The sequence below is a fragment of the Pongo pygmaeus genome, chromosome 7 (assembly GCF_028885625.2).
Source record: "Pongo pygmaeus isolate AG05252 chromosome 7, NHGRI_mPonPyg2-v2.0_pri, whole genome shotgun sequence".
Lineage (NCBI taxonomy): Eukaryota > Metazoa > Chordata > Mammalia > Primates > Hominidae > Pongo > Pongo pygmaeus.
The window spans coordinates 107,589,912-107,662,000 of NC_072380.2; the positions used below are offsets into that span (position 1 = coordinate 107,589,912).

At 40.6% G+C, this 72,089-nt stretch overlaps 1 protein-coding gene and 1 non-coding gene across 6 annotated transcripts; both read right to left on the reverse strand.

Annotated features, from left to right (window-relative positions):
* Window positions 1–9,994: 9,994 nt before the first annotated feature.
* On the reverse strand, window positions 9,995–45,397 carry CFAP418 (cilia and flagella associated protein 418). 5 transcript variants are annotated; one of them, XM_054499112.1, is made up of 7 exons: window positions 44,142–45,397; window positions 38,852–38,939; window positions 35,638–35,680; window positions 35,016–35,081; window positions 34,829–34,850; window positions 34,641–34,746; window positions 27,382–27,458 (listed from the first exon to the last, which is right to left on the reverse strand). In XM_054499112.1, the coding sequence occupies exons 1-6, from the start codon at window positions 44,642–44,644 to the stop codon at window positions 34,686–34,688; spliced, it is 783 nt and encodes a 260-aa protein (XP_054355087.1). In that variant the 5' UTR covers window positions 44,645–45,397; the 3' UTR covers window positions 27,382–27,458; window positions 34,641–34,685. The 5 variants fall into 5 exon arrangements, 4 of the variants coding, with proteins under 4 accessions (XP_054355086.1, XP_054355085.1, XP_063525057.1 ...); XM_054499111.2 differs by lacking the exons at window positions 34,641–34,746; window positions 34,829–34,850 and adding an exon at window positions 9,995–10,245 and having other exon boundaries at window positions 27,363–27,458; window positions 35,638–35,702; XM_054499110.1 differs by lacking the exons at window positions 34,641–34,746; window positions 34,829–34,850 and adding an exon at window positions 19,448–22,931 and having other exon boundaries at window positions 27,363–27,458; window positions 35,638–35,702.
* On the reverse strand, window positions 44,760–44,841 carry TRNAS-AGA (transfer RNA serine (anticodon AGA)). The gene has a single exon. It is a non-coding gene; the product is annotated as a tRNA-Ser (tRNA).
* Window positions 45,398–72,089: the final 26,692 nt, after the last annotated feature.

The window sequence follows — 72,089 nt, forward strand, 5'->3', positions numbered from 1 at the left end:
AAGATCTCTTCCAAATTACAAAAGTCCTCCACGTATTGTGATCTCTTGGCCTATATAGATTGTTTTGCAGCAAAGATTGTTGAGAAAGTTGTCTACACTCCCTTTATCCACTTCTCCACCCCATTTGGGCTCCCACCCTTTCCTCTCTGGCTTCTGCTCTCACAATTTCCTGGAAACTGGGCAAAGGCTCCTACTTAGGTGGGCTTTCTGGGGCTCTACTTACAGACTCCCCTGGGGCAGGAGACACCATCAGCCACATCCCACCCCTTGGAAATCCTCTGCTCCCCTAGTTTTCCTGGCAGGACTGTTTCTCCACTCTGCTGTCTCCCAGGCCAGCCCCTTTCATCTGGGTGTCTTGGGAATGCTATGTTCTCCCAGCGTTCCTGCAGCCCGTGGCTCTTCTCTTCGCAGGGCCCATCTTCCTCCCCACAGTGATCTTTCACACCCAGGATGTCAGCTGCTGCCTACCCCCCAGCAGAGCCTTCTGGTTTGAGTGGAGCTGAGCTTGCCAGGCCTCAGCCAGTTCTGGGCATGTCTGGGGACCTGGTGAACGGACTAGCCCAGGTCTGTTTGTATGGGAACTAGCAGTGTCCCGGGAAAGAACCAGCCTCTTGTTTTGCCTCCTTAATGACAACCAATCGACATATTTAACTCTACACACATTAATAAGCACTCTTCTAGAAACTGGGGGTACGGCAGGGAACACAACAGACACAATTCTGGTCTTCATGGAGGCAGACAGACACAAGATAAGTAAAACCACATTGCAAGAAATGCTGAGGACAAAAAGCAGGGTGAAGAGATAGGAAAAGTGTGTGTGTGTGTGTGTCTGTGTGTGTGTGCAGTGTGTGTGTGTGTGTTGACATTTGCAATAGGGCAGTCACTGAGATGGTGACATTTGAGCAGAGACTGAAGGGTTGGTGTGTGACCACACGCATGGAGAGTATTCCAGGTTGAGGGACAGCAGGTTTAATGAAGCTTATGGGAGGCCATTGCTTTGGACTGAGCTCTTGCGCTAGGTCCAACAGACCAGACCGAGCCAGAATGGAGCCACTTGTGCTTGCCATATCATTAAACTTAACTTTAAAATGGGCCCATTTTCCAAAAAACAGGAAAATAATCAGAAGGGCACCAGCTTACCTGAGCCGGCATGATAAGGAAAACCCCTGTGTTTTAACACTATCAGGAAAGTCACTTCGAAACGAGCATCCCGCTTTGTCCTCCATTTCTGCTTCTTCAGCCCTCTTCTGCCTGTAAGCCCCGCCCCCACCACCTCAGTGCATCAGAGTACCTGTTCTAAATCTGTAGATGGTATGCTGCCCAATTCATGAATTGCTAATAAAAGCCAAATAGATCTTTCAACTAAATTTGTTTAAAAAGATTTTTTATAACAGTCCTGAGAGAACAGCAAAAATTCTTTGCTTGAGAACTGAAGGAAGCAGAGTGAATCAGGAGGGCCCCAAGATAAGGTCAGGCCAATAGTGGTAGAGGTGTGTGTGTGTGTCTGTGTGTGTGTGTGTAGGGTGGGGGTATTAGGGCTGATAACTTAGGGCTTTGTAAAAACTTCGGTTTTACTCTGAGGCAGGAAGACTAGGGAGGTTTCTTAGCAGAGGAGTGATGTGTTCTGAGTGATGTTTTAAAAGGCTCACTGTGTTAAGAATACACCAAAGGGCAGAAACAGGAAGACCTATGACAATAATCCAGGCAAGAGAAAATAGTGGCTGGGTCTGGGCTGGGAGCAATGGAAGTAGTAAGAAGAGACTAGAATCTGCTACCTTTTCAAGAGTAGTACCAACAGAATTTGCTCATGGTGGATCCACAGATGATGCTATTTAAGACAGAGTAATCCAGATGCTGGGTGTTATTGTCTACTTGGGCTATGCCTTCAGATTGCACAGTGTGGGATTAGGGTCTTTTTCCCTTGTAGCAAATGGATGTTCCCAATGTCAATCATTGTGGAAAGATGTTAATCCTGAGGCAGGAGAGGCATGCTTGGATAGGGGCCAGGGTGTTAGTGGGGACTGGGGCAGAGATGCTGGGGACCTTCCTGGTGATGGTAGTGTTGGTGTTGTTGGTGATGGTGGGGGTGGAGGCTGAATGAATTAGCCCTGATCTAGAGGCAGACCAGGACCCAGAAAAGGCTTGGCTGGTGAGGGATTAGGGTTGGGCTGGGTCCTGTTGGTTTTCAGTGAAGCTACTTCTAATTGTGGTCATACTTCACATGCTTTTTGTGCATTTGTTGCCTTTCAATGCAGACAGCAATGCCCTTGACAGTGAGTACATTGGTCCCAGTGAGACAGGGCAACTGTGGTGGCTCCTGGAATGAGCATCTGGACCTAGGCATGGCTCTGAGTCTTGGGTGGTCCAGGACACCACCATAGTGAGTAGGAGCAGGGAAGGGGGAACCATGGATACCAGGTGGCACAGAAGTCTAGTTCAAGAAGTAAGTTTATGTAACCTCCTGTTCCCCCCCACCGCCCCCACATATACCAGGGTTTGCCAGGATTCCCTGGAATATGTTGAGAGGGGCTGGAGTTCCCTAAGAGTGGGAGGAGGCAGAGAAAGGCTGTCCTGGGTGACTCACTGTCATGCTATTTTTGACTCCAGGCTCCTGTTGCCTGGGAAATGTGCCTTCTTACAGTCGGCTGACTCCCAATCTCTCTCTCCAGACTGGCTTTCTTTCCTGATATCCATACCTCTTGGGCTTCTTGCCTTAGATATCCCAGACCTCAAACCCAAAGTGAGCTCCTTTCTTCTGCAAACTTCTCTCTCTCTTGTTCTCAGCCTCCAGAATGACACCACGAGCCAGCCAGCTGCCCAGGCTGGAACACTGAGTCAAGCTTGAATCCTTCTTTCCTTTTGTCTGTCATATGTAGTTAATCATAAGGCCCTGTGTGTCACCACCTAAATATCTTTTGAGTCCCTCTCTTTTTTTCCATCCTTGCTGCCCTGGCCAGAGTTTTGGGGTGATTCCTTACAGGGGAAACTCCTTACAGGCACTTTTGCCTCATTGTACCCTCCTCTCTGCTCCTAACCCACCATGGCTCAGAGTGACCTTCCCGGTGTCACCTCCTGCTCAACGTTCTTCAGTAGCTCCCATCGCCTTTGGGAGATGACATACAGCAGATAAGGCCATGTTGGTATGGCCCAGGCTACCCACCAGCCTCTGGCTACTCCCTTCAGCACTTCACAGGCAGTGATTCTGGACAGCTAATAGTTCCTGAACCCTGCTGGGGTTGAGTTGGGGTAGGGGACACTGATTCCCAGCATCTGTCTTTCTATAGACTGGAGGGAATTTCAGATTACCAGAGGGAACTGTAAAGAAGAGATACTTAGAGCTTCTCACAGACCCCCTCTAAGTTCTCCTGGGGCTGGGGTGGGCTCTTTGTGACCTGGGAAAAGAAACACAGCACACTCAGCTGGGCATCGACCCTTTCTTGTCTTGAAGCAAAATGCATTCAGGTCTGTTTTCCAATGTTCATGGATTGGGGTGGGCTCTGCTTTGGGTAGGAATGGCCCTAGTTTTGGGTGGAAGGAGTTCAATATATGGGGCACTCATTAGGAAACCCAGTCCCTCCACAGTGCTATTTATCATTCCCTTAAAGTCCTAGGAAAACCAGGCTCTCTCACACCTCTGTGTTGTAGCCTCTGCTCTTCCCTGGAAATGTCCTGTCCTGCTTGCCCACATGGCAGATTTCTCTCGTGTTGTCTTGCTCAGGCTCTGCATCTGCTGTGGTGGCCGCTTCCCCCACCTGCCCTTTCCCGCATGCAGAGTCCAGTGCTCCTTCCTGAGGCTTCCAGCACACTGTGCATCTTCCATTGTTAGAAGAACCTAAATAAATTCCATTGTTAGAAGAACCTAAATAAATAACAATATCGTATGTCTTATGCAGGGGTGTTTTTTGCTGGCGGGGTGGGGGGTGTGGTGGTGGGGGGTAATCTTTTCATCTTTATGGTCCTTGTGCCTTGCAAATGGTCCAGCATACACTCTTTTGGTAACTGTTTGCTGAATAATTCAGTTCAACCTAGTCTATTCAGCATAGATTCTATTGTAGGTACTGTACTTTGCATTGGGAAACACAAGTGAATAAGATATGATGGGGACCCCGGAAGGTGGTGCAGCTTAGCGGTAAAGACACACTTGCATAATATAAGTCCTACACTAAATCTATGAAAAATGTTGCACTTGTGTGGTTAAGAAGTATTGGATTTGGAATTAGGACTCCAGGTTTAAATTCTAGCTTCAAAACCCACTAGCCTAAATTTTCATAGCTGTGAAATGGGAATAGTAGTACCTATCTCATAGCTCAAGGATTAAATGAGATAAAGTATGTAATCACAACCTGTATGGTTACTGGGCAATAATATACGCCTAAGTAATGTGTGCAGAAATGAATGTGCCTCATTTGATGGGAGCCTAGAGCCTTTGGATTTGCCTGGGGCAGTTGAGCAGACTTCACGGAGGAGGCATTAGCACTGGATTCAGAGAAAGCAGCTGGAAATGACATTTCTGGAGAGAGGTCTTGGAGATGAACTTCCTGGGGCTTGGCCTGGGGGCGGTAGCTAGGTGAAGCTGCAGGCCAGGCAGCTTCCAGAGGAGAGGCCACAGCCATGGGATCTGTGGCAAGGTCCCCTGCCCTAGAAGCCGCTGAGTCACACCGAGGCCCAGAGGACTCTGTTTTGTTCCAAGTGAGCTTTCGGCTGAAGGACAAGCCTGGACAGGGCCTCTGTTGCTGGGACTTTGTGCCCAGCTCTGTTTCATGGGAGCAGCTTGGAGCCCTGCCTGGCCCCTTCTGTCCCTCCCATCCCTATAGGGAGGCCCCAAGGAGCCTCAGCCCAGATTCCTAAAGTGAGTTCCAGCTCTGGTTTAGAGAGGGGTCTGTTTTGCTTGGAGCTTTATTTTAAGCCTTGCAGCACGCAAAGCAAAAAAGCCGTAATTCTTGCATCGTACTGGTAGGTGTAGAGGTCAAGCAGCCCCCAGGATGAAATCCCAGCTCCTTCAGTTTTTGACCTGGCGTAAGTTATTTAACCTCTTCAAGCCTCTTTCCTTCATCTGTCAAATGGGAGTAATAAGGCCCACTTCCCAGGCATGTTACCAGAATTAAATAAGAAAACATGCATTTTCTTACTTAACACAGTGAACAGTTTTGCGCCTGGCATTTATTATTCACAGTTGCTGTGTGGGAAGGTTCAAAGAAAGGACCTAGAGACTCTCTCCCCTGATCTAATGAATCATGGAGTCCTGCAGACTCAGTGTTTCTCAAACTTTATATCCAAATCACCCAGGGATCTGGAGGATGCACAACCTGATCCAGGAGGCCTGGGTGGGACCTGAGGGTCTGCATGATTGATGAGCTTCCAGGTGATGCCCTGGCTGCTCTGCAGGACCACATGGTGAGCACAGGGCTCCAGACACTTTCCTCCCCCAGCCCCACTCCACCCCAGGGCTCCTCTCCCCTCCGTCAGGGCCCAGGTAATGCTCTTCTCATGGGTTTGGCTTTGTCCAGCCTTCTTCACCTCCATGCCTGCAGCTCACTGTTGCATCATGATTCTTCTTGAAGTGTAGGAGAAACTGCTGATATACAGCCACATATGATCAGAGGAGCTGCTGCTTCTGCTGGGGGTGAGGGCAGGGGATGACATGATTCTCTCAGGAGGAGATGGCCTTTTATCTAGCAAAACACCTTGGAGACTGCTTGGTGTGAGGGAGATGAGGCACCCAGGGCTTGCTTTTAAGGAGATCTTAAGTGGTCCCAGGCTTAGCAGGATAGCTATTTCAGACATGATCTCCATGTGTGGATGGTGGCTGTTAGGCTATTTGCTGTGACTCAGTTTCTCTGTAGAAAAAGGGCTTAGCGGGCGCCAGGCCTGTTGAAATAAGGCTTAGTGGGGGCTGGGCGTGGTGGCTCATGCCTGTAATCCTAGCAATTTGGGAGGCCGAGGTGGGAGGATCACTTGAAGTCAAGAGTTTGAAAAAGGGCTTAGCAGGTACCTGGGATTGTCAGTGAGGGGAACTTGCTCTGGGCAGGCGGCTGGATGCAGGGCCCAGACCCACCTTCTCCCACCGTATCACTCCATCCCTGCTTGGCTCCAGTGGAAGGTGGGAGGTGGGGAAGAAAGGGTTCAGTTCAGCCTTTAAGAAACAATGGTCACACAGATGTTTAGACAGATTAAGTCTTGCTTTACAGAGCCTGTAACCATCTCCATTGTGTGCTCAGAGATACTCTGGAGAAAAGAGGAAAACATGCAGATGGATGCTGAGGAGTAAGGCTGATGTCCCAGTCAAGTGGCTGCCTGCACTGCTGGGGTCTAGATCCCACACAGGCCTTGCCTTCAACTGGGATGCTTTCCCAGTTTTCTGTTAGCCATTGGCTTTTGCAGGTAAGAAGCACTGTGCTGGCTTCACATAATTCTAATGTCAAGAAATACAAAATTGAGATTTACTGAACTGTGCAGAAACGAAGGAGGAGCTGTGTACCAAGAAAGAGTCCTGAGCTGCAGTCAGAGATTTGGCTACCAGGGGTTGGAGTGGTTGATCTCTAAGGTCAGATTCTAAGAGAAGATCTGGAGGAACATAATTTTCTAGCTGACGAACGAAAGAATGCAGATGGTAATTACTGCACATAAACCACATTCAAGAGGACATTGGGACCCCTGTGAAGCTTTATCTACTGTTTTGGTCTTCTTGTATAAAAGAGATGATTGGCATGAGCCTGGCTGGTTTGTTAGCTAAACACAGATGTGCACTTGCAGCCGTAGTTACACTTGTTGGGCTGTCAGGAGGAAATTGTATATTGTGCATTCACGAGAAATTGATTAAACAGAGGAAGCTGAAGGTCCACTGGTGATGGCTGTGATCCTCTCTGATGGACTAGATATAAAGGAAATGCTTTAAAACATTTGAGGACCTGGAGTTGATCCATAACACATTATTTTACACCTATGGTGCCTCTGTGGAATTAAAAAACACCACTTTCATCATCTTATTTATTTATTTATCTATCTGCTTCAAGAAAGTAATGGAAGCAACTTTAATTAAAAACACATATGTAGGCCGAGTGTGCTGGCTCACGCCTATAATCCCAGCACTTTGGGAGGCCGACGCGGGAGGATCACTTGAGGTCAGGGGTTCATGACCAGCCTGGCCAACATGGTGAAATCCCGTCTCTACTAAAAAAATACAAAAACTAGCTGGGCGTGGTGGTGGGCGCCTGTAATCCCAGCTACTTGGGAGGCTGAGGCAGGAGAATTACTTGAACCCCAGAGGCAGAGGTTGCAGTAAGCCAAGATCGCACCACTGCACTCCAGCCTGGGCGACAGAGCAAGACCCCATCTCAAAAAATGAAACAAGACAAAAAAAACCACATATGTAAACTGGGCAGCTTAAAATAAGTCAGAAAGAGATCAGAAACCATAGAGAGGAAGTGAGAGAAAGTTCTGCCCAGAACCTAAGGTGAGATACTAGGTAGTAAATGTAATTCTGAGCCTCTGGTCTTGCTTTTTTCACCTTCTTATATATGTGACTCTGCTGGAGTTGCATTTCTCATGGATCCTTCCAAATAAGTCAAGAAAAATTTCCCCAGGAGTCCCAAGCTTGAGTCTGGATCAGCATTTGGCAGATTTCTGAGCCTAGAGACAGAGCACAGGCTTCTCTGGCCCGTGATCTCTGCCGTGTGAAAGCCCTTGCCCTGATCTCAGCTCCCATGATGGGCAGCCAGTGGCAAGGCGGCCTCTGTGAGTACATTGAGATGAGCCAGGAGGCCCAATGCTGTGCCTGAGACCGAGTCCTAAGAACAGGCCCACAGCTGGTGTCCACACCTGGCCCACGTCCCCTGGCCAGCCTTCTTCCACCTGCTCTGTTAAGAAGAAACACGCACCCTGTGGCTAGAGTCCAGCTCTTCTCAGCCCTCTTTCTTCCCCTGAGGATGTCCTTAGTAATTGTGGCTTTAGTGATGAGCAGCATTAGGAGGCCTTGGGGCGTGGGGCCTGCCGAGCAGGGAGAAGATAAGGCAGGGAGATGGGGGCTGGAGTGTGGGCAGGGCCTCGATGGCCATGCTGAGAACCTGGAACTTCGTTCATATTTTAAGCAGAGACACGGCCTGGTCAGATTTGATCTTCACTTGGCTCCCAGCTACAGTGCCTGAAGACAGGCCTGAACATGCAGCCCACCGGGGAACCCCTTATGTGTGGAGCTCGGCAGTGGAACCTGGCTGGGGTTAAAGGTGGCGGGGATGAAAGGTGCAGGGCATCCGGGCTTCCCACCTCACCTGTGTCACTTCCTCTGCTCTCTATTACTCCATCACTCCCTAATCCCTGCTCTCCGAGCTCCAGTCACAGTGAAGCTCTAAGTTCCTTGGAAGGACTCTGTTTCCTCCTGCCTCTGGGCCTTCCCATGACAGCTGGAGTCACCTTGCCCAAGAATAAACCAACAACCTTCACTTGGTGATGCCCGCTCCTTCCTCAGGGAATACTCCCAATGCCTCATCTCAGGTCAGGCCTCCCAGGGCACCTTGCAGTTCCCCTTCTGAAACATTCACTTCACTTGTAATTACATGGGTGCGGGGGGACAGCACCTATTTTTGTGGCCTGGCAGCCTCTCTCTTTATGTGGTGTGTGGCTATAGTACCCTGGTTTTATTTTGAGGTACCACACCTCCTTCACTGTCAACCTGTGTGCGTTGGGTAAAGTTGACCGGACTCCTAGGAGCCAAGAGTGGGCCATGTGACCAAGGCTAGACCAATCAGGACAATCCATGCCCCTTGGCTTCAGTGATTGGTTCAGAAAGAGGCAGGTGATCTAAATAAGCCAATCAGGGCTAAGGACACTTGGTCCCTGAATTTTGGTTTGAATTCTTGAGATCCTGACTTACTTCCATGGTTTACAGTGGTGACGTGAGGCTGAAGCTGCCTGGGCCACCATGAGTAGCCTGAGAATTGAACCAGCCCAGAGGGTGCACAGCCAAGAGATGGCTCCTAGTGACATCATTTAAGCTGTAAATCAAGCTGTCCCTAAAGTCAAATCTATCCTTGCACATTTCAGCTACAGGAGTCAATCAATTCTCTTTTTAAATACAGACCTGCCTGGGTTGGATCTGATGAGTCACAACTGAACAGTCTCCTTGGCCTATGTTGTCTTCCTTCTGCCATGAGCACAGGGGCTGTATTTGTGTCTCCAGGACCTAGCTGAATGCCTGGTGCCTAGGAGTGTTCAACAAAGGAATGAATAATAAAGAGAGGGGTCTCAGGACTTCTCCAACACCACCCCTTCACCCTTTCATACCTGGAAATGAGACGCAGATTGTGGTTCTCTCTGGGTGATGATCTTGTTACAAAGTCCTGTTGGAACCAATTTTCTTCAGAGCAAGGAACTCCAACTACAAGAAAGTAGCCACTTCTATGGTGTGACAAAAGGGGCCCTGGGAAAGACTTGTTGCTCAATAAAATTTACAAAGTGCCTGAAGTTCTATTGTTAGCAAGATTCCTTTGGCTTATGGTTCTGAGAACACTTAAGAATTCTCTGTAAGTATGTCTGTATTTGCTTATATGAGTATAAAGAAACTCTGAAACGATACACAAGAAACTAATAAAAAACAGTTACTGAGAGTGGGGATGGGAACTGCCCCGATGGAATAAGGCAGGCACAGCAATGAGAATTTTTATGTTGTTTGAATTTTGAGCCATATGCCTGTATTGGCTTTTCAAAAATTAAATTAAAAAAAGAACATTCTTGAGAGTACAGAACCACTAGAAGCCATTAGCAGCTCTTCCCAGCTGTGGGGGAGGACATTTATTTATTGGCTTTTTTTTCAACTGGGGTACCTGGTTTCAATGGGGAGGCCCTGATAGACTGGACAGGAGTGGTTTGTCTTGGTTGAGGAAAAAGGAGGTGAAAGAGGGATGCAGGAGCCAGAGGACCATCTGGAAAGGCCTGGACTGGGCAGGTCGCTGAGAGAGAAGAATTAGGCAGGCTAAACAGAGGGTTAGGACATCAAAGATACTTTCTCAGGGGCCTAGCAACCCCTGGCTGGACTTGATAACTTCCAAGACTCTTTTATTCCTTTAAAAAGTTCCTTATACCAATGCTGTGTGTCTGCAGACATGTCCATTGAGGGCTCTGAGCCTGTGGACTCATCTGTAAAATGAAGCGGCTGGATGAATTACTTAGTCTACTGTCCCTTCGACCTGTGCCGCTCTCATTCGACGTCGCTGTCTTCTCCCCGACTCTCCGTGTCCTAAAGCCCCACTCCTGTTCAGAAAAGATACCAGTTATTACCAGGGAACACAACCTGTACCTTCATAACACAGTAAGTTTAAACACTGAAGAGAGCTTCAGTGTCAAAGCATTTACTGGGGGCATTCACAGTTCCTTCCTGTGTTTAAATATGGCTCATGGAGGTTAAGCAGAGGAGCAGGTGATGAATTAGCTGAGCATGCAGCTGCCCTATGTACTTCATGACCTGCTCACCTGCACCCTCTGGGGCTCCCTTACAGGCCCTCTGACGCCCTTGTGACACAGCGCGCTCCCTCACTGGCCAAGGGACTTCAGCAGAGCTGAAAAATCTGTGCTGGTGGCCATGACCCTAGAAAGGCTGCTGCACTCACTCCCCTCAGATTCTCACAGGGAAGGAAGGGCCCTCCCTTACCTTAGGAACAAAGTGGTGACAGCTTCTGTGGTTGTCAGGCAGTGGTCAGGGGCAGCAAAGGGGGCACAGCAGCATTTGAGGATGGCTGGAAGGACACAGACCTGGTGCGGGTGATGGTGGAGCATCCAGGCTGGTCTGTGGGGCTGGAGGGTGGGCATGGGCCATAGGCACAGAGGCTGCTGAGTGGTGGAAAGGCAGGAGTTCACCAAGGCTTCAGGTTTAGATTTTTTTGTTTGTTTGTTTTGAGACGGGGTCTCATTCTGTCACCCAGGCTGGAGTGCAGTGGCGCAATCTTGGCTCACTGCAACCTCCACCTCCTGGGTTCAAGTGATTCTTGTGCCTCAGCCTCCCGAGTAGCTGGGATTACAGATGTGCGCCACCACGTCTGGCTAATTTTTGTTATTTTTGGTAGAGATGGGGTTTCCGCATGTTGGCCAGGCTGGTCTCGAACTCCTGACCTCAAGTGATCTGCCCGCCTCGGCCTCTCAAAGTGCTGGGATTACAGGTGTGAGCCCCTGCATCCAGCCTAGGTTGTGATATTATAGCAAATGGGACAATAAATACAGGCACAGAAATACGGTGACAGCACTGAAATATGCTCATATCACTTAAAGCTGTCAGCTCCTGGCATTCAGCCCTTATGGTAGGGCAAGAACAGCGGCAGCTGCTCACAGATGAGAGAATAGAGTGGGGAGAAAGGTGCCTTTCAAGCCCTGCAGAACCCACTGCCTATAATGCACTGTAAAAAACAAAATTAAACTCTATACAGCTCTATATAGTTTATCTGTTATCTATTATATATATGGTATATGTAATTCTATAGTTATTATGTCTTGTATTTTTATGTTAATATATTTACTCAATGTAGCAATTTAAACAGTATCAGAATTTTTGTGGCCTTGTTTTGAGACCTTTATAACTGACTTGGAGCTAGAATAAGTGAAGGTAACCCAGGCTTTTCTTCTTCCCTGGGAGGCTATGTTGGGATATGGCTGGCCCCAGAGCCCTCCTTTGAGTGTGGCTCATGACTGTCCAGGTAGCCAATGGGGAACTGGAATGGCGCTGGAGGGGACTCTGCTGTGTTCTGGAACCTTGAGCACAGGGCTTTGGCATGCATCTTTCTACCTCTACCACCTTCCCCTGCCCTTCAGCTGCCCTGGGTGAAGAAAGTGCCTTTGGATGTCAGGTGCCTTCCCATGCCAGGGGCCTGTGTGCTGGGAGCTCTGTGTACCTATCACCTGGTGGCTGGCCTTAGATGGCCTGAACTCTCTTTGCCCAGAGTGTCATAATTCACACACCTATTTCTTTTAGAAATATGACCTCGATTGACTCCTCTTACTTTGTATTTCTTAAATATTTTTCATTTCCCTAATTTTCCCTGACCTTCTCCCATTCTCAATCCCTGCCAACAGGAATCTCATTGACAAATCCACTTTCTCCCTCTCTGCCCATGTCCCGCCCCCTTCTTCCAAGAAGCCCTTGGCAGAAGGCTTCACTAATTGCAAGGTGATGGTTCACAAACTTGTCTACAGCCCTTGGGGGTGGCAAGGTAAAGGGAGTGGGCTGAGATACTTCAGCTACGGGAGGGAGAGATGAAGAGACAGCCAGAGGATAGGCCAGATGTTGTTCTTTTTCTTTTTAGTTCTGTGATCTTCAGAAGCTACTTAGGCAACATGACCCAAAGTCTTAGAAGTCTGCTAAATGCCATATATCTACAATATGAGTCATATTATATAAGAAGGGAAGTTGGCAAACAAAATGAGTTTGGGCTTTGCAGTCAAACACATTTTGACTGAAATCTCAGTTTAACTATTTAGCTGAAGTGTGACGTGGACAATTCTCTGAACAAGAATAATTACTTTTTGTTGTTGTTGTTGTTGTTAAGACAGGGTCTTGCTCTGCCACCCAGGTTAGACACAGTAGCCTGATCATAGCTGACTGTAATCTTGAACTCCTGGGCTCCAGCAATCCACCTGCCTTGGCCTCCTGCATAGCTAGGACTATGCCAGACTAATTTTAAAACATTTTTTGTAGAAATGGGTCTCAGTATGTTACCTAGGGTCTTCAACTCCTGGCCTCAAGCCATCCTCCTGTCTCAGCCTCTCAAAGCGCTGGGATTATGGGCATAAGCCACTGTGTCCAGCCAGAATTACCATTAAATTTGACTCAAGAAGCAACAAAAATGTTTGAACCATTATTTTATCCTATTCCCTATGGTTTCCTGTATGTTTGAAATATTTCATGATAAAATATATTTTAAACAGTCAATAATGCTCAACAAACACAGACTCTTTCCATGCCTTTAGGAAAAATATTAGTCGCTCTTATCCATAGTTGTACTAATAGAAATTGACACAATCTTGTGAAAGGGTAATTTGGCAATATCATCTGAATTAAAAATATGCAAATTCTATGACCAAGCAATCCCTGTGTTTTTGGGGTGGGACTTTAACAGAAAGGACTACCATTTTATTATATTTCTCACAATTCTATGAACCATGAAACCAGACAGGCCTGGCGCGGCAATGCTTCTGCTCCACGTCAGCTGAAGTCACTTGCTGGTGTTTACATGGCAGATTGGCAGGTCTGGAGGGCCCAAGATGGCTTCACTGAAGTTGGCAAGAGTGGGCTCCACTGGCACTATCCACCAGAATGCCCACATGTGGCCTCTACAGCATGCTGATCTGATTAGTTGAATTTGTTACAGGGCTGACTACATCCATGGCCTTTGTGCTCAAAATATGGTCCACAGAACAGCAAACGGGCATCACCTTGAAGCTTGTTAGAAATGCATAATCTCTGCCTAGCAGTATTACTTTTAATAATCTGTTTCTAAGGAAATACTAGCAAGCATGTATACCAATATATGTACAAAGATATTCCCTGAAGCATTTTTTATAACAGGAGAATACTGAAACCAAGATCTCCATAAACAGAAGAATGGTTAGAGAACTCATGGAACACTCACATCATGAATTCCACAAAGCCATTCTAAGAAATATGTGTATACTGGCCAGGAAAGATGGCCATGATATGCTGTTTAGTAAAACAAAAGCAAATGGCAGGATAATATACAGGACAGGACCCATTTTTGTTAAGAAAAATATTTCAGTAAATATCTCTATCATCTATCCATCCATTCATCCCAAAATCTGGAAGGATAGACACTAAATGAGCAGTGTTTTTCTCTTGGGATAATGGAGGGATTTCTGCTTTTTATGTACTATATTTCAATGCACAAAAAGTGAGAACATGAAATAATTTTTCATTTTGTTTTTCAGTCCATCAAAAAAAGCAACAACAACTATTAAAAACAAAACCAAATCACTGTACTCTGGAAATATTTGTGCTGAACAATCATGCTCAAAGGTCATGAAGATATGGTTTCCTGGTCTCAAAAAGCCCATCAGCATTAACCCACTTGCCCTTGCGATTTCCTCCCTCAGCTCACCAACATCATTACCTCGATTTTCAACCTTTCATTGTAGGTGAGGAATCATTTCATTGTTTCTCTTTAGCTTTAGATCCACTTAGATTCCTTTAAGTGCTACGGAATTATTTTAGTGAATCAGAAGGTTCCAATTTTTCTTTCTCAGAAGAAAGCTCAAGCCCACAAGCTCAAGCTCAAGCTCACAAGCTCAAGATGACAAGTGATTCTGTGTAGAAAGGGCTGGTAAACTTTCCTGGAAAGATCCTAATATTTGGTGCCTATCCTTTTCTCCTAAAAGCAAAGACAGGGGGTTTACACTAGGGAGGATTTCTATTTTCAGCCAGAGAAAAACATTTACCTCCACCACTATGGGATATTGTTAACAGCAGGCTGATTTGGATGAAGTGTTCTGGGTGCTTTTCCCGAGAGACCTAAGCCCAACAAAGAAATGAGATCTGGTCCTCAGTGTAGGTCTGCCCACTATGGGTTAGATTCTCAACTTATTTGTTTCACTGTTTGGAGGGCTCAGGATGGTGGGTCTTTTATAACCCTGAGTCCCTGGAGACAAATATGTCTCTTTCTTCTTCACTGTAAGTCACTAACTCTACCCGTGGAAAGGCTGCTTCAGGACCTCCCTCCTTTGCTGGGTCCCTCAGGCCTCAGAAACAGCCAGAGTTGGGTTCAGAATGTGACTTGATGATGCAACAGCCAACCTGAAGTTGCAGTAAGAATTATAGACCATAAAAGGGACGTTTAACTGAATTGCTTTTCCCCCCCTATCTGGAAGCAGTATGTTTCCAGCACAAGCATTGACACATAGGTTAGCAGTTTCCATTTTGGTCACATTATAATCAATGATGAGCAACAGGGGGATGGCCAGTGTTGAATTTCACTCAGTTGTGAAACAGCCTAAACACATGGACTGTGCCTGTAGTGCTTGATGTCTGGTACTGAGCAGAGTCAAAGACACCTTATGTAAAAGACCAATGATTACAATCCCTTAGGAAATGACCCATGTTTTGCCAACCCTCGCTCCTGTCTGGTGTCTGGCACCTCTGGGTCCACTGCCATGCCTGGCACAGTGCAGGTGGGCATTTAAGTGAAATGGTCCTCTGCTTTGAAGGCTCTCTTTAAATCTGTCACTTTGAGCCTCCTGTTGTAAGATGAAACTTGGTGGGACTTAAACATTTTAAGGCAAAAAAAGAAGAATGTTGAAGGAAAAAACCTATCTAGAATCATGGCAGAAAGCCGTCTTTAAGGTATGCATTTTTACATTGTACAGAGATCTCAGCAAATAATTCACATGTACTAAGTAATTATTATGTGCCAGGAGCCTCACTAAATGCTTTACATAGATTATCCTATCCCCTTCCTCCCAGCATCACTCTCTGTGAGGTGAGCATTCTTATCCCTGTTGCACAGGTTGGGGAGAAGAGGCTTAGGGAGGATGCGTGGCCTGTAGAACATCACATGCCCCATAAGGTATAGGGCCAGTATTCAAATCCAGGCAGTCTAACCCCAGGCCTGTGCTCATAACCTCACACAATGCAGCAGCCTGTTAATGTGAGACTCTGCTTATTAACAGGGGCAAAGGCAAGAAGTGGCCTGGAGCTCCTTTGCTGAGGACGTGGTGCTGAGCATCATGAGTGCACACATTATCTGTGCCTTCAAGGTTGGGGGCGGGGTCATGGGCCATGCAAATCCTTTCCTTCTCACTCCCTTGATTTATCACTGGACCTAGGATATTTCAGAATAAATTTGTGCTAGTAACCAAATACAATACCTGAAACTGTTCCTTAAAAGCTGAGTGGAAAGAGTGGAAAGAAGTCCTTTAGTGCATAATCAGCTGTGGAGGAAAACCAACGCCAGATGGAAGGGACTCGAAAAGCATTTGTGGGGTCCTTCCACCACCAGAGGCTGAGGCTATAGCTATTTATGATAGAATGTACCTTACTCCATGGGAAAAACTCTTGTCTAATCCCCCATCCCTCAAAAAATTATGTAAGGATAAAACATTATATTCTTTGAGAGATCTTCCTACCAACAGTGTACAAGGGTTCGCTTTTCTCCACATCCTCACCAGCATTTGTTATTGCCTGTCTTTTGGATACAAGACATTTTAACTGGTACGAGATGGTATTTTGCTGTAGTTTTGATTTGCATTTCTCTGACGATCAATGATGTTGAGCACTTTTTCATATGCCTACTGGTCATTTGTATGTCTTCTTTTAAGAAATGTCCATTCAAATCTTTTGCCCATTTTTGATTGGATTATTAGTTTTTTCCTATGGAACTGTTTGGGCTCCTTATATATTCTGGTTATTAATCCTTTGTAAGATGGAAAGTTTGCAAATATTTTCTCCCATCCTGTGGGTTACCTCTTCGCTTTGTTGATTGTCTCCTTTGCTGTGCAGAAACTTTTTAATTTGCTATGATCCCATTTTCTATGTTTGATTGCCTATGGTTGTGGGGTATTGCTCAAGAAATATTTGCCCAGACCAATGTCCTGGAGTGTTTCCCAATGTTTTCTTTTAGTAGTTTCATAGTTTGAGGTCTTACATTTAAATCTTTAATCCATTTTGGTTTGATTTTTGTATAGGGCAAGAGATAGGGGTCTAGTTTCATTCTTCTACAGAGGGATATCCAGTTTTCCCAGCATCATTTATTGTCTTTTCCTTAGTGTATGTTTTTGGCCCTTTTACATTCTTAACCCCAAGAGCTTGTTTTTTTGTGGTTGTATCTATTGATTTTTATTGTATTAGAAATTAAAACTAAGAACATTAAAAATATACATTAAGACCATATATACTTAAAAATAATAAACCCATTATATATTATCACATTTTTATGAAAATAACTACATTTTCCAAAACAAATGCAGTGACAAGCGTGACATTTGTTTTCTATTTCTGCTGCTCTGTTTAATCTCTGGCTTAACAGAAGACAGCTGGATTCTCATATTTACTGCTCATTCACTCTCTTGACATAGGTTGTTTTGGCTGAGGCCTTAGAAGAAAACTCAGCCTCATGCAGACTTATAGTTGGAAAAGAGGATAATATTTTAATAGTCTTTTCAGATAACTGTGCCTATTTATCAATACTACATCAAAACTTCACAAGGAGTAGTTTCTTAAGTTAGCTGCAATGTAGAAACTGAAATCATATCAAATGAACTTTCAGCACGCAGTTATGTTAAAATCTATTGATCTATCTTGCATTTTAAATGTATACTTTTGTTATATCATGTATTGGTTCTTTTGGCAATACTGGTTTGCTGAATTATACAGATCTTCCAAATATTGTCACATTTCATTATGTAGTATAAAAAATTGCTTGTTAATATCACCACTAGTCTTATCTGGAAAGAATTTAAATAATGGGGACGTGCTCGCAGTGGATACAAATATTTTGAAATTCTAATTTTCACTTAACATTCTGTCAGTTATTTTCTTGAAGGAGACTCACATTATTACTTTTCTGAATACTCATAGTTTTTGTCTGTCAGCTGTTGTTTTAGGCAAAAATGGGTTCAATGAAAAAAGCAGTTCATTCAGCTCACAACTCAGACAATTGCTCAAGTGCTTTAGTTGTACTTCCCATTTAGTCATTCAGAATATTTAAGACAAGTTGTTGAAGGCTAAGATAATAATTTTTACTGCCTTTATCAAGGACATTCTTAACTGAAACTGGCTTTTTTTTATGGGAGGTACACAGCATCATTGCTTTGAATGGTGCTAAGTAAGGTGCCAGCAGTGCTGGCTACCATTTCCGCCATCTGCACAAACGTCAACACAGTGAAGAAGGAAACTGAAATCTTCTGACTCAAAATAGATTTGATCTTGTGGACCACCTGAAAGACCCCTGAGAGTGGAACTCACTTTGAGTACTGCTGTTGTACAAGATACTGGCTTTGAAAAATGAGTTGGATTTTGAAAGGATAAGATGAGGGAGTATATCTGAGGAACAGCAGGTAGGCAGTTTGGTTGGAGGAGGAGGAAAGCAGAGGCAGATGAAACAAAAGATACCGTGAAAGGCCTGAATGCCCTCATGATGACCCACTTAGGTTTAAGCCACACAGAAAGAGGCAGGCTAGGGGGAGCGTCTTTTTTTTTTTTTTTAATAGGAAAGTTGTGGCTTCAACTTATATAAAATAAAGGTCGCCATGTGTACAGTCACTAGTTATAAAAATAATGATCGCATTGCGGCTTTCCTCATAGGGAATAAATAAAACAAACATCTTTACAAATTACTTGTTGTAAGAATCATGCTGCACTATTACTTCAATTTAGACAGTATTCATTTTAAAAGAAAAAGAATGAGAACAAACCATTGTGGAAGACAGTGTGGCGATTCCTCAAGGATCTAAAACCAGAAATACCATTTGACCCAGCAATCCCATTACTGGGTATATACCCAAAGGATTATAAATCATTCTACTATAAAGACACATGCACATGTATGTTTACTGCAGTACTACTCACAATAGCAAAGACTTGGAACCAATCCAAATGCCCATCAATGATAGACTGGATAAAGAAACTGTAGCACATATACACCATGGAATACTACACAGCCATAAAAAAGGATGAGTTCATGTCCTTTGCAGGGACATGGATGAAGCTGGAACCCATCTCAGCAAACTAACACAGAAACAGAAAACCAAACACTGCATGTTCTCACTCATAAGTGGGAGTTGAACAACGAGGACACATGGACACAGGGAGGGGAACATTACACACTGGAGGCTGGTTGGGGGCTGGGGGGCTAGGGGAGGGATAGCATTAGGAGAAATACCTAATGTAGATGATGGGTTGATGGGTGCAGCAAACCACCATGGCACGTGTATAATTACGTAACAAACCTGCACGTAACCTGCACGTTCTGCACATGTATCCCAGAACTTAAAGTATAATAATAACAAAAGAATGAGAACATTTGTTAAGCACCTATTCTGAACCAAACACTATGCTAGTCACTTTTCATGTGTTATATGATTTAGTCCTTACAACAAACTTACAAAAGTGGTATTACAATTCATATAGATAAGGTGAACGAAGCCCAAAATGTCATGTAACTTTCTAAGGGACATGACTCTGAACTCTGATTTTGTTACACTTCATTTGGTCATCCCTTATCTCAAGGCATTTGGGGAAAGTCAAATTTAATTATCATGTACTCGTATATATACATATCTAATGCAATCTTTTTTCTTTTTTGGTTTTTCTAGTGCATTCTTAAAATAGGGCACAAAATGATGTCACAATCCCAGTGAAATACAATAAGATGTGAAATCTCTAAAGAGATTGCATATTTTAAATTTTTTCTTTGCTTCAGGAACCATTTTATACAAGAGATATTGCTGATTACTGGGAGCATTAGGTTGGCTGATAGAGATTTTATTAAAACAACAGCTGAGAAATATCAGCATCTGAAATTCATGGCTAAGATTCATCACAATGCTTTTGGATACAAAGACCTTTTTCTTTCATATTCTTAAATATCAGTAAGAAAAAGAGAGAAAGCAATTCAGATTCTCTGGCCTAAGAAAAAAAGGTACTAAGTTTACTGACATCAACAAACAGGTTCTAGGTATACACCGCCAAGTCAACATGGCCTATTCTTCCTAAACTTGGACCTGTTCCTTTGAATACTCATGGTACTTTACACATGCATGTACACACACACTCTCTTTACACATGCATGTATACACACACACACACACATCAGAGTTATGGCATACTTCTCCTCCCCAATGTAGACAAATTATCTGTTTAACTGGATGCTTGGAAACTTTTCTGTTGACATTAAAAAAATTTTTTTTGACTGGGCATGGTGGTTCACACCTGTAATCCTAGCACTTTGGGAGGCTGAGGTGGGAGGATCGCTTTAGCTCAGGAGTTCAAGGAAGCAGTGAGCTATGATCGCATCACTGCACTCTAGTCTGGGCAACAGAGAAAGACTCTGTCTCAAAAAAAAAAATCATCAAAATGATTTCAAATTAATGTCCATCCAAATGAATATTTTACTATACAATAAAAGAAATAAATAATACAGAGTAATTATTTATTACTTATTCATTTCTAGGCAGGATGAGGGTCTGAGAGTATAATACAGTTCAAATAAAGAAGTTACCTGGCTTAAAAATAGTTACTTGCTAAAGATAGAAAATTATTATAAATATTAAAAACAAATAGGCAAAACATCTTGAAAGTTTTATAGGCTTTGCATTTTAAAATGATAGATGATTAGAAACTATACTTTTCTTCTATACTGATACTAAAATAGTTTCATTTTCAGCTTAAATTACAAGTTAATAATTTATCCGACTGTATATAAACATAATATTCTTTCTACATTTTAGTTTAAAATAGTACAATATTTAAAAACTTATAAATTGCCAATAAAAATGGGAACTCACACATACATTTCTGACATTGGGGGATTATTATAATTATTATGTTATGGAATGCCAAACATAGGCAATGTATGTAAGTTTTAGGATAATTATAATGAAATAATAAAAGAGAAAAGAAACCAGGACAACTTTGTCCCTTCAAAGTAGAGGCAATGTAGGTTACTTTGGGAGGCCGAGGCGGGCGGATCACGAGGTCAGGAGATTGAGACCATCCTGGCCAACATGATGAAACCCTGTCTCTACTAAAAATACAAAAATTAGCTGGTCGTGGTGGCATGCGCCTGTAATCCCAGTTACTGGGGAGGCTGAGGCAGGAGAATCACTTGAACCTGCGAGGCAGAGGTTGCAGTGAGTCGAGATCGCGCCACTGCACTCCAGCCTGGCAACAGAGTGACACTCCATCTCAAAAAAAATTTTTTTTTTTTTTCAAATTAATGATTTAGTAAATTTGTTTACTGGAATAAAAAAGAATTGCACCATTATGAATAATGTGTCAAATTCTATGAGGTTCTAAATGTGTAGATCTTGTTGCTCTACTATTTTTTTCCAGGAGTCGACTTCAATCGACATCCCCCTGGGTTTCTGACTCAATTACATGTAGATATAACTTTAGGGATATAACACATTTTTATTAAAAGATAAAATCTGTCATAATGTCTTTTTTTTTTTTTTTTTTGAGACAGAGTCTCACTGTGTTGTCCAGGCTGGAGCGCAGTGGCATGACCTTGGCTCAGTACAACCTCCGCCTCCCAGGTTCAATAAATTTTCCTGCCTCAGCCTCCCGAGTAGTTGGGATCATAGGCATGCACCACCACGCCCAGCTAATTTTTGTATTTTTAGTAGAGATGGTGTTTTATCATGTTGGCCAGGCTGGTCTTGAACTCCTGACCTCAGCTGATCTGCCTGCCTCAGCCTCCCAAAGTGCTGGGATTACAGGCGTGAGCCACCATGTTTAGTCTGTCATAGTATCCTTAATATAATAGTGTGAGGACTGGCCATTATAAGATCTATTCTGTTACAATACTAGACTTACTACAGTAAATTTTACAAGTATGTAAATGTGTCATGGCTAGGAAAAGGATTCTAATGATCAGATCTTCCTCCCTTCAGTAGGGTGGCTGGAATAAATTTAGCATAAGACTAAGAAGATTATAACTTTGTTTCAATTATTCCCTTTCAGTGTGCTCTGTATCACACATTTGAACTATATAGTACATATGTAGCAGGGAGTTTGTGGCAGATTGGAAAGCTCCCAAAATCTCTCAATGAGGTTGGGAGCTAGAAATTTTGAGGGACCTGATTTCCTGAATGTGCTGCTATTGTAGGGCTCCTCAGATCTCAGTGATGTCAGGAAGGAGCCCAATAGGTTACCTGCTGGTTCAGTTATGCTTTACTTGTCTTTTCACTTACTCACCTAATAAACGATGTATCAACCTGATCCTACCAGAGAAGTCCACAGGCTGCCTGAAAAATTATATTACTTGCTGTTTACTTCACTTGATGGAGTTTTAGGCATTAAAGGATAGAAAGTACTTGAAAATCCAACAATAACCTGTATGTACTAGGATTTTTGTGATTTTGGGTGCATCAAACTCTTTTTATATATTATTGGGTAATCAAAATAGAAAATAACTTTTGATAGTTAAATGAACAAAAGAGGGAAAAATAAGTAACTAGTAAAACTAGTAACATATATTTAATATTGTGCATAACATTGCTTTGAGTTGATGAGGTAAGATCAGCTATGAGGCAGTGTTTTTGCAAAATACCTGTAACTACTTCTGAACACCTTTCAGTCAGCCACTGATCACCTGGTTTCTGCCATGTCTAAATTATGATCTTTGGCAACAACAGATCTGACTGGAGGAAGTGTTGTAGACACCCCTAAATGACCTCTTTGCCCGGCCGGCTTTATCCACTTTAACTGCTACAAGTCGGGGAATGTTTTGCTAAACCTATTAGCAATCAATATTGCAGTTGCTAATGAAAAACTAGATATTTGTATGGAACTCCATAATCAAACCTCTATTAAACAGAAGACAGATTAGTAAAGAATGTAGATGCCTGTTACTAAGTGAAACATCCATATATCAGGAATAATTCCAACGTGTTATAATACATTATCTTCCTTAGTCCATTTGGTCTTCAAAAATGTATGTAGTTGTATCAATAAAATTCACTGCCTTTTCCCACAGGGAATGGTATTGCTAGGGACTATTGTCTAAACATGATGATGATTCATGGAGACCACTCTCATGGATGCATCTGTCCAAATGTGCAGTCTGCATTCTTAATGTTTACCACAAACCCAGCGAAGCTGATGATCTGTCTGAAGGTCAGTCACTTCTTCAATAGTTCTCCAGCTACACTGGCAGGCATATGCCCGTGTTCCTTTCTTCTTTATCAACTTTGCTTTTAATTTGTGGAATTCTGGCATGTTGTTCCTATTAGTAAAACAGGGAAGTTTTAGCATAGTGGCTTTGTTCAGTGCTTAATGATTAAAAAAAAAAAAAAAAAAAAGGTCATTGCTTTCTTTTCTTTTCTTTTTTTGTTTTTAGGAGTCTCATTGTTACTCAGGCTGGAGTACGGCAGCACGATCATGGCTCACTGCAGCCTTGACCTCCCAGGCTTCCCCTCAGCCTTCCAAGTAGCTGAGACCACAGGCATGTGCCACTATGCCCGGCTTAAAAAATTTTTTTTTGTAGAGATGAGGTCTCAGTATGTTGTCCAGGTTGATCTCAAACTCCTGGGCTCAAGTGATCCACCCACCTCAGCCTCCCAAAGTGCTGAGACTGCAGGCATGAACCATGGTGCCCAGCCTGTTTTATCTTCCCAGTATCTGAACACTAAACAACCTAGATCCCCTCACACTAACATTAGAAGATATGCTTCAGTGTTCTCTTTCTGATGGTATTTCTTTGATAATCTGTACTTTTTATGGCAATCCTCTAGGCCAGTTTATTGACTGTTGTAGAACACAATAACCTAAAGGGCTGAAGAATTACAAACATCCTATCAGAGATGAAATAATATGAAAATAGGGTGGAAAGGATGGTGGTTCATCTCCTACCTCAGATACTCACTTATGCCATATTTTAAAAGCCTGCAATATGGCAAGTTGAGAGAACATTAGAGGCATAAAGATCGTAGGTTTCTGATGAATTAACTATAGAAAATTTTCATTAGCTTCAATGATCTGTTTACTCATACTATCAGCAACAAAAATGTCTATCCTGAAATAAATATTAATAATGTTGAAATAATTAAATCAACAAGTAGGGCCATCATAAAAATGATAACCACCGGATTTCATACTATCATAAAAAAAGACTACAGAAGTTAAGTTTAATTAATTAAAAAATCAATTATGATTTCATGATAATCCAAGTAATGAGTTCATATAAACATTCCATGGCAAAGAAAAGTGGAAAAAATTTTTAAAACAGATGAAAAAATACAAAGTGAAAGGACGAAATACAGTATGAATACCAGAAAAAGAGATACGGTACCTAACCATTGCTTGTGGATATCACTGCAACAGAAGGCAGGCTACAAAGTGCCCTCTGGTGGTCAATGGGCACCACATTCAGTATTAAACTGTACAAAGTTCAGGCACAATTTAGGTTAGAACCTCACAAAACCTGAGAGATTTTCCAAGCCAACTGCCTGACTTCAGGAAACAGACTGACCAGCTAAACGACTTAGCTAAGGGGGAAGAAATGAATAATCTAAATTTTAACAGAAAGAAAAAAACCCCGCCAAAACTAAGTTGTTGAGGAAAAATGTCCTTTATTTGATCTGCAAAATATTTTGAAAACTTAACATTTGATACTTGACTGAATCCTTAGAGATTTTAGGATTAGGAATCATGAATAGGCAGGGATCTAATTATGACATTTCAAATGATTTTTAAAATGCACATATCTTAAAAGCTTAGGGAAAAATCATTCCATTCCTTAAAGAAAACACGATTTAATAGAAAAATAAAAGCATTTTATTCAGCTGTTGTGGCAAGGTGATCAATAAGTATAGCTGACACTTCTTTTAGAATGTTCTAAAACTTGTCTGGGTGTGGTGGGTCATGCCTGTAATCCCTGCACTTTGGGGAGCCAAGGTGGGTGGACCACTTGAGCTCAGGAGTTCGAGACCAGCATAGGCAACATGGTGAGACCCCATCTCTACAAAATTAGCTGGATGTGGTAGTGCGCACCTGTATTCCTAGCTACTCCATAGGCTGAGGCCGGAGGATCCTTTGAATCTGGGAAGTGGAAGTTGCAGTGAGCTGATATTGCAGCACTGCACTCTAGCCTGGGCAACAGGGCTTGCAAGATTGGCTCAAAAAAAAAAAAAAAAAAGTTCTAAAACTTCTCAAAGCTAGGATACATTTATTTCTCTCATCTGTAAAACAGGACAATAAAACAACTGCACAGCATTCCACTGTGTAACATTTAACTTGTCTTTGGTCACTGTCCACTTCTGGTTTCCTCAGTGATTATTCCACATCCTCCTCCACTCCCTTATTTTCAGCAGATCACATCTTCATTCTCAAAACCAGGTCGCCAGGTATGAAAGCCTTCAATTGCCTGGCAAGCTCACCCTGAACACATCAGTACCTTGCTGGCTTCCTCTCAGTCATAGAGGTCTTCCTTTTCCTATCCAAGGTTCACCTCCCATCAGTGCTCTTGACTCTATTGTCCCTATGACCTCGCTGCTCACATGCTTGTCCCCCCCCATGTCTCCCTTACCCTGGGTTCCTCTCATCTTACGAGCCCAGTATCTAAGAGTGTCATAGACTAGGTGCTGAATAATGTCTACTAGTAAACACCAATATATTGTACAAAATAAATCTACCAATGATTTATATTCTGATGGTGGAGACAGCCTTATTCTTTAGCTGTTCCATTCTCTTATCTCCCAAACATATTCCTAAGTGTCTTGAGAACTGAGACAGTATTTTCTACTGATTTAAATAATGACTACTTGTTTATTTTTAATAGTATAATAAATCCTCCAGCTATCACTGTTTTATCTAAAAGTACATATATTTTTTAAACCAGGCTGCCACAGATCTAGGGTAAACCAGCTGGTGTTCTTGATGACTCTGAGATGCTGCAAGTTCCTCAAGTACCGACTAGGTTATCCATAGTTTACTTTATGCCTGTGTTCACCACTGTCTTGATGTTACATGCATTTTATTATCCTATGATAGTTTTATACAAATTCATGCTTCATCTTGGTGACATATGGGGATTATTAACCACTTATTAGATTAACTACTAGATAGCAAATAGCAGAGGGTTTAGAAAAGTCAGAAAAGGAAAAGTCAACCTGTAATTAAAAGCCAACTTTTCCACTTATGGGGTAAAAAGTGGGCTAAGCCTAAAAGTATGGGTTCCTAACCTCAGATTTTGGGAGTACATTAGGCTTTATTTGGGTTGGAAACTGTAAAATTTTTCAAGCTATAATTTTTCCATGTATTTTTATATTTGAATTTTGTGTATGTGTATGAGGGGCATTCAAAGCTTTCATAAGATTTTCAAAGTGGTTCTTGATGTGAAAAAGTTTAAAAACTATTAAATTAGGGTATACTCATAGATTTACCCAAGAATGGCTGCTAAAAGAGGCGTAGGGGAAAGTCTCTTACCCTTTTCTTTATGCTATTGAAAAGTGCTGCAATATTACACTGTATTAATTTTTAGCTTAAAATTTTTTTTTGAAAATGTCAATGTAAAGTTCGAATATATTTTTATAACTTGTAACACCTTAAAGATATTAGGTATTCTGTAAGTGTATAAGAATGTACAAATTATATAAATATGAGCGAGACATTATCTCAGCCACAAGGAGAAAGGTAGTCATACACCAACCTAAGAGCTTCAGTTTTATATTACAGTATATAATAGGTCCAAAGCACCGTGAATACACAGGAAGGGAAGAGTTTTCTTCCAGTTGAGAGAGTGGTGAAAGAATCATGGAAGACATGTGATGAATTATACTCTGAAGGACAGGTAGGGTTTAGGTAGATAAAATGGTGGGAAGGCATCCTAAGAGGTAAAGAGGTTGTACAAAGTCAGAGGGAATGGGAGCCTTGAGTACTCTGATGTAGCTAAAATCTTGCAAAGGTGAAATATACATTGTGGGAAGACAAAGCTGGATGATGGATGGATGGGAGCTGGATTATGGAGGGTCGTGAATGCCATGCTAAGGAATTTGGACATTATTCTGTAAGTGGAAGGGTGTTGAGCAGGAGGACGGTATACTCTGAGCTATGCTTTAATTCTGAACAAGGGAAGGATGGTCTGAAAGAAGAGACTGTAGGCAGAAAAACCAGTGAGGAGGTTACTTCTGTATTCTTGTCCAGAAGTAACATGTCCTTATCTAGGCTGACAGCAGGCAGATGGAGAGAAGGAGATGGATGACAGAAACACAGTCATGCATTACTTATGCTTTGTTAGGCAATTCCATCATTGTGGGAATATCACAGAGTGAATTTATACAAACCTAGATGGTATAGCCTACCACACACCTAGGCTATATGGTATAGGCTACTGTTCCAAGGCTACAAACCTCTACAGCATGTTACTGTTTATACCAGCATCACCACAAACATGTGCCATGCATTGCAGTATAATATTACAAAGGCTATGATGTCACTAGGTGATAGGAATTTTTCAACTCCGTTATAATCTTATGGAACCACCGTGTATATATATATGCAGTCCATTGTTGACTGAAGCATCATAATGCAGCACATGACTATACTGAAGAGGTGAAGCCCACAAGATCTGGCCGAATCCACCCAGAGAGAATATATCAAAATAAGAAATATAAAGTACTTGGTACTTTTTTCAGAGTGAAGTTCTTTAGCAACATACCTGAAAAACAGATAATCACATGATTTGTCCCACATATAGTCATCGTAGCTGACTACCAAGAAATCACAGGCTATACAACGCAGATGGTCACATGCTCTGTTCAGAGAAAAAAAGTTGTATATTAAAGATTATTGGTATCTTTAAATGTGAAAACATGGTGATTTATTTATAGGATACACCACATATTACAGATTACTGAATAAACAACAGAAAAGTACAGATTAATCTGATTATAAATCTTTATACTAAAGCATTATTTACAGTCTAAACCTTAAGGTTAAATTTTTGCACAAACCTACCTATTTTACTATGATCTTGTATGCTGAACTTACACATATATTATATAGATATGAAAGAAAATAGATTTGTAGCTCTTTTAATTCCATGGTTTTCAAATTACATCTGAGGGAGATCTTCATATAAGCTAACTTTTTTAAATGCTCCCCTTCCTACTGAAATTTTCAGGAATATCTCTACCAAAGAATATGTCACATGACATTGAAATGAATCTGTTTTTCAGATAAGCTGCTTAAGTGCTGGGAAAAGATTGTATTTGTTTGCTTCCTCACAACTTGGCATAATGCATTCATTCACTCACTTAAAAAATATTTATTGAGAGTCTGGATGTGCTAGTGAGATTCTGTCTTCATAGAGCTTTGATTGTAGTGAGAGAAGAAATAAACAATGCTCATGATAACTAAACTATATACTAACCTGGAGGGATATCTGAAGCAAGGTGCACACTAACATATATAGCATGGTCCTGTTTTTGTAAAAACGACCCCCACAAAAAATTCCTATATAGGTGGCTAGAAGTTTATAAGAACATGGAGCAAAATGGCCGGGCGTGGTGGCTCACGCCTGTAATCCCAGCACTTTGGGAGGTCGAGGTGGGCGGATCACGAGGTCAGGAGATCGAGACCATCCTGACTAACACAGTGAAACCCCGTCTGTACTAAAAATACAAAAAAATTAGCTGGGCATGGTGGTGAGCGCCTGTAGTCCCAGCTACTCAGGAGGCTGAGGCAGGAGAATGGCGTGAACCCGTGGGAGGTCGAGGTTGCAGTGAGCGGAGATCGCGCCACTGCACTCAAGCCTGGGCGACAAAGCGAGACTCCGTCTAAAAAAAAAAGAACATGGAGCAAAACGTAGAAAGTTATATACTATACAGTAACCCTGGTTGCATCAGGAGTGGTTGAATAAAGGGAAGGAAGGGAGATTATTATCTTTTTCTTTATACGTGTTTCAATTTTGTTTTTATTCTTTCATTAAGCACATAATACTTCTGTAATGAAAAAATGAACTTATCATTAGATTTTTTTCATTTATTTCCCTTCAAAGTTCAGATACACTAATTTCAAAACTGCAAATACGTTTGGCCTGAAAGTTTCTTTGAGAATAAATGCTTTGTATTTCTAAAAATACTATTAACCATAATAATAATGAAATATTTAAAACCTATACAAGTTTCATAGGCAAGTTCATATTTTCTTTCAAACTGTTAGCAATTTATGAAGTTGCATTTCTACATTTGGAAATTCAACAACTACATTTGTACACATTTGAACTCAGACTTCGAATGTACAAGTCAGGAAATGCAAAATGATAGTTCCCAAAGCTACTATGACCTGCTTTCTTATGCATATATAGTTTATTACATGATTGCACAGAGTGTTAACTTTAATGCCTTAATACACATGTGCAATTTGGCTGAATTATTGCTGTAGTGGGAACTATAATTTAGAATTTCCTGACATTTTGTATATGCAAAATCTCAACCATAATGTTAAATACAGCTTTTTAATTTAAAATTTAGTAGTTTATTCAAATCTATTCACACCACCACATTTTCCTACAAACACTGTCCTTTGAGAAACATAAAACTAACCTGCAGCTAAGAAATCATTCCACTGCTACGATTTACTCTATTAGATCATAATTAGTACCAGTCTATGGAATAATCCAGTCTTGCAAGTTGTTTAAAAAATAATTGAGAGTAAAATTCGATTGGCTTGAAAATGCCTTCGTTTTATCTGTAGTACTTATTACTGCCACCATGCTTCCTATCACTATTCTCTCCCCTTTTCCACCAACAAGTGAAAGACAAACCTTTTTCTAAAATCTAAAGTCATTCAGCATTACCTCAAGCCAGAGCTGTATCTAGAAATCAAACAACACAAATAGGCAGGATAGATTCAATTTCCTTTATGCCCTGGCCATGTAAATCAGTACTCTTTTCAGGGCTGAAATATATTTCTCTTTCATAACTATGTACATAAAAGCATATCTAATATAAAGTCATGACTCCAGTGAAAGACAAACTGTCAGCTCGTTCCCTCTAAAATGTAGAGGGAATCACACATAAGATGTCACCAAGAGCTTTGTTCTTTTGTCTAGCTAAAAAGTAGAATTCACTATTTTAAAGATGTTTATGACAGGAATGCCCCAAATCCAACGCAATATAATCTTCTGCCCAGACACTGTGCCTCTCTGTTAAATCCTATCAGATCTATACAATGGGACTAGAGAAACTTGATGTTTGGACAGTTTGAAGATAACAGCAGTTCCAACAGCAACATCAGCTAAGATTCTTCCCATATTACATGGCTTTCTGCTAAGTGGTATAATAGGAAGCATAACGGATTAGGAATCAAGTAACCAATCTGAATCCTTGCTTTGCAATAATTGATGTGACCTTGAGCAAGGCAGCTTATTTGGGAGTCATTCTTAACAACTTTCTTTCTTACCCTCCTTAGTCAATCACTGAATTCTGTCAATTCTATATTCTAAATATTTCAAATTTGACCTTTTCGCTATAGCCACTGCTACCATGCAGGTCACAGATCCCATCTTCTCTTTCCTGGACCACTCTAACTACTGCCTGTTGACTAGTCTTCCTGTGTCCTTTCCTGTCTTGCCCCTCCAACTCCCAAGCCATTTTCTGCACAGCAGCCAACATGACTTTTTTCAGAAACACAAATCTGGCCCATTGCACACAGGACATACTTTTTCCAAAATCCTCCAAAGGGATTACAGGACCCTAAGCCAAATGTCCCTCCACTCTCTCTCTAGCCCAGTTAGCCGCCATTCTTTCCCTACTCATTATGCTCCAGCATGGCCAGATACTCTCTGTTCCTTCCACCAGAGGAACACCCCCAGCTCCTCCCCTTCTCAGGGAGCTTCTAAACATGTGTGTGCTCTGGCTCCAATGGTCACCTCTCTTTGTCTAACTCCTACTCATTTTTCATATTGTGGTTTGATTATCTGCTCAGAGAAGTACTCCCTGACCCTTCATATTAGTTAGAGTGTCCATTATCTATGCTTATAGTATCCCATACTTTCCCTTTATGTCACATATCAAATGGAAAATAAATACTTATTTGTGGAATAATCTATTTAAAGCCTATCTCCTCATCTAGACTGAAAGCTCATTGAAGACAGGAAGTGTCCATTTATTTGTTCACCAAAATTTGTTCATTTAATCCTTAGGACCTACCAGGTGGTTAATATGTGTTTGACGAATTTAACACAAGTACCTCAATCTCTTCATTTATAAAATGGAGGTAAAAATTCTTGATCAGCATCTTGGGTTTTTCTCTTGTGGAGCAGGTAAGTCAATATGCATATATAAAAAGTGCTCTGGACAGTATAAAGTACTTCACACATAAAATTTGCATATGCAGATGAACACATATGTTTATCTTTCTATGGGTGCAAATTCTGTGTCATGAAAGGGGCAACTAATAAAAAATCTGTGAATACAAACATTTACCTGCGCATATATATGCAACTGGTATCTCTTCTTACAGCTGTGCAGGAGGTAGAAATCGGGTATAATTGATTTTGGCATCCCACTTGGACTAATAGTATGTGATAGGAGCCTCGAGCTATGAAAACAGGCTGTTCTTTGGTTTACTGAAATTCCATCTAGCATAGATTTTATCTGTGCTACAACTAAATCAAAGTACACACAAAATATTTCATATATAAGAAAATCTTAATGAAATGTTTACTTTTTAGAAGTAAACCAGAATGTATTTTTTTAAAAGAACATTTGTAGAAACAGAAGGCACCTATAAGTATATGTATTTCCTGAGATAAAATGGAAAACTAGTAGTAGAATAAAGATTCTTTTCCCTGAGATATAACATAACAAGAAAGCAGGACTAATGGATGAGAAAGACACCTTAATTAGAACCCAGTGTGCCTGCAGTACCTAGCTGTCTTTTGCACCATAGGCATAGTTTTCCTGTATTATTTCATTTAATCCTCAGAGTATGTCCATGAAATATGTTTAGTTTTTAAGAGTGAGGAAACAGGTTTTAGAAGATAACATCCCTTCTTAAGGCTTCAGAGCTTGTAAGTGGCAGAGTGAGGCCTTGAACTCAGGCACTCTGTCATCAGAGCCCCTCCATTTCATGCCACAGGAGTAATCATTTGCTTCTCTGTTCCTCACTGGCCAGTGTTTTGCCTTTTATTGATAAGCTAGCACAGGGTTTAGGACATGGGCATTCAATGGATTTAAAAAATGGAAAAAATTCAAATAGAAAAATCAATCTGCAGTATGCGAATTAAACAGATAAGGCAGCAGGAGACATGCATTAGAAGGGAGTGTTGTTCCAGATAGGGAATAAATGTAAATATACTCAGACACAGAAAAACTAAGTGGAAAGTACAGAATGACAAGCATCCCAGTGGAAGTGGAATATCTGACCCAGGCTTTAATTGGGGATGAAGGAACTAAAGAGAGAAGAAGAACAACAAGGATAACAATTTGGTAAAGCAAATAGTGAGTTTAGAGTTAATGTGAGACAAATGGCAACTCTCACTTCCCTTCTGAATAGAGGAGAGGCACTCAAAATAATATTTTAGGGATATTATCTTGAATGCTATATGTGGGTGATACTAGAAAAGATGGAAGTGGATGATAACTGGGAAACTGCTGCTGTGGTTCATGGGTGACTTGATAGATGCCTGGAATAGAGGAGGCATGGCTCTGAAAATGACGGAGACAAGTCCCAACTGAGTTGAGACAGGTAATTTAGGACTGACAGCAACAACACTACCTCTACAGGCAGTTTGTATCTCTAATTTTTTTGTACAGAGAGTCCTCGACACATGATGATTCAATTACTATTAATTCTTCTTTGTAGCTCTAACAGTAGGTAACATTCCAGTGGATTTATATTAGCCTGTTGGCTGCCTGGTGTTCCCATATAAGGCTTCTCCAGACTCCTAATTTCACTTTTGTCCTATAGCCCTACCTTCTGGGCATTGTCCTTGGATGTAGGCTGGCACCACCACAACCCTCCAACAATGTTTTTTTTGACTCCCACTTCTATTATTCAATACAATTAATTTGCCACAGTGATGTTTTGGTCAATGATGGACCACATATACAACAGTGGTCCTATAGAATTATAACGGAGCTGAAAAATTCCTATTCCTAGTTACATCATACCTGTCCTATATAGCATAATGCTTGCTCATGTGTTTGTGGTGATGCTGATGTAAACAAACCTACTGAGCTGCCAGTTGTATAAAAGTAGTGCATACAGTTATATATAGTACATAATACTTGATAATGATAATAAACTATGTTACTGGTTCATGCTTTTACTATGCTATACTTTGAATCATTATTTGAGAATGTACCCCTTCTACTGATTAAAAAAAGTTAACGGTAGAACAGCCTCAGGCAGGTCCTTCAGGAGGTATTTCAGAAGAAGGCACACTGTTACTATGAGATGACAGCCCCATGCATGTTGTACCCCCCCAACAAAGACCTTCCAGTGGGGCAAGATGTGGAGGTGCAGGACAGTGATATGGATGATCCAGACCCTGTATAGGCCCAGGCTAATGTGAGTGTTGTGTCTTCATTTTTAACAAAAAAGTTTAAAAAGTAAAAAACAGAGCCGGGCGTGGTGGCTCACGCCTGTAATCCCAGCACTTTGGGAGGCCGAGGAGGACGGATCACGAGGTCAGGAGATGGAGACCATCCTGGCTAACACAGTGAAACCCCATCTCTACTAAAAATACAAAAAATTAGCTGAGCGTGGTGGCGGGCACCTGTAGTCCCAGCTACTCGGGAGGCTGAGGCAGGAGAATGGCGTGAACCCGGGAGGCGGAGCTTGTAGTGAGCCGAGATTGCGCCACTGCACTCCAGCCTGGGCGACAGAGCAAGACTCCGTCTCAAAAAAAAAAAAAAAAAAAAAAAAGTAAAAAACAATGAAACAATAGAAAAAAGCTTATAGAATAAGGATACAAAGAAAGAAAATATTTTAGTATAGCTGTACAATGTTTGTGTTTTAAATTGTTATTAAAAAAGAATCAAAAGTTAAAAAAATAAAAAAGTTTATAAATGAAAAGTTTCAGTAAGCTAAGGTTAATATTATTAAAGACGTTTAAAAGTAAACTTAGTGTAGCCTAAGCTACAGTTTTATAAAGTCTATACTAGTGTAATGTCCTAGGCTTTCACAGTCACTCACCACTCATTCACTCACTCAGAGCAACTTCCAGTCCTGCAAGCTCTGTCCATGCTAAGTGCCCTACACAGCTGTACCATTTGAAAAATCTTTTACAATGTATTTTTGCTGTACCTTTTTAATATTTAGATACACAAATATTTGCCATTGTGTTACCACTGCCTACAGTATTCAGTGCAGTTACATGCTACACAGGTTTGTAGCCTAGTAGTATGTAGTAGGCTAGTATACCACCTAGCCTAGGTGTGTAGTAGGCTATATCATCTAGGTTTGTGTAAGCACACTCTATGATGTTTGTACATGAGGAAGTCACCTAATGACATATTTCTCAGAATGTATCCTTGTTGGTGACACTTGACTATATAACAGTTATCCCTCCAGAAATGTGGTCAACATGCAATCATATAACTTAGGCCATTCTTTCTTAAAAAATTAACAGAAAATAAGTGTTTTAGAAATAACTAGATAAAAGTATTTTAATAAAGTAAGCTAGGTAAGTAGGCCTCTGCCAAAAATAGAACCAAAAGCAGCAGGAGAGTAGGGTTTGCTTAAAGCCAAACTGTTTGCCCATATTATGAAAATGCCAATGGAATGTGCTAGGACTGTGGGGCTAATATGGGTTTGGGGTAGGTGGCATCATGACTATAAGACTGCCCAGAAAGAGGTACTGAGTGAGAAAGCAGAGGTAGGAAGGGCAGGGAAGAGACAAAAGAACATAAGGTTTTTGTTTTTGAAATATGTAAACATGTAAAATCAAGCAACTATGCTTGAGAATGTTTTGGGTAATGCAGACCTGTAGCTTTGCATGCTAACTGGCCAAGGCAGTGTGGGTAAGGCATCATGTATCTGCATGTCCACTTTGCTTCCACTGCCTGGAAGGAAGTTCACTCTCCTGTGTCCTGTGGAAACAAAGCTGGGACTGGAGTGATCCAGGCATTTCAAGTGGGGCTTAGAAAAGGGCATAAAATGAATAATACGTACCTAACATCACAGCTTTCAATAGCTATCTCCCAAGAATAAAAAACAAAGAATTTTTAGATTAGCTAATAAAAATACCTCTCCTTATAAAACAGATTGATGCGAAGATGATAAGAACTACATTTTAACAACGGGGCATCCATTTGGAAAAAACCTAGTAAGAAAGTATAATACATTTCTGACAACCTACCTCCATGAAATATTTGTTCCAATCCCACATGGAATAGAGCTTCCACCAAGGTACACCGGACTGCAACTAGACGTGTTCAACAGATGCAAAAATATGAAGTTATAACAAAAAATAGGAGAATTCGGCCATGTTAAAAAAATTTTTGGTTTTATTGACTTATGTTCTTGTAATCAAATTGTCTATTTTCCCTAGCAAGCCAACCATTTCAAAGAAGAGGTATTTATTGTAGGATCACTGCTTTATTGGATATAACCTGTACATTCAGGAACACTCAAGGAGTTAAAATGAGTAAAAGAAAAATGTGTTTGCCAAATAATGTAAGGGACAAAGTAAATACTGAAGAATATAACAGAACATTAATTTTGAGAAATTGTTCACACTTTTTTTAAATGGTAGAAAATTATTTACTATAGCAATAATCCCCCATTTAATTTCCTTTACACAAAGGGGGTCACAGACCATAAGAACACTGAAGATATTGCTATTGGTCTTTCTCCTGAAGGCCAACCAATGCTTTGTTGTTCAATGTCACTGCTGTTTAAATGGTAACAAAATCTACTAGACTATGCTCATAGTGTTTGCTCAATAGTGTGTATAATTCACCAAAGCAATCTCAACTTACCTTTTACCAAGGCCTTGAATGGAAGCTCTGACAGATGTGTTACCTGAAGATTTAGATTTTAATTTCTGTTAAAAAAGCAAAACAATAAAAGGCCACGAGTAACTTAGAAAACTGTAACATGAAAACTAATATTCCTTATAACAAGAATATTTTCTAAATGACTTAAATACAAATTTTGATGGCATCATTTTTAAGTTTCTGAAATAAAAACAATGATCAAAACCTTTTAAAGGCAAAAGGGAAGTAGAACTCCCTAAGGAATGTGCAAATTACTCTACTAACTTTTAGGCTAGGAAACTGATATATTGCCATTATTAGCATGCTAAGATTTAGAGTCACTTTATAACTCTTCAGTTAATATTACAGTTCAATGATTTAATATGAAGGACCTGCTATTTAAAACTTCATTCTAGAAAAATTCAATTGAGGAGGAAAAAAACCTCATACTCATTTTTAAAGGCTGTGAATGTGCATCATATGAACTAAAATTAAACTAACCAAGCTCCTGTGTAACTTCAGGAATATTAATTTTGATCAAATGGAATGGTATCAACCAATAAATGTTCAAGGAAAATGTAGAACTACCTAGTCACAACCATACAGTAGTTCCTATATGGTTACATAATATCATCATCATTAGCAAGCATTTATTAAGTGTTAACTGGTATATGGTACTAAACAACATAAACCAACCACACACTAGGACCACCGCCAAGGAGAGGAAGTGAGATGGAGAAAAGGCAATTTAAACTATGCAGAGACGTGCCTTCATTTTACATAGTGGGTGAGGAAATTTAATAGAGGCAAAAATATTGTTTTACTATGTCTCTCAACTCTTATTTGATGTTAAGCAGAAAAGGAAAAAATTTTGGTACATGTCTGAAAAATAATAATATGCACGAATCTTTCTGTTTGGGGAGCATGTTTCATGTGACATCCAGACTCATGCTTATGACTCTAAGCTGGCACACTCTGAGGTTTGTTGTTGGTTCCTGGGCTTTCTTGTGTGGGTCTGGGAACAGTTCAGAAATGCAACAGAATGGGAGAGCAGGAGGTGCGGTGAGGGAGTAGTATTGTCAGGGCATAATATAGCCTCTAATGACAACATCTGCATAGACCATCTGTTTATCGATGTTTCTTTTGTTAATACATGTTTTTTTCCCCAATAAATGTTTTACTTAGACCTGCTGTCTCCTTTGAAGGTTGGAAAACTGGACATAATACATAACTAAAAAAGGAAAAGATCATGCTTAAAAATTTATTTCGTCATGATTGTAAGAGCTACTTTTATTTCAAATTAGTATATCTTAAAGCCAAACCAGAGAAGTACTTATCTTCTTCTGAAACACCTTAACTGAAAAGATAGTGCCTCATATACAGATATGCACCCTATTAGTACTTAATAAATAATGAATTGCTCAGATGATTAATGAAGAGCAACAAAATGATGTAATTTTTTTCTACCATTAATTACTACTAATTGGCATTACTATTCAGTGCTTACGCACTTATTCGGTACTTAGGAAGTATTCTGTTTGCAGGGTACAGGTGACCCTTGAACAACATGGGTTTCAACTGCACAAGTCCACTTATATGTAGAATTTTTCCAACCAAACAAGGATCAAAAATACAGTATTTGTGGCATGCGAAACCCCACATACAGAGGGCCAACTTTTCATATAGGTGGGTTCTGTAAGGCTGACTTTGGAACTTGAGTATGTATGGATTTTGGTATATGTGGGGGTCCTGGAACCAATCCCTTGAGTATACCAAGGAATGACTGTATTTAATATTGCTATTGTGTTTACATATTATTCAACTTGGCATCTGCTTATTAATTTACTTCAGGTGAATTGAAAAAGTTTAATTTTCTAAAATCTGTACTAGTCATTTGATTTTTAGTCTGGGTGACAAAAATATAAGTGGTCCCTATCCATATTCTTACCACAACAATTACCTAGGTATTTTCAGTCCACTGTTTAGCTTTTATCTTCCCTATCCTTTAAAAAACAAAACTCTGGTACTATAGCTATTTCTTAAATTTTTTTGTGATCTTTGTAAATTAGACTTCTATTTTTGTATCTTTCTTTTAAATCTAACAGATAATGCTTGACACACACCATACTGATAAAAATTAAAATACATAAATTCTCATTACTGCCTAGTATGAAAAATGTTAAGTGATAAAGTCACTTTGGAAAACAATTTGGCAATGGGTAGAAAAGTTGAAGATGAGCACACCTTATGATCTAGGAATTCCTCTTCTAGCTTTATACACCCTAGAGAAACTTTGTATATGGGTAAAAGAAGCCATGTAAAGATATCTAATGAAGGCGTAATCATTGGTTTTCCCTGTGTACATGTTAAAATTTGTATGCCTTTTCTCCGATTAAAAAAAGGTATCTGATGAAGCATTATTTGTAATAGCAAACAACTGAGCACAATCTAAATGTCCATCATCAGGGAAATGGATAAACTGTGGCAGAGTTATACAATGGACTACTGTATACAGAATTGTTTATGGTTATGTACATATGTAATAAAAGTATAAATGTATGGATGGAAAGGATAAATGGTTATCTTTGGGAAGGAAGGCAATAGAGTAGGATTTAGAGAGGTCTTAAACTGTATCTTTAATTTGTACTTCTTTTTTAAAAAAAAGGTCCAGTAAAGCAAATATGGCAAAACATTAATATATGTTTAATATGGGTGGCTGTCATGGTATGATCAGTGTATAGGTTGCTGTTATATTATTTTGTGAACTTTTTATGCAGCTAAAATAGACACATAAACATTTAAAAAACTGAAATATTAACAATTTAGTCATTGCTTCATGGGATAAGAGCAACGGCATTGCATGTGAGGTGCTAAGCACATTCCTATAATGAAAGCTGTTTGTTTTTGGCCTTTTAGAAAAGTGTCCTTAGAGACTACAAATAAATACAAGTGACCAGCTTGATGTGTGAGTTGACTTCTATGCTAACAGATTTTCTAATTTGTTATTCTTACTGAGAAATGCACAGGGAAACACATACTGAGAGTTTCTCATATTTTACTGCTTCTACAGCTCTTTAAGTGTAATAATTTCTTTAAGTAATTGTATTTCTCAGAATTCAAAAGATAATGCGTAGCTACTTGTGTCGTCTTTAAGACTATTCTAAACATGTCTTGAAATAATGACAGAATTACTACATATTTATAACACTTGACTTACAGAGGGTTTTTTGTCCAAGTTGGGCTCTTCAAATATTTCATTAATAAGACTGTCAAGATCATCTTCTTTTTTAAATGTTTCTGTTGATCTGAAAAGAAAACATACACAAAGAAAACTTACCTGAGGTTTATGAGCAGATAAAGCTAGTATCAGAAGAGTTTTGCTTAAAGTCCATTATTAGAGCTGATAATAGAAAGATAAAAGTGATTTTAATTTTTTTCACTGTGGATATAGTCTAAGTTTGTTGAGACAAAGATATACTTTATCAGGTACAAATTCACATATGTTCTATACTATTACATACTTCAGACATTTACAGCTATATACATTATATTCAAGAGGAAGCTGGGTATGTACTTATCTAAATTACATAAAGCATGTATTTAATACAAAATATGTACAATAAGCAGAACCCGATATTATAAACAAAGATAATTTTAACGAGTCTTCCTGACTTTTCCCCTAAAGGTTGCATTGTAAGTCAACCATATCTCTTTACTAGAGGGGCCAAAGGTCATGTAATCAAATGACCACTCCCACCCCAAAAAAAGGTACTATTTGTTAGACAGAATATCTCAACTACTCAACTACCTCTACCTTCTGCAGGTAAAGCCATCACTGGATTATTAATACAAATCACTACTGCACAGAACTTCTATTTAATAGCTGATGCTAAATAGCTAATAGCTAAATAGTAAGTATTTACTGAATACTTACTATAACCCAGGCATTGTCTTTAGTCTTTACATGAGTATATCTTTATTTAACCCCAGTTTTATAGATGAAGAAAAGGCACTGAGAGATTCAGAAATCTGTTCAAGGTCATATAAATTGTGGGAGAAAAGGCTTGGAATTGAATCTAGGGCAGTCCATGCACTTAATACTATACAAGATTAACTTTCTTTAGCATTTATATGAAGTAGATGCTGTACATCAACTTTATAACTTCATTAAATTATTTGTTTTAGAAGACAAGTTTTTTAGTCACACTCTCTAATTTCAGAAATGTATTTACTCTGACAATTTTTAACATAGGCCTTCTTCATTACATCTTGGAGTAAAATAATTTAACCTGATATAAGAAAAGCAAGAGACGGCTGCCTACTACCTAATGGTTGATTCTGTCTCCAGGCTTAGCCTCTTCAGTTGTACTGTAACTTTTACCCTTAATGTCTTTCACTGTATACTGGTTTCTTCCTTTGACTTAGAAGTATGCTCAAGGCTTGCTTCTTCAAAGAGACACTTCAAAAAACCCCTGTCTTGAAGCTGCCACCCTTTCTTAACTCACTACTGAAGAATAGTCTATATCCACGATTTCTACTTCCTTACAAGTAGACTAGATTTAGAATCAGTTGGGTGCTAATCTTAGACGGGGGTTTCTCAGCCTTGGAACTATGGACATTTTGGGTCAGATAATTCTCTGGGGTGTGTATGTGGGGACAGGAGACTGTTGTATATTGCAGGACGTTTTACAGCATCTACCCACTAGATGCTATTAAATAATAGCACACTCTTCCCCAGGTGCGACAATAAAAAATGTCTCCAGACATTGCCAAATGCCCCTTGGGTGGCAAAACCATCACCAGTCTAGAGGTACCGACCTAGTTTAAATTATTTAATCTCTCTGAAACTCAAATATTTTATCTATAAAAATGATATCTAGATGACTATTTAAAATTTCTTTCAGGTATAATATTCTACTTCTGGCCTCTAATCCCTCAACTATAGTGAAACTGTTCTCTCGAAGGTTTCCACTGCCCAAATCACTACAATATAATCGTGGTTCTCAGTTCCAATCCTCTTTAATCTTTCAGAAGCATCTGACACTGTTGGGTACCAATTCCTTATATTTCTTTTTCGATAAGAGGTTGCTAAGATATCCTCTTAAAATTCTCTCCTTTGGCTTTCAGGACATACTTTCCGGGTTCTCCTCCCTCACGCAATTTCACAATTTCAAGAATCAGATGCATCCAAACTCTACCAACCTAATCAGTACTGTTACAGATCCAAATTACCAGCTTACATAAGATTCTGGTCTGTTCTTAGATCACGCAATTTCACAATGCCTACACTTGCCTATGCTTTGCTATAGTAATAACAATAAAGTCAACATTTCATTGAGAACTCATAATCTTAAAGGACTGTATAAGACTTTTTTTGGTCTTTTGATGTGATAATAATCTCAATCAAATGTTAATAAGCTTTTACTGGTTCCCTTTCTGACTCTGTTTCTGACATTCTAATCTTTTAAAGATATAGTTTCTGCTGAAAATAAAACATATATTCAAAATAAAATATAAACACTTAAACCTATAATTAAATGTGAGAGGTATTATACAGAAAGCTTAAATCTAGATCTACTATGTCCTTGTGATTTAGCAATATGACTTTAGGCAAGTAACTAAGCATTGATTTGGTCAGTGAAATGGGGATAACAGTATTCACCGCATGGGGTTGTGAAGATTAAATGAAATAACATATATAAAGCACTTAGCATACAGAAAGAGCTCAATAAATGTTGGCTGTTATTATAGCTATCACCTAGAAAGCTATATTATCTTTAAATATTCCCATCTGTATCATCCTGAACCACTTTATTCCTATTGCAGTTCTTCTCAACCCATATCAGTCTTTTTTTATTTTTTAACTAATCACATATTTCTTTTTATCATTTTGAACACTTCAACAAATTGCATGTTTTGACCTCTTACATTAGCAGTTGTTCCTGGTATCCAGATGTAGCATGGTCATTTATAGTATTATTTGCAAAGCTATCATTTTAAGAGGTAATATCAGTATTTTAACTCTTATAAGAGATACAGGTTACACTGCTATACAATTAGCAGGTAATCTCCTGTTAATAAATTCAAACATAAATTGCTTCCTAGCTTTTAAGTATCAATTTTGGCACAAGGAAAAATTTTAATATATAACATTATAAAACAGGTTGGGACTATATTTGGTATAAGGTTTAGGCCCTTTGTTGCTGTTTTTTGTACAATTTACAACTACATTGCCAGATGAAAAGTTTTAATATAAATGACAACAGTACTGTTTCACTATGGCTTTTATGTTACTTAGCACTAAAAAAAATCTAATGTATTAAGGTGGGCTGAGGTACTAGAAACATTATGGATGAATTTTAGTAGAGCAAGAACAGGCATGACAACTCATGGTTGGAGAAGATCCACATAAATAGTCCTTTCCATTTTGAGCAGCTTGCTTCAATACATCCTGCCCCTCCGCATGCTAGTTCTCCTAAGATGAACAGCTCTGAAAAGCTCCTTGATAGACTGGCTCTATCCCCTAGAAGGACAAACGAAAAGTACTAAAGAAATTGCAAAGCAACACTGTTGTGGGATAGGGATGGTAGATGTGCTAATAGATACATAAGGAATTCCAGTATACAAGATGATCAAAGTTAATGAGAGTGATATTTACAACATCCAGCCAAATGAGTGTTAGCCCATTCATAGTAATTATAGTTGTCTCTAATTTTTGTTTTAAAATGCTGCTCAGAACTCAACTAATTTTTAGAAATTTTGTTTATGTACTCTTTTAGAATTTTTTCGATGCTTTTATCTTCACAGAGTGAATTTTTATAAATAAATGTCACTGACAGGTCGCGGTGGCTCACGCCTGTAATCCCAGCACTTTGGGAGGCCGAGGCGGGTGGATCACGAGGTCAGGAGATCGAGACCATCCTGGCTAACACGGTGAAACCCCGTCTCTACCAGAAATAGAAAAAATTAGCCAGGCGTGGTGGCGGGCGCCTGTAGTCTCAGCTACCCGGGAGGCTGAGGCAGGAGAATGGCGTGAACCTGGGAGGCGGAGATTGCAGTGAGCTGAGATGGGCCACTGCACTCCAGCCTGGGCGACAGAGCGAGACTCCGTCTCAAAAAAAAAAAATTAAAAATAAATAAATAAATAAATAAATAAATGTCACTGGAGGTAAGCCAGGTGAACTGGATAGTAACAGAGTTGGATAATACTTTGGAAAATCACACATACACACACCAAAAAACCAAAACCAAACCAAAGATGCAGCAAAAAAACTAACGGAGATGAGGTTCTTAGATTGATCCAAAATTGCCTTTGTGTAATTTCACAAGCGTTTCCAAAATATTCTAGGCAAGAGGCAATTTCCAAAAGATTCTAGCAAGAGTTACTGAAGGACAATATTCTTATGCAAACATTTTGTTTTTTTTGAGGGGTTGTGGGGGAAATGAGGAAGTGAAGGAAATCCTATTATTTAATAATTACATGGAAGAAAAATGACTGGTAAATTTGAAAGGTAGTTTTTAGATCAAAAACCAAAATACTTAAGAAATGTCCTTAAATTTCCATATGTATGTCTGGCACCCTTAACTAGGGGGCCATGGAGAGAAGGAAGGTAGGCAGTTTAATGTTCACAATAATTAACCCTTTTGTCATGAAACTAATCTCACCTTAACTCCCTGAGTTAAAAAAATAAAACAAACTGAGTCAGGTGCGATGGCTCACAACTGTAATCCTAGCACTTAAGGGAGGCAGAGGCGGGAGGACAGCTTGAGCTCAGGAGTTCAAGACCAGCCTGGCCAACACAGCGAGACTCTGTCTTTACAAAAAATACAAATTAACTGGGCGTGGTGGCTCATGCCTGTAATCCCAGCTAGGGTAGGCCGAGGTGGGAGGATTTTTGAAGCGGCGAGTTGGAGGCTGCAGTGAGCTTCGATCGCGCCACTGCACTCCAGCCTGGGCGACAGAGCGAGACTCCATCTCAAAAAACAAACAAAACAACAAAACTGAGCTAAAGACAGAAATAGGATTGGCCTGGGGAGTGGGGTCTGAGGCAATGGGATGAGGTTGTCTAACGGCACTTCACAGGGAGATGAGAACCGCTTGGCCACACAGAGGCAAAATCTGGCCGAGGTCAGCACAGCCCTCTCGGGATTAAGAACGGGGCGCCTGAGGGATATCCCTGTCCTCGACTAGAACCTCCTAGGCGCTGGCAGCCGGAAACAGGGTGAAGGATACTGGCGCGGGCTGCGGGATCTGCGGGAGGGGCGGGGCCAGCCCTCTGGGGCCTGCCGCGGGGCGGAGTCTGCGCTGAGTGAAGAGATGCCAGACCCCGCCTAGAGGGTAGAGGAATGCGCTGCCGCGGAGGGTAGGGCGCTGAGGGTCTGAACCCTGATGCAAGGAGAGGCTGGAGGTCGCGGGCACGTTTCTTTTGGGTTGGGCGGCGGAGGGGCAGCTCTAGGGCCTGGAGCAGGGCTTTACCAGAACAGTCCACCCCTCCCGCCCCGTTAACCTGAGATTCTCTTTAGCCTCGGCTTGGTTCCGGTCGCTGCTGCGGGTGTCGCCGCCGCAGCCTTTGGGCTGCTCGACCACGCCCCGTCTTAGAAGGTCAGGTGTGCAAAACTTGGACTCGACTTCATCCAAGAGCTCGTCCAGGTCCTCCGCCATCTTGCGCCTGGCCTTTTCCCCTCCAATCACCAAGGCTCCGGTGGTTTCCAGGGGTAACGCGGGGACCCGGCGGGCTCCAGCCCCGTTAGGCGTCCCCGCGCATGCGCACCGCTTCTCGTGGCAACCCGGCGCCCACGAGGGCTCGCGGCAGAGAACGCGGTGGGTTCGTGAGGGGCGGGCGCATGCAGGGACAGAGTTCGGAGCTGTCTCTGCTCTGTGTCTGTGTGACTCGCGATGCTTTGCGTTTCCTTTCAGCTTGTCTGGCGTGATTCCTCCCGTCTCCCCCTCCCGGGCCCACGTTGTAACCACAAGCACGCTTTCTCGCCCCTTCATTCTCTCCTCTCCCATTTGGGTCCCTGTTGTGTTTCAGCCGTTTGTGAATTCCTGAAATCTGTGGAAGGTTTGAGCAGAACGCTCTAAAAGACAAAAAGTAAGTGTTGACGGCAAAAGAAGCTAACGTTCCCGTAGTCGGCAGGATTCGAACCTGCGCGGGGAGACCCCAATGGATTTCTAGTCCATCGCCTTAACCACTCGGCCACGACTACTGGCTATGTGAATTTTTGCGGTGAGAATACATGTAGAGTCTGCACAAGCGTCTGCTGCAGCAACAGGCACGTTTTGATCTGGAGGAAACCATTACTGAGCTGTTTTGTTAAGAGCATATTTGAATGTTATGTCGCTCATCATTTTACAGTTTGTAAAACTGTTAGAACGTATCCTGTCCAACTCTTTGTTGGAAAAAACGGAAATTCTAATTAAATCTGATGGAGAGAGATGCGTGCTCAGAACTGTTGCACACCCACCTGCTTGCACAATGTTGGAGCCATTTCCAGGAGAGAACCAGGAACCGGGTAGGGGCCAACCAGCTTCCCGGCTTCCTTGTGGGGCTGCTAGTTCCACTCCTTCGCCTTTCTCTTTGACAAACGGCTCCCAGGACTATCTTTTCACCCATTATACATTAAAAAGCTATTACCCAGCGATTTAAATTCACTCTGCAGGGTCAGACAGTCCCACCGTGCCATAAAAGCACTACTTTGAAAAGTGTAAAGCGTGATACAAGTGTAAGGTATTGTAAATGGCATTCTTAATAAATACCGTCCACAGTTTAACCTGTGTTTTGGGTATTTCTAAGGTGGGGTAGCAAAGAGGTTGACACCCTTGAGAACTCTGAGATAGTTTGATCCAGATGATTTGTTTGTTCAAAGTATCTTTTAAGGTCCCTGAAGAGCAACATGTAGTGGTGTGCTGGAGCCAATGGGACCTACTCACTCCTACCCACTGATAAATTTTCAAGGATTCTGGGAGCTAGTTGTTAAATGCAACTATTATTAAATATTAAATTATGCAAACTTGCAATTACATTATATTAAAAGCAAATATGATACTCAAAATTCACCACATTCTAGTGATTCCACTACCTTTTACTATTATTTATAAATATAATTGAGATTGTTTACATTTGAAAGACTTTCTCTCTTTAACTTTCCATTCAGTGATGTCACTTGGGAAGCCTGAAATGAGCCATAGTGGGTGTTATTTACATGAGGGAAATTGCAAATGTGACAAAGCAGGGCTTTTTATTCCTAGGAGATAAAAGATACTTTGAACAAACAAATCATCTAGATCAAACTGTCATTTAGTAGCACACCCCCTGTTACCATCAGACCAACTGTGAATATTCTCAGCAAGGCGACACCCCCGTTTTCTGCAGGGCTGCTCTAGTTATTGTCTCTGAATCTTTGTTGTAGCTATTAGAATCCTGGCATAAACACACACACACACACACATATACATATAAATATGCATATAAACATATATATATATTTACACACACAGGGGAAACTAGCATTTTTATGCAAAATACTTAATATTGAGCACTGACCACTCAGATCAGACACTGTCAGGATGCTTAAGTAGTATCCTAGAGGCCCCCTGACATGTGTTACCCTTGTAGTCAGAGTAGAGAACTCCAGAGGGTGGGGAGACAATGTTGGGGCAAGGAGGGGACTCGGACACTAGTTATTTGTCTAGAATCCTGGCATAGTCTATGATTTCCAAATAATTAATTTTTTAAAGTTTTTTTCCAAGTTGCCTTGCTGGGCGATTTTGCCTAGAACCGGCCTCTAGCAGAAAGACAAGGAAAAGCTGCTTGAAAAAGCGGTCCTTGCAACATGGTTCCAGGGGAAGTCCTAGTTGCCATCCAGTTTAACAGGCTTACATTAATTATTTGATTTTGCTTTTGAGAAGATGAAATCTGAGGGGATCTGTACCAATGTTGAAAGTATCTATTAGCGGCCGGGCGCGGTGGCTCACGCCTGTAATCCCAGCACTTTGGGAGGCCGAGGCGGGCGGATCACGAGGTCAGGAGATGGAGACCATCCTGGCTAACACGGTGAAACCCCGTCTCTACTAAAAATACAAAACATTAGCTGAGCGTGGTGGCGGGCGCCTGTAGTGGCAGTTACTCGGGAGGCTGAGGCAGGAGAATGGCGTAAACCCGGGAGGCGGAGCTTGCAGTGAGCCGAGATCGCGCCACTGCACTCCAGCCTGGGCGACAGAGCGAGACTCCGTCTCAAAAAAAAAAAAAAAAAAAAAAAAAAAGGAATCTATTAGCGTGTAGAAGATTTGCAATGAGAGATGGTGAAAAAATAAAAGAGAAAATGTTTCTGGTTTTCTGTGTTTTGTTTTTTGTGTATATTAGAAAAAAATTAGTGTGTTCCCTCTCTCCCTAACTTCTACTCCCATTTTTCTGGTCTTTTGATTGGATAATTTATTCCGTTTACATTTTAAAATTTAATTTTATTGATTTTATTTACTTTCAGTAGCTTTTGGGGTACAAGCGGGTTTTGGTTACATGGATGAATTGTATAGTGGTGAAGTTGAAATTTTAGTGCACCTGTCACCCGAGTAGTGTACATTATACCCAAAAGGTAGTGTTCTTTTTTTTTTTTTTCCGAGACGGAGTTTCGCTCTCGCTGCCCAGGCTGGAGCGTGCAATGGTGTGATCTCTGCTCACCAAAACCTCTGCTTCCTGGGTTCAAGTGATTCTCCTGCCTCAGCCTCCCAAGTAGCTGGGATTACAGGCATGTGCCACCATGCCGGGCTAATTTTGTATTTTTAGTAGAGACGGGGTTTCTCCATGTTGTTCAGGCTGGTCTCGAACTCCTGACCTCAGGTGATCCACCCGCCTCAGCCTCCCAAAGTGCTGGGATTACAGGCATGAGCCATCACACCCAGCTTCCAATAGGTAGTGTTACTATCCTTTACCCCCCACCTGTCCTCCTCTCTTCTGAGTCTCCAGTGTCCATTATGCCACTCGATATGCCTTTGTGTACCCATAAATTAACTCCTACTTACAAGTGAGAACATATGATACTTGGTTTTCCATTCCTGCCCACTCCCATTTTAATAAAATGGATGTATGGATCATCTAGAGTTTGGTATTTTGAGAATTTCATTTATGGCTCATTCAACTCTCTGGTGGGTCTCCTGACTTGAGTCATGTTCTCTTTCTGATTTGCCACTGAGAGTGAAAGGTTGAGTTCAGAGTCTACAAGGAGAAGTGCCATATGTCACATAAGAGTAACATATGTGTATGGCTGTGTGATAAACTGTAAAATTATAGTGCACTATTCAAATCTCCAGATGTCAGAAAGAAAGTTATACAGTTAAAAATTCAGTGGGCTCTAAACAATGGATGTGGATATATAAGATGAAGATAGTGTGGCTTTAGAAGATTCTACATTCAGGCAAATCCTATTAGATCATTTTTTTTAAAAACTGGGCTATAAATTCCTTTGGTATAACTTTCTGTTTAACTAACAATCTTATTTCTTTCTCCGTAATTGTTAACGTGTATAGACAATGTCGTGAATCCTTGTCCCCTGTCTTTCCCAGTCATGGAAAGCATGCTGAGTGTCAGGTATTTCATAAAGAATAGGCAAGTGCCTCCAGGTGATACAATTATTAACATGGTAAAGGAGACTGGGTGCTGTGGCTCATGCCTGTAATCCCAGCACTTTGGGAGGCCAAGGCGAGTGGATCACTTGAGCCCAGGAGTTTGAGACTAGCCCAGGTGACATGGTGAAACCCTGTCTCTAACAAAAAAATTACAAAAATTAGCCAGGCATGGTGGCGCTGCACCTGTGGTCCCAGGTATGTAGTAGATTGAGGTGGGAGGATGGCTTGAGCTCAGGAGGTGGAGGCTGCAGTGAGCCAAGATAGTGCCACTGAACTTTAGCCTGGGTAAGAGAATGAGACTCTGTCTTAAAAACAAAACAAAAAACATGGTAAAGGGGCATGTCATGTATTATTACATTCACTTAGTATTCAAGGAAGTATTTTAGGTAAAAGGTGTCCAAATTAGGAAACCAAAGCACTGTTGGCTTTCCCAAGAATCTGAAGAACTCTCTGAGCCTGGTTTCTTGCTAGCACCGTTGTAAATGAGTTAGAGGTGGTGAGGCAGCTGGTTTTGCTGTCCCACACAGCCTCAGGCCAACTGCTTCAGTTACAAGGTGTTCTGTAATCTCTCTGGCTACTCACATAATGAATTGCAAGGCTTCTTTGAATTCCCATGTACTTAGGTTTAATTTTCCCTTCCCTGCATCTTTCTCCTGCATACTGCAGGCCTTTTAAACAAATACCCACTGGTGGGCGGTGACATTGGCATGAGGGGAGGCATCCTCCTGGATCAGTTGCAAGCCTCCTAGCAGCTGATGCCATGGAAGAATGGAGTGGCACCGAAGCAGCTCCAGTTCTTTTAAGTGGTCCCTGAATTAGGCCTTGATGTCATGTAGGTAAATTCAGCCCAGAACATGCAGAATCTTTATTGGAATTTGTACATTCATCTCTCACAGCTGTGGAGAGTTTAGACTAATCACAACTCTCACTGGGATACTATTATCTTGGTAATTTGAAAAAGGATCAGGAGCCTGCAGGCTTGGAACATCCTGAGAAAACTCTGGCTCTGAAATACATCATCACATGTGGGGGACACCACTTGCGGCATCATCGCAGAGAGCTGAAGAATGCTGAAATCAAATATTTCTCTGGCGTGATTTCAAATAGCTTGAGAAATCTGAGAACTTTTTTTTTTTTAACTGCAAAACAGATTCTTTCCTCTTCCATCAACCCCGTTGCTGTCAATATGTCCAGTGTTAGGTGCCAGAAATGAGCATAGCCTCTTAATGATAACAATGCCAAGGTTAACACAGCCGCCAGGGGCTCTCTCAAGAATCTGTTAGGGTGTATTTTGATCCACAGACACGTTCTGAAGGCGTGCACCTCCTTAGCTTTTCTAGTCTCAGTACATTTCTCTTCAGCAGCCTGGATAAAACCTGTCACTTTTTGCCAGAACTTCTCATGCTTTGGGGCCCCTCAGACACCATTTTTCATTGACCCCATGAGTCCATATGGTAGGGCTAGGTTCAAAGTTGGTATTTGGGAAACAGCTTCTGACAGCACGGAGGCCTGGTGTACTGCAGTCATTTGTTCAAAAGGCCAGGATTTGCAGATGTGCTATAAGAGTGTAATATAATTTTTGACCCCACCCAAATGGGTATTTTATCACCATCCACATAGCAACCAACAAACAGATGAGTCTGAGGAGGCAAGTGCTAATGTATGTGGCTCAAACCAGTCAACCCTCTGAGTCAGTAGTTCAGCCTCTTTTTGAGGCTTTAACATCACAATGGTCCTTTCAATTCTACAGTTATGTGAGTACAGCTCCTTCCCTCCCCCCTTTTTCATATTGTTTTTTATTTTATAATTTTTAAGCTTTAGAAAGTTAAGCCTGATTCAAAAAAAAAATTGGGGAAATAGGGGAGGGGAATAGCAATTTCAGTCAGGCATTAAAATGAAGGCAAAGTGAAACCAAATTGATGGAGGTGATGGGACATGTTCCACAGGCCTGGGCTTAGGTTTGGTGTCCATCAGTCTTCCATTTCCCTTGACTGGCCATATTGCCTCTTGGGAAGGAACCCAAGGTTTTATGCAGGCCAATTTGCTCTATTTCCTCAGTTACCGATTCACATGTCAACCAATCTTTATGGCCTTACAAAAGGTACCTGTTGGTATCAACCTTGCCATGAACTGTCTAAGGAATATTTGGGGGCTGGAAAGGACTTAAGTGATAATGTATAAAGCTCTTTCAGCTGAGGTTGCAGTGAGCCAAGATCACACCATTGTACTCCACTTCAGCCTGGGAAACGTAGTGTGTTTCAAAAAACAAAAAAACAAAAAAACACCTCTTTCATTTTATAGATAAAGCAATCAAGATCAAGGCCAGAGTGGTGAAATGATTTAGAAATTCTTTGACTATTCAGAGATTTTCATTATAACCATAGGTTGCATTCTTTTATTTCAACATCATGATGGTCATTCTGGATAAGACTCCTTCCTCTCTCCCTCCCTCCCTGCCTCCCTTCCTCCCTGCCTCCCTACCTCCCTCCCCGCCGCCTTCCTTTCTTCCTTCCTTCCTTCTTTCTCTTTCCTCCCTTTCTTTCTCTTTCTTTTTTTGAGACAGGGTCTCACTCTGTTGTCTACGCTGGGGTACAATGGCGTGATCATGGCTTACCGCAACTTCCACCTCCTGGGCTCAAGCCATCCTCCCACTTCAGCCTCTCAGTAGTGTGGACTACAGGCACACACCACCATGCTCGGCTAATTTTTATATTTTTTGTAGAGGTGGGGTTTCACCATGTTGCCTAGGTTGTGTCTAGTGGCCATAAAATTGACGCTATGAATTTAATGTCAGATTACCATATATTGGAATCCTTTCATTCCTGCCATTAACATATTAATACAAATATCTCTCATGCTCTGTTCTCAACTTCTTCAACTCTGATAGCTTGTGCCACTCTACTGTACTCACATCTCTCTAGATTAGTGACTGTGTTTAGACCTCATATTATGTATGAGGACACAAACTTCTGAAGGATGGGGACTATAACTGATGCACATTTATTTCTCCTATAGGGAGGGAGAAGTATAGCTTTTGAGAACATCTAAATTGAGAGCCCATTATGATACCATTTTTTTTTGTTGTGGGGGAGGTAAGAGATCCTTGTTGTATTCTAACAATGAGGCTGAGTCTCAGACATGAGTCTGAACCCTGTAGGGATAGTAAATTCTTCCCTTTCCCAGTTCTTCTTTCTTACTAATATGGGTGAAGAATGGTCTGTTCAAGTCACAGAAGCTCTTGGCTGAAGAAGGAGTCTCCCTGAGCACACAGGGAGGTCTTAGTTCCAGAGAGGATATGGGGGCTACAGAGAGGGCCAGAACAGATGGCACCTTCCATACCCCAGAGCTAGGGCTAGTGTGTGCCTGGTCTGTGAAGGGAAGGAACTAGTGTTTCCAGGTCCTTGGACAGATTCCTTCTGCAGCAAGAGCAGCATATTTTCTGACCCTTTGTGTTTTTTCTTTTGAAACTGACATTATCTCTAATTATATGTGGTCAGGTTGTAGAAGACATTTATCACCTATTGCCAAAACATCACCCACTGTTTTGCCAGTTCCTGTTTGCCCAGCCTGGCTGTGGCTGCTGAAATATCCCATCTGCAAGGTGAACCCAGTTCCTAGCCAACCCAAGACTTGCTCCTCCCCATCATAGTTAGATCTGGAATTGGTCTGGATGGCCTAGGTCTGGTACGCATTGAGCAAAATGCCGCACTGCTGTCTTCTCCATGAACCCTTGTGGATGGGCTTCTACTCAACTTCTAGATTGAATTCCATTTCTATTCTTGGGCTGAATTTTGTCCAAACCCCAAAGCCTTGTCCAGGGCTGTAGCAGTCTTCTAGGGCTGCCGTAACAAATCACCACTTAAAACAGTAGAAGTTTATTCTCTGAGTTCTGGAGGCCAGAAGTCTGAGATCAAGGTATGGGCAGTACTATACTCCCTCTGAAGGCTCTGAGGGAGAATCTGCTCCATGCTGCTTCCAGCTTCTGGTGGCTATTGGGATTCCTTGGCATTCTGTGGCTTGTAGCCACATCAGTATAATCTCTGCCTTTGTCTTCACATTGCCTTCTCCTCTGTGTTTATTCTATAAGGATACAGGTGATTGCATTCAGGGCCTACCCAGATTATTCAGGATAAGTGCCTCTTTTTCAGATCCTTAACTCAATCACATCTGCAAAGATTCTTTTTCCAAATAAGGTCACATTTTTAGGTTCCAGGGATTCAATGTGATTTGATATCATTTTGGGGGCCATTTTTCAGCCTAGCACAAGGGCCCTGACAAACTCTCGGCTTGTGCTGACCCCTGTTTTTGGGGGATCAGCCCCTTATCTCTTTTGGTCCTGGCCAAGGGTATGTTTTAACATGAATGAGTCTGTCTGGAATCAAATTGTTAACCACTTGACTATGACTATCTCCACAGTCACATCTTTCTAGGCCTCCATTTCTAGGCCCTTGGGTATAAGTGCCAGCCTCGATCAGATTAAGCTTGCCTTTAAATACTGTGATTTAGTCTGATGGACAAATAAACCCAAGCTCAGGTCAGTTCTTTTAGCTTGAGCCATACTGGAATGGCTTCTATCTCCTTGTCATCCTGGTATTGAGGTCTCTGCATGCCTCTTGGCAATGATGTGTTGGCTATAATATCATCATGTGTATGACATATTTTTTTGCATACCTACCTTATTCTGAGCTCTTTATAGAACTTATTTTACTTAGTCACTGTAGATCAAGAAATAGGGACAGAGAAAGGCATAGTGGCTCATGCCTGTAATCCCAGCACTTTGGGAGGCTGAGGCTACCAGATCACTTGAGCTCAGGAGTTGGAGACCAGTCTGAGCAACATGGTGAAACTCCGTCTCTACTAAAAAAATACAAAAATTGCTGGGTGTGGTGGCGTGTACCTGTGGTATCAGCTACTAGGAAGGCCGAGGTGGGAGGATCACTTGAATCCAGGAGGTTGAGGCTGCAGTGAGCTGAGATTGCACCACTACACTCCAGCCTGAGTGACAGAGCAAGACCCTATCTTAAAAAAAAAAAAAAAGGAAATAGGGACAGAGAGGTAAAGTTATTAGTCCAAGGTTATATAACCTGGGTCTAACTGTAAAATTCATGTTCATTTTACCATGCTGTACTATATTTTACATGCTTTATTATCTATCTTATTGTTATCTCTCCTTCTCCTCATTAAAACAAAACAAAACTGAGACTAGGATAGGAATAAGCTTTATTTGATTTTCTACTTACTTGTGAGGACTTGGCAGAGAAATTTTCTCAACCAGACAACTTAATTCTTAAATTTTTGTTTGGGGGATCTTTCCAGTTCAAGGTCTGTTATTGCATATAAGTTTGTAATCCCCTTGCCAGTTTCATATTCTACATTTATTGCCATGTTTTGTGTAACATCTGTCTGTATACTCTTAACATTTTCCAGTAACCATCCTACATACACAGAAAAGAGACATGAGTGTAAAGGAAAAGGCCAGCAAGTTCAGTCAGCCAGGAAAAGTTTATAAGTCCGTATTTCAAGGAAGGAGTCATGTGCTGAATTTGCACACTGGCCTGTGACTGAAATCCAGATCAATATCCATGCTGTAAGTACAGTATGACTAAAACTCTTAGAACTGAAAGCTATTTAAGTCTCTTGGTCTTTCTAGCGTAAGTTAGGAAATGTTTCCTCCTTTTCAGTATTTTGAAAAAGTTTGAGCAGAATTGGTATTAGTTTGCCTTTAAGTGTTTGGTAGAATTCACAAGTGAAGCCCTCAAGTGCAGGGCTTTTCTTTGTCAGGAGATTTTTGATTACTGATTCAATCTCCTTACTACTTATAGGTCTGTTCGGATTTTCTATTTCTTCATGATCTTGTCTTGGTAGGTTTTGTGTTTCTAGGAATTTTTCCAATTTTTCTAGGCTATTCAATTTGTTGGCATATAATTGTTCATAGTGCTCTCTTATAATCCTTTTTATTTCTGTAGAATCAGTAGTAATGTCCCCACTTTTATTTCTGATTTTACTAATTTGAATCTTCTGTCTTTTCTTTCTTGTTCTGTCTAGCTAAAGCTTTGTCAATCTTGTCTGTCTTTTCAAAAAGCTAACTTCACATTTTATTGATTTTCTCTTGAATTTCTATTCTCTATTTCACTTATCTTTGCTCCAATCTTTATTATTTCCTTCCTTTTGCTAGTTTTGGGTTTAGTTTTCTCTTCTTTTTCTAGTTCATTAAGTTGTAAACTTAGGTTGTAGATTTGAGATCTGTCTTGTTTTTTACTGCAGGTGTTTACGGCCATATATGTCTCCCCTAGCACTTCTTTCACTGTGTTACATGTTTTGGTATGTTGTTTTCATTTTCATTAGTCTCTAAGTATTTTCTAATTTCCTTTGTGATTTGCTTTTTGATCCATTGGTTGGTTGTTTAAGAGTGTGTTGTTTGATTTCCAAAAATTTGTGAAATTTTCAGTTACTTCTGTATTGATTTCTAACTTTATTCTGTTATGGTTGAAGGAGATACTTTGAATAATATCTATCTTTTAAAATCTATTGAGACTTAATATGTAGCCTAACATATGGCCAATCCTAGAAAATGTTCTATATGTACTTGAGAAGAATGTGGATGCTGTCAATGGGTAGAGTGTTCTGTATATGTCTATGAAATCTATTATTAGTTGGTTTATTGTGTTTTTTAAGTCTTATATTTCCTTACTTATATTTTATCTAGTTGTTTGATCCACAATTGAAAGTGGGGCATGAAGTGCCCAACTATTCTTGTAGAGCTATCTATTTCTCTCTTCAGTTCTGTTGGTTTTTGCTTTATATATTTTGATGGTCTTTTATTAGGTGTGTAAATGTTTATATTGTTATCTTTTCTAACAGTTTTTAACTTTTTATTAACATATAATATCATTCTTTGTCTCTTGTAAAGTTTTTTGATTTAAGGTCTGTTTCACATATTAGTATATCCATCCCTGCTCTCTTTTGGTTACTATTTGTGTAGAATATCTTTTTACATCCTTTCACTTCCAATTTATTTGTGTCCTTGGATCTAAAATGAGTTTCTGTGGACAGCATATAATGAAATCACGTGTTTTTACCCGTTCTGCTAATTTTTTCTTTTGGGTGGTTAGTTTAATTCATTTACATGTAAAGCAATTACTGATAAAGAAGGACTTACTTTTGTTACTTTATCATTTGTTTTCTATATGCTTTATTTCTTTTTTGTCCCTCATTTCCTGTATTACTGTCTTCTTTTGTGTTTAGTAGATTTTTTTTTATAGTGAAATGTTTAAATTCCTTTCTCATTTGTGTGTGTGTATATTCTAAGTGATTTTCTTTGTACTTACTGTGGGGATTACATTTGCCATCCTAAAGTTATAACACTCTAATTTGAACTTATAGCAATTTAATTTCTTTTCTTTTCTTTTTTGTTAAGACAGGGTCTGGCTTACCCAGGCTGGAGTGCCATGGCGCAATCTTGGCTCACTGCAACCTCTGCATCCTGGGCTCAAATGATCCTCCTGCCTCAGCCTTCTGAGTAGCTGGAACTATAGGCATATGCCACTGTGCCTGGCTAATTTTTGTATTTTTAGTAGAGATGGGGTTTTGCCATGTTGCTCAGGCTGGTCTCAAACTTCTGAGCTCCAACAATCCACCTGCCTCAGCCTCCCAAAGTGGTAGGATTACAGGTGTGAGCCGCTGTGCCCGGCCAGTTTAATTTCAATAACACACAAAACCTCTGATCCTTTTCAGCTCCATGTCCATGCCTTTTGGCTATTGATGTCACTAGATTATATCTTTATGCATTGTGTGCCCCCAAACAAACTAATAACTCTATTAAGTGCATTGGTTTCTTAAATTATGTAGAAAACAAAATATGGAGTTAGAACCAAAGTTACAATAATTCTAACTTTTATAATTTACCATGTATTTACCTTTACTGAAATCTTTGTCAGCAGATATCTTTAAGTTATTGTCTAGTGTTCTTTTATTTACCTTGCAGGACTCCGTTGAGCATTTCACAGGACAGGTCTAGTGGTAACAAATTCTCTCAGGTTTTGTTGATCTGGGAATGTCTTAACTTTCCCCTCACTTACAAAGGACCATTTTGCTGGATAAAGGATTTTTGGCTGACAGTTTTTTTCTTTTAGTACTTTGAATATATTGGCCCATGGCCTTCTGACTTCCCAATTTTCTGATGAGAAATCTGCTGATAATATTTTTTGAGGATTTCTTGTATATGATATGTCACTTTTCTCTTGCTGTTTTCTAGATTCTTTGTCTTTTCAAAGTTTGATTATATGTGTCTCAATGTGGGACTCTTCTGAGTTCATCTTACTTGGAGTTTATTGAGCTTCTTGGATGTTTCTTTCATGTCTCTTATCAAATTTGGGAAATTTTCAAACATTATCTCTTCAATATTCTCTCTTCCCCCTTCTCTGTCTCTTCTCCTTCTGAAACATTCACAATGCATATGTTGGTACATTTGATGGTATCCTGTATGTCCCTTTGGCTCTGTTCATTTTTCTTAATCTTTTTTCTTTCTGTCTCTCAGACTAATAATTTCCATTGTTCTATTTTCAGGTTCACTGATTCTTTCTTCTGCCTGCTCAAATCTGCCTTTGAATCCCTCTAGTGATATTTGTTACTTCAGTATTTGTACTTTTAAGCTCCAGAATTGTTTTTTTTGTTTATTTTCAGGTTTTGTGTCTCTTTATTGATGTTTCCATTTTGTTCACACATCATTTTCTTGACTTTCCCCATAGCTTCATTTCGTTCTTCAATCATCTTTAAGAGTTATTTTAAAATATTTGTTTAGTAGTTCTTCTGAAAGGTCTTTTCCAGGAAGAGTTTCTGTTATTGTTTTCTATTGAATGTGCAATTCTTTCCTATTTCTTTGGATGGCTTGTGATTTTTTTTTTGTTGAAAACTAAGCATTTGAATTTAATAATGTGGTAACTATGGAACTCAGATTCTCTTCCTTCCCTAGAGTTTGCTGTTTTTTGAAAATTGTTTTTGTTTGCTATTTTTTGTTTTTGTTTTGTTGATTGTTGTAGGCTGCCTCTGTGCCAAGGATCGTCCTGAGTTGCACACTTAGTCTTCTCAGGTCTTTTCTAGGCCTTCACTTTCCCCTGTGCATGCACAGTCACTTTCTAATTTTCTCTGTATATATATATATATATATATATATATATATATATACAGAGAAAATTAGAAAGTGACTGTGCATATATATATATATATATATATATATATATATATATATATTTGTTTTTGAAAGTCCTAGTCTTCAGTGCCTGGCCCCCAAAATGGTAAAAAGAAAAATGAACAGAGGAAAAACAAAGGGGGTGTCTGCTCTTTAAATCCCCTGGTAATCACCTATGCCAGAGGAGATGAGGCTTGCAATAATTGTGGGGAGATGCAACAACAATGGTCACCTACCTCTTTGCACCTCTGTGACCAGAGGCAGTAATCACCATTCAGAGCACAGATCCCCAGTATTTGGTGGACAGGGTCCTTTTTGCTCATCCTGGCCTCAGCAAGCTATGTGCAGGTTGCTGCAGGAACACTTGCAGAGCTGCGTGCCATAGAGCTAGGGGTAGAGGATGGGTAGCTGCTGCTGTGTGAAGAGGTGAAATTGAGCAAAATCAACCCCACTTTACCATTCAGGCCTTCCCCTGGAAGTTTCCAGCTTTCAACAGATGCTAGAGTTCCAAAATAGTTACATCAGACAGATTCTGCCAGGGCAATAGTTTTCTAGGTGGGGAGAAAGATTCCTGGTGCTTCTACTCTGCCATCTTCCCAGAATCCTTTTCTCATATATTTCAAATTTTACCAGAAGTAAAATAAGTAAAAATACCACTCCCCCCGGTGGATCTAAACCTTTCACATATATGCAAACTGCTCATGTAAGTGACCAGCTTGTGGCTGGTTTTCTGTCAATGATATCTATGCTGTTAACAATTGTCATTCCTTAGAACTCTCGTTTGTGTGTGCATATGTGTGTGTGTGCATGTGCATGTGTGCATGTACTCTAACTCTTCTATGTAAATGGCAAGGGAAATGAATTAGCAAATAACAGAATGGTATAGAATCAATCCTGGTTTAAGAATACAGGATGGCCGGGCGCGGTGGCTCAGGCCTGTAATCCCAGCACTTTGGGAGGCCGAGGTGGGTGGATCACGAGGTCAGGAGATGGAGACCATCCTGGCTAACATGGTGAAACCCTGTCTCTATTAAAAATACAAAAAATTAGCCGGGCGTGGTGGCAGGCGCCTGTAGTCCCAGCTACTCCGGAGGCTGGGGCAGGAGAATGGCGTGAACCCGGGAGGCGGAGCTTGCAGAGACCGTGCGCCACTGCACTCCAGCCTGGGCGACAGAGCGATACTCCGTCTCAAAAAAAAAAAAAAAAAAAGAGAATACAGGATGGTGGTTATGGGTCAGGCTTTGGACCTAGACTTCCTGAGTTTAAAAGTCAACTTATTTACTGACTGGTTGTACTATTTAATATATTTGCTCCCTGTGTGCCTTTATTTCCTCATATGTAAAAATGAGGGCTAATAATAATACCTACATTATTAGGACTATTATGAGGATTAAATGAGTTGATACATGTAAAGCATTTAAATGGTTGGTATCTACCATTGGAACACTATACATACTAAATGACCAACTTTACCACACCTAGGTATACACCCAATAGATATGAATACATGTTTCCCAAAAGACAAGTACTAGAATGTTCATTTTAGCAGTATTTGTGATATCCCCAAAGTGGAAGCTACCCAAATGCCCACCAACAATAGAATGGATAAATTGTAGTATATTTATGTAATAGAATATTATACTGCTATGAAAGTGACCAAGCTGCATGTACATGCAACAGGTATGAAACTCACACATATAATGTAAAATAAAAGAAGCCAGACATGAAAGGGTAAATACTGTATGATTTTATTTATCTAAAGCTTAAAACCAGGCAAAACTAGACAATAGGATAATGACTACCCTAGTTGGGAGAATGAATAGAAAATACCATAAGATGGCTTTCTAGGGGTTGTTGGAAATGTGTGTTTCTTGTTGTGTGTACTGATTACATGGGCTAATTCCTTACTCAGGACTAGTTCTGTACACCAAGGGCTATGGTAATGGGTCCACCATTGTCAGAACGCAAACAAAAATCCCCTAATAACATTCCCCCAGGGGTAAGTTATCTACTGGCCTTACATTTTTACAACTATGGGACACACTCCTGTGATTTTTTTCCTATTATAATGAAAATCTACTCCAAGTCTGCTGCTTAATATTAAGGAGCTCAGTTTGTGAAAATTCAGTAAGTTGTATACTTGGGATCTGTGTATTTTTCTGCACGTAAATTGTTTTAAAAAGTTTTTAAAAAGTAGCTGAATAAAAAATGTATAATAAATGATATATATATTTAATTGTTTTTAGGGTTAGAAAGACTAGGTTTTGAATCCTGGCTTTGTGGTCATGGAGACTAGGAAGTCTCTTAAACTCTTCATTTCTATAATGGTAAACAGAGGTAGTGATACTTGGCTTAAAGAGACCTTAGATGTTATTGAGAACCAGTGAGATGAAATGTAAAAGAATGGTAACTGCCTCTTCAACATTGAGCAGCAGACTTGGAGCAGATTTTCATTATAATAGGAAAAAAAAATCACATGAGTGCACCCCATAGTTGTAAAAATGTCAGGCCAGTAGATACTTCTTACTCCTGGGGGAATGTTATTAGGGGATTTTTGTTTGTGGTCTGACAAAGGTGGCCCCCTTACCATAGCCCTTGGTGTATAAAACTAGTCCTGAGTAAGGAATTGGACAATTTTGCCAAGAGGGCAAAGAGTCCCTGGAAGGAAAGGGATAAAGTCCTTGGCCCTTCTCTTGTGAGGGTTAATGTCATTAGATACTGATATATTGAGATGAACTGGACTGAAGTTTGTTGGAAAGAACACTAACGGGGCTAGATTGGAGTTCACCATGGGCATGTCCGGTTTGGTGATCTGGATTCAACATTGGTACTTGGTCAGCATCTCATGGGGAAGGATAGTTCCTTCTAGTAGTTGGCTGAGGGATGAACCTCCACACCAAGCCAGCTGGGCACAGTTTCCCTGAGGAATGACAACTGAGCAAGTACAATGACCTAAAAATACAAGTGAAGGCATGACTGTGACCTGTGAGCAGCAAGGACATTTCCAAAACAAGGATGACTGGCCGTTGGGCTAGTGAGACCAGTGTTTAGCATGCTTATGAGGTAACTATCAAAGCAATGATGCTGGTGGGTTCATAGAACTTTCTAGTTATTTCTCCCACCTGGCATTTGGAAGTGTAATTGACCCTTTAGAAGTGAGAAAGTCCCCAGAATGTTGGATCGTCTGGAGATAGAGTATTGGGAAAGGGCCCAAGAAAGGAATACCAGATTTTCTGTTGGTAAGGTCCTTGGGCCTCAGCAAGCCACTAGAAAAATAAATGAAACACTATTTGTACTCTAAGCTGGTGAAGCATACATGCTGGTTAATAATAATAGCCATCATTTATTGGGCACTGTGTGTCTGGCATGGCGACTGTTCTTTGTCTACCAAAATTGTTCTCTCTTTCTTTCTAGGCCTGTAACGAGACTTCATTTCACAGCCTACTTTGCATTAGATGTGTTCCTGTGACCACATTCAGAGCAGGTATACTGTGTGGCATTTCTGGGTGTGGGCCTCAGGGCAATAAAAGGATCTCCTCCATGCTCTCCTCCACTGCTACTGATTGGAACCCCATAGTAATCCAGCTTTGACCAGGCAGATGTGAGCCATGTCCTGGAGGATGATGAGCAGCACAAAGGAAGGAACCTTGGTACCTGAAAGACCATGTGGAGCAGGGCTTCCCTGTTACCCTGAACTGCTACCCTGGAACTGTTATGTGAGAAAAAATAAGATTCTTGCATTTCTCCAACTTTAATGGGCACAAGAATCACCTGGGGATTTGTGACAATGCAAATCCTGATTAAATAGGTCTTGAGTGGGGCTTGAGATTCTGTATTTCTTACAAGTTCCTAGGTGGTGTTCATGATGTTGGTCCAGTATCTACAGTTTAAGTTCCTCTCCAAGAAATTCTGATTTAACTGGTTGGAGTGGGGTTCAGGGACATGATGCTAAAAGAAAGCCCTAAATACCAAAAACCTTTCCAGGTGATTCCAATCTACACCAGGGTTGAGACCCCAGTGGAGAAGAGAAATATTTTCTGAGGATGGAAGAATCCAGTTCCTTTCCTGATGTCCTTTGGAGGAGGCAATTCCTTTGAGTTCTTCCAAACAGCCTTGCCATCCTACCATCTCATTAACCACTTACAGATAATGCTTTTTGTTTCTTATCTGCCTCTGCTGATGGTACTTGTCATCTTCTTGAAACTTCATTTCAGCCAGAAACTTCTTTTTTGACATATTGATTTGGAATGTTGAGCTTTGTTTCTGAGTAAAATAATTCAACATGGTGATGTATAGAGAAGCTGATTATTGGCTGTTCCCAGGATCTGCCTCTGGGGACCATATTTGAGCATTTAGTCTTAAACACTATAGCAGCAGCCTAACTTGAGGTTTCAGCCTTAAGACAGACAGACAGTCAGCATTACTGACAGGGATGATGTAATAATTAAACTATTATTTTGTGCAATCAGTTTCACCTGAAGGTTGCAAAGCCTTAAGAACATCTGGGGGCAATTTGTTAGTTATCACATTATTCTGCATTTATGAAGTGTTGATAATGCACTAGGTGTTGTACAGAATGCAATCCCTGCTTAGGAGCCAAGAAAGAGGGAAAGTATGTCCCAACAAAGAGAAGGTGAGGCTTACAACAGTTGAGGATTTTTCCTAAAAAATCTCTTCTACCTAGGTTAGTTGAAACATTGTGATTTTGGAAAAAAGCTCTCATTTGTGTAAGTTGTCTCTAGTTTACAAAATACTTTTAGATAATATTATTTATTTTGAGAAAAAAAAAATAACTCTCTTGCCCAGGCTGGAGTTCAGTGGCACAATGTAGCTCACTGCAGCTTTGATCTCCTGGGCCCAAGGTATCCTCCCACCTCAGCCTCTTGAGTAGCTGGGATTACAGGTGCATACCACCATGTCTGGCTAATGTTTTATTTTATTTTATTTTAATTTATTATACTTTAAAGTTCTGGGATACATGTGCAGAATGTGCAGGTTTGTTACATAGGGGTACACGTGCCATGGTGGTTTGCTGCACCCATCAACCCGTCATCTACATTAGATATTTCTCCTAATGCTATCCCTCCCCTAGCCCCCCACCCCCAACTGGCCCCGGTGTGTGATGTTCCCCTCCCTGTGTCCATGTTTTCTCATTGTTCAACTCTCACTTATGAGTGAGAACATACGGTGTTTGGTTTTCTGTTTCTGTGTTAATTTGCTGAGAATGATAGTTTCCAGCTTCATCCATGTCCCTACAAAGGACATGAACTCATCCTTTTTTATGGCTGCATAGTATTCCATGGTAGATATGTGCCACATTTTCTTTATCCAGTCTATCATTGATGGACATTATGGGTCTTTGCTGTTGTGAATAGTACTGCAATAAACATACGTGTGCCTGTGTCTTTATAGTAGAATGATTTATAATACTTTGGGTATATATGCAGTAATGGGATTGCTGGGTCAAATGGTATTTCTGTTTCTAGATCCTTGAGGAATTGCCACACTGTCTTCCACAAATGGTTGAACTAATTTACACTCCCACCAACAGTGTAAAAGTGTTCCTATTTCTCCACATCCTCTCCAGCATCTGTTGTTTCCTGACTTTTTAATGATCGCCATTCTAACTGGTGTGAGATGGTATCTCATTGTGGTTTTGATTTGCATTTCTCTAATGACCAGTGATGATGAGCTTTTTTTCATATGTTTGTTGGCCGCATAAATGTTTTCTTTTGAGAAGTGTCTGTTCATATCCTTTGTCCACTTTTTGATGGGGTTTTTTTTTTTTTTCTTGTAAATTTGTTTGAGTTCTTTGTAGATTCTGGATATTAGCCCTTTGTCAGATGGGTAGATTGCAAAAAGTTTCCCCCATTCTGTAGGTTGCCTGTTCACTCTGATGATATTTTCTTTTGCTGTGTGGAAGCTCTTTAGTTTAATTGGATCCCATTTGTCAATTTTGGCTTTTGTTGCCATTGCTTTTGGTGTTTTAGTCATGAAGTCTTTGCCCATGCTTCTGTCCTGAATAGTATTGCCTAGGTTTTCTTCTAGGGTTTTTATGGTTTTAGGTCTTACGTTTAAGTCTTTAATCCATCTTGAGTTAATTTTTGTATAACATATAAGGAAGGGGTCCAGTTTCAGTTTTCTGCGTATGGCTTGTCTGGCTAATTTTTAAATTTTTTGTGGAGATGGATTTCACCATCTTCCCCAGTCTGGTCTCCAATTCCTGGCCTCAAATGATCCTCCTGCCTCAGCTTCCCAAGATGCTGAGATTACAGGCGTGAGCTACCATGTCCAACTCCAGATTATCTAATTGAATCTTCACTTCGGTCTTGCTGCCTTGTGATTTAGTCAGCAGGAAGCAATAGAAAACCTGACTCAATAAGGAAAGTAATACAATAAGGAAAGTTATAGACACATCTAAATCCAGAGGTGTAGTGATCTCAGGGTTTTTCCTATTTTATAACACTTTCTTTCCTCCTCCCCTATTTTTATTTGAGCCTCTTTTATCAGTGGTTTCAAACTTTTCTGAGTCATTATATAATGACCCAGTACACAGAAACACTACACATACCCACATACACCCCCTCTGAATTAAAAGTTTCACTAAACAATACTTATCCTTAGTAGAGTGTAATTCACTCTTCTAGTATAATCTATTGTATATCTTATCCTATCCTGTCCTATCTTATTCTACTTTTTAAATTCTGGAGAAATATTGGCCACCTTGATTTCATGACCCTTCCGTGGATCTCAACCCTTAGCAAAGCTTCCAGGCTCAACCCTCAGCTGGCTCTTTGGGCCTTGGACTTGGCTAGTCTGCATTCCCTCAACCTCCCCATCCACTACCTGCAATGCAGTAAAGTTTCCAAGTCTTACACTTCATCTCCTGGTGATTCTGGCTCGTGCTTTCCCCTGTGACAGTTAGTCAGACACACTGACATTTAGCTCACCACTATGCTAACAATCTTTGTTCTGCCCAATCCTCTCTGGCCTAAGCCACTGTGAAATAGACTGGTTAGATCTTGTTGGGTCCTCACAGGGCCTTTTGTCACATTTGAGCCTCTCTTGAGTTCTGACACCAATAAGTCATAAATGAAACAGACAGAAACGATTATTTTCTAGAACAAAGATAAAAAAACTAGAGCACTACAAAAAGCCACTTCTTTACTTAGATTTCTGTATATTCAGATGCTCTTTCCTTTTTTATTTCCTTCTCTCTTTGTTACTCTGCATGAGGTGCTCAAGTAAGTGTTTGTCCCATTTAAATAGAGAACCTCATCACCATGCATGTTCAATGTTGGCTCTGCCTGTAGAAGTGTAGATTTGTCCAGAATTTCTGCAGAAATACTGGGTACATGCAGGTTCACCAGCAACCCTCACCCCCTGAAATCAAGTCCAGTCTAGCTCTTCATAAGTACATAAATCATTTTAGGGAAGGTGAAAGTTCTTCTGGCCCAATATTTCTCCTCTGTTTTGGTTTATCTTAATCCTGTTTTGCTATTTTTTTCACCACACCCTCAATCTTCGCTGTCTCTAAAAGAAGCATAACTGCCTCTTCTTAACTTTTATAAACTCTGTTAGAAGCACTTTCTTCAATAACTTGTTCCATATGTTGCATACATGAGCTCCATCAAGATCCCCCTTCCCCCCACTGCTTCCTCAATTTTGTATGGCATCCATCAGTATTTGAATCATTACAAGTAAAGGGGGAAAATACCCTCCAATCCCATCCCAATGGGACCTTTCTCTTTGGCATGTTCAGCATGTCCCATCATTTAGAAGGCTCTGTGTGGTTTTCTGGAAGTTTTTCTAACCCAGTGAGAAACAGCTGGTCTACCTTCACTGTCCTCTCCTTCTTTCCTTTGAAAGCTCCATATGGCTTAGGTGATGCCGCCTTGCCCTACTCAGGACAGCTTCCTGGGATAAAGGACAGCAAACACCTCTATCTTCCTTAGAAGGGTCCAGCAAGAACTCTGAGTAGACCAAGGACACCTCTCTCGGTTTCCAGTCAATTTCCTCTGTAAACACGCTCTCAGATTTTGGCCACTCTTAACTGCAGCTGATGATTTAAAAATATATATTTTTTCATTTTCTAAATAACTCCACTTATCTCCATTCTAGTTCTTTTTGTGATCTTTGCCCATATTTTACTGTTTCATGAGACACATACTTAATAGCCAGGTCTCTGCTCCCAGACTAATTATTTCATTTCTCACTAATAATAATAATTACTTTTACTTTTCAGGTGGCTATATCTTTTCCTTGTGATGAGAGTGTTCCTTTCTGTGCACTAGCAGGCTTTATCATCCTTCACCTCCTTCTACATCTCTCTGAAACAGGAAAGGTAGCCACTCCCTTCTCCCCTCACTTGCTTTGGGGCCTTAGTGCCGCAGGTGCTAGGAGCTCTCAGATGGTTTATAGGGCCTGGCAGGGCTGTAGTAATGGGGAATCACACTTCATTATTGCTGTTTTGTAAGTCCACCCTTTTTTAAATGGCTACCAGGACACTGTTTTAGAGTGTTTTCCATGCCTCCCAGGCACAGAACCCCCGTGGATGTGGCCAGCCTATAGAGGCTGTGCCAAGGCTCATAAGAAAAAAACTGATACCTGGTGAATATTTTGTTACAGCACTAATTTCTTCCTTTTTTCTCTCTTCCCAGTCTTATAAAGATGTCACTAGAGAAATGTCTGTTCAAGTTCTTAGCCCAGTTTTTTTTTTCAAAAGAACCAATATTTTTAAAATAAGTGTACTACACAAACCGATCTATAAATTCAATGCAATTATCAAATTACCAATGTGTTTTTTCACAGAATTAGAAAAAAACAGCGCTAGAATTTATATAAAACCAAGTATGTATGTGAATAACCAAAGCAATTCTAAGCAAAAAGAACAAATCAGGTTACTTTAAAAAAAAATTCAGTTGTAGAGGGTTCTTAGGTATTCTGGAGATTAACCCTGTATCAGATGTATGGTTTGCAAGTATTCTCTCTCATTCCATAGGTTGTCTTTTCACTCTCTTACTTTTCTCCTTTGCTGTTCAGAAGCTTTTCAGTTTGATGTAATTGACTTATTTTTGTTTTCGTTGCCTGTGCTTTTGGTGCCATATTCATGAAATCATTGACTTCTTCCTTATGTTTTCTTCTAGGAATTTTTATAATTTCAGGTCATAAATTGAAGTCTCTGATCCACATTGAGCTGATTTTTGTGTATGATAGAGGATAATGGTCTAATCTCTAAAGGAGACACACAAATGGCCAAGTATACTAAAAATGCTCAATGTCACCAATCATCAGGGAAATGCAAACCAAAACCACAATGAAATATTATCTCGTACCTGTCAGAGTAGCTATTATCAAAAAACAAAACAAAAGACAACATCTATTGGTGAGGATGTGGACAAATTGGAAATCTTGTACACTGTAGGTGGGAATGCAAAATGGTGTAGCTGCTAAGAGAAAGTGTGGAGGTTCCTCAAAAACTAAAAATTAGAACTACCATATGATCCAGCAATCCCACTTCTGGTATTTATCCAAAACAGTTGAAATGAGAATCTTGAAGAGATAGTAGCACTCCAGTGTTTATTGCAGCAAAAAAGTGGAAACAAACTTAGTGTCCATTGAGAGACGAATGAAGAAAATGTATGTACATACAGTGGGATACTACTCAGCCTTAATAAAGAAGGAAATTCTGCACTACATGACAACATAGATGAACCTTGAGGACATAATGCTAAGTGCAATAATGAGCCAGTCACAGAAGATTCCACTTGTATGAGGTATCTAAAATAGTCAAATTCAAAGAATCAAAGAGTAGTACAGTAATTACTAGGGGCTGGGGGAAGAGGGAAATGAGGATTACTAATCACTGGGCATAAAAGTTTAGTTAACAAGACAAATGAGTTCTCAGATCTGCTGTACAACATTGTACCTATAGTCAACAACAATGTATTGTACACTTAATTCATTTTAAGACAATAAAATACATTTAAAAAGGAGATGTCATTGGGTTTGCTCCACAGGTCCCAATGCCTGCATCTTTTCAAACACTGGCCCCATGCTCTTAGATGTACCTCCACTGTTGCTGGAGGTACGCCTAAGCTGATGGGGACACAATGAATTCATTTGGCCCCATGGTGCATTGTTTAAGGGAGGGTCTTCTGTTTGGCCTCATAGTGTAGTATTGAACTAAATAAACCCTGATGCCATACTGCCTGGATAAAATATCCCAACTCTGCCACTTATTCACTGTGGATCTTGGGGAAGTTGCTTAATCTTTTTGCATCTCAGTTTTCCTCATCTGTGAAATGGAACTAATAACACCACTCTCCTGAGAATTAGATAAATTAATGCACAGGAGCGCTTAGAAGCATGCCTACCTCATCGTAAGCACCCAACAAATAATGGCTGTTATTTGGTACTTTCGTGTTCCAGCTGCATTCTCCAACCCCCCACCCCACATTCTAATAACATTTCCACGAATGGACAATTAGGAGAATTCTATTAGGTCTCAGTCTTCTATTAGTAGTTCTATTGATCCTTGAGATTGTGTCATTTTAAAAAAATCTCTGGTTTTATTTTGCCAACTTCTGAAATCTGTGCAAAGTATGGATGTAGGATTTTTGCATTTGGAACTCCTCCAGGGGCTCAGGGACCCATGGTAGGGAAAATCAAAGAGGTCTTCAGAGATGTCTGTGTCTCTCCAGAGAAACAGCAGTATTACTTCACCAGTTGACTTAATGGAATCAGTCGGAATCAGCCCCAAGCAGTTTTCCCTGCCTAATTACCCCATCACCTGTTCAAATACAGCCATTACTTTGGTATTTATTAATTGTGTTGTGATCAGCTTTTAAGGTATGTCTTTTTCTTTTTCTTTTTTTTTTTTTCAACTTAGCCAGAATCACATTTTAGGGCAACCAGATTTTAATGATATTGACAGGTACTATAGCTTGACTTTCTAAGCTCTTTCCATACAAACTTAATTTTTGGTTTTGGTAATTTTGCGAAATGGATAGCCAGTTTCTAACTCTTGTGTGTTTCCCTGGGTGAACTGTCATTTTTATTTTTTGTCAAGTGAGCTACAGGTAAAGCTTGTGATCATAGCAAAACATGTTTAATACTTTTGATGGAATTGAACACAAAGTTAACTGAATCTTTCACTAAACTGGCGAGTTAATTGAATGAAATGATTGGTTTGTTAGTTTCTTTGGTCAACTTTGCTGGAATAGTTGGTTGATCTGTTATCATAGAGCCTAGAACAGTTTCACTTCTCCTAGTCCCATGCGAAGTATTCATTGACTGTGGTTTTTTCCCAGGCAGTACTTGTATCAAAACACTGCCACCTGAGATATTTTCAGAGACCTTTACATGGACTGTTTTTGCAACTTTTATTCCATGGGTGAGTCAGTGCAGCAACAGGTCTGTATGGACTCCCAGCAGGTTGTTTCTCTGCCCGGAATCACTTGCCAGATGATTTTAATATTGAAGGGTAAAACTTAGCATTGGTTTGTGGCCCTTTTTAAAAACTCACCAAGCAGAACAAATACCAATTCTATAGGGACTTGGGGGCAAGAGAAGTCTCAGAAGCTGGCTCATTTCTCAGTTTGGGTCTGCTAGTGAGGCAGGGCTTAAGGTTAACTCAGTCCTTATAGGTACAGGACTGTCTCTTAGTTCTACAGTCTTCAACATTTTATTAATTTCCAGGCAGTAATAATAACTACTATATAACCCTTACTGCAGGTAGGCACTACTTGAAGTACTTTAGATGTATTACTCAATTTAATGTTCTCAACAGCCCTATGAGGTAGGCTCTGTTAATTATCCCACTTTACAGATGAGGAAACACAGTGCCTCAGAGAAATGAGGTTTTTGCCTGAGGTCCCATAGCAAGTCAGTGGCAGTATATAAGGTTTCAGAGCAAGTGTGGACAGAGCCAGGATTTAAACCTAGGCAGCCTGGCTCTGGAGTCATAGCTGCTATACTGTACTGAGGGACTGCCTTAAATCATGCTGAAACCAGAGTGGAAATGGATTTCTTTACAATGACAGGTATAATAACTATGATAATAAATATTGGTTATTTTCTCTGATCACTGTCTCCCAATGAATGAATCTACTAGAAAGTCCAAATCATTGATTAATTGTTGCTAGCTGAGAATACAACCTGAATAAAGACAGTAACAAATATTCACTGGATTGGAGGGGTAAGGAAACAGGGGACATCATTACTTTTTCTGGGCTCCAGGTCACACGGCCTCAGCCTGATTTTTCAGAGGGACATCAGAACTTGGAGCTGAGGAGTGAGGACCAAGTCTTGCCCCATGAAGTCTCAGGTCCATGCCAAGAGTCTGGGGCACCATTACCAGCCCCACCCTGGGCAACAAGCCACGAGGGAGCCAAGGCGAGAAGCCAAGACAATCGAGAAGCATGTGTGATGAGGAGGCTTCAAGCTGGCCCTGGGGAGGCATTCTGGAGGAATTTCCTGAGCTGGAGTCCAGAATTTGCCATAGGTTTTTACATGTGCCTCTGGTGTGGGATCCTTGGGATAGTTAAAGGGGCTACATAGGAGGAGACTTGTTTCTAGGACGCTGAGGAAGCTGGATGGATTACCCTGTCTCCTTCCAGGGCTTTGTCTAGAACTCTGACAGCGGTCCCAGAATCAGACACCTTCTGTCCTGGGTGGATCATAGTCACAATTATAACATTCCTTAATCTCAAATTCCTTAAAAAAATCTTTTTATTTTGAAATAGCCATAGATTTACAGGGGGCTGCCAGAATGGTTCAGAGAGGTGCTGTACACCCTTAATTCATTTCCCCCAGTGGTCACATCTTGCCTAACTAGAGTACAATATCAAGCCAGGAAATCGACATTGGTGCAATCCACAGATCTTTTGCGGATTTCACCAGTTTTACATGCACTTATTTGGGTGTGTGTGAATAGTTCTATGCAATTTTATCATGTGTGGATTTGTGTATTCACCATCACAATCAGGATACAGAACTCTTCTATCATCACAAAGATCCTTGAATTCCTTTTAAAAAGGAAACATCCACTTCTGAGAGCACTATTACCTCATGCTGCTAAGATGTAATTGAGGTTACAGTCTCCTTTATATCTTTTGCATTTCATTAATATTTTTGTGTGACTACATCCTGCTTATCTCACAGACATAACAACATTTGGGTCCTTTTGACTGGATTACGAGGTTATGTTGCTTTCATTTTCAGCTCACCCTTAGGCAAGCCGTGTAAGGAGGTGGAGGATAAGTCTCTCTTGTTTACCACTCTATACCCCGAATCTAGAACAGGGATTAGCACACAGCAGATGCCCAATAAACATTTCTGAAAGGATTTAACCCATTATATCTTGATTCTTAGTACTTAACATTCTCAGTGAGTGTGTGTCCCCCAACCCTGTACAGTTCTGTCCCAGCTACTGATCTTGATTTTGAGTCAGATTCAATCCTAGAACTTTCACTGCATTGTCTTTTTTAAATGGATTATTGACCATAATGGACTACTTTGTGCTTTTAACAAAATTGAAGCTAAAAATTGTTTAGCCTAGAAGAAATGTCTTTGACAAACATCCGTGGGTACAGCTCATGCCTGCCCCCCTCCCCATCTGCCTGCTAACCTGTTTCTTCTTACATCACTTCATTTTATCGGGCTAAAACATCTACCAATTCAATGACATTCAGGCACCATCCCCACTCTCCCAAAATTTAAGTTCTCATGAAAATCTCATTAGCAGAGAGAGGTGGAGCAAATTGAGCCTCATCTGTTTGAGTTTCATTGTACCTGCTGCACATCGAGCAGCTGGCCACATGGGTCAGAGCTTATTCTCATGACTGCACCAGGGTTACTTTGTGGTTATTGAGAGGCCCAGTGACAGTGACTGCTAGTTGCAAAGGGAAACCTGCAGGGAAAAGGTGGAAGGAGTAAGGGAGTAGTGACTTGTGTATGTGCCAACAAGGGGCAGGCATCAGATGTTCAAATGGGCACTGGTTAAACTGTCATTCAAACTAAATTTTCGTTCTAGTATTTCCAGTTTGGACAGAGCCATTCCCTTTTTTTTTGTATTCTGAGGTTTGACACTGGATTTGTTACCTTGAAATTCTATAATGTGTTAATTCTCGTGGATTCTTCCTTTGACACAGCCTTAATCTAATGCCTGGAATCTTGAGACAGCCTTCTTTCAGAAACCACCCTCCCTGCCCACATCCTCATCCATACTGCATATTATTTCCAATTTAACCATTAAAATACCTGGCTTTAATCAAAAGCCTAAGGCTGCCCCTTGGATCAAATCAAGTCCAAACTCCTGCCATCTCCAGCTCTCCTCTTGAAGCTGACTGCTCACCATTAGCCCAGCACTCCTTCCCTCAGGCTAGTCCAGGCTTCTTATGAAGGACCCTGAGTGTAGTCACTTATATTTCTGTCTTCATGCCTTTTAGCATGTGTCGTTGGGGCCTGTATGTGCCTTTGGCTGCCTCCTTCACACAACATCTGACTCCTACTAATATGTCCATCAAGGAGGCACACAACAGGCAGTGGTTAAACATGTAGTAGTAGCTTCCTGTGGTTTCTGTCATGAATGACCATAAACTTGGTGGCTTATAACAACAGGAATTTATTCTCTCACAATTCTGG

Excerpts from the sequence above, each read along its gene's own strand:
- CFAP418 (XM_054499110.1), bottom strand. The coding sequence starts at position 44,644 with ATGGGAGAGGAGAGAATGAAGGGGCGAGAAAGCGTGCTTGTGGTTACA. Across the intron at positions 38,940-44,141 it reads GAGGCTAAAGAGAATCTCAG|ATCAACAGAAACATTTAAAA; the intron begins GTTAACGGGGCG and ends TTTTCTTTTCAG. Across the intron at positions 35,703-38,851 it reads ACTTGGACAAAAAACCCTCT|AAATTAAAATCTAAATCTTC; the intron begins GTAAGTCAAGTG and ends CTTTTTTAACAG.